The sequence below is a fragment of the Mesoplodon mirus genome (genome assembly GCF_964341445.2).
Source record: "Mesoplodon mirus genome assembly, chromosome: 15".
In the NCBI taxonomy this organism is placed as follows: Eukaryota; Metazoa; Chordata; class Mammalia; order Artiodactyla; family Ziphiidae; genus Mesoplodon; species Mesoplodon mirus.
Genome location: NC_138991.1, coordinates 83,219,084 through 83,289,364, shown reverse-complemented (window position 1 = coordinate 83,289,364; position 70,281 = coordinate 83,219,084). Strand labels below are relative to the sequence as shown.

At 56.9% G+C, this 70,281-nt stretch overlaps 1 protein-coding gene across 6 annotated transcripts; it reads right to left on the bottom strand.

Annotated features, from left to right (window-relative positions):
* Window positions 1-30,638: 30,638 nt before the first annotated feature.
* On the bottom strand, window positions 30,639-69,884 carry FBXL18 (F-box and leucine rich repeat protein 18). 6 transcript variants are annotated; one of them, XR_014295984.1, is made up of 6 exons: window positions 69,726-69,883; window positions 64,076-64,291; window positions 58,910-60,453; window positions 50,980-51,198; window positions 35,354-35,636; window positions 30,654-32,025 (listed from the first exon to the last, which is right to left on the bottom strand). XR_014295984.1 is itself a non-coding variant. In XM_082643484.1 (5 exons), the coding sequence occupies exons 1-5, from the start codon at window positions 69,741-69,743 to the stop codon at window positions 35,480-35,482; spliced, it is 2,154 nt and encodes a 717-aa protein (XP_082499610.1). In that variant the 5' UTR covers window positions 69,744-69,883; the 3' UTR covers window positions 30,639-35,479. The 6 variants fall into 6 exon arrangements, 5 of the variants coding, with proteins under 5 accessions (XP_082499610.1, XP_082499612.1, XP_082499614.1 ...); XM_082643484.1 differs by having other exon boundaries at window positions 30,639-35,636; XM_082643485.1 differs by lacking the exon at window positions 35,354-35,636 and having other exon boundaries at window positions 30,655-32,025; window positions 69,726-69,882.
* Between the last annotated feature and the right edge of the window lie 397 nt (window positions 69,885-70,281).

Here is a 70,281-nt window from a genome sequence, read left to right as displayed (position 1 = left end):
GATTCTCCAGGGAAATTACTTGGCAGGCACTGAGGTGGGGTCCCTGAAACCCCTACAGTCGAGAAGCAAGCCAGTTACCTCCTGGAAACGGGTTAGAAGGCAGGGGGCACCTCAGCAACTTCCTAGGTTGAAGAGCATCCTACCACCGTGATGCACCTACCAGCCAAGGGGCTCCGGCCACCACCAGAAGCTGGGAGAGACTTCAGAGGGAACACAGCCCTGCCGACTTTTTTTTTTTTTTTAATATTTATTTATTTATTCGGTTGCACTGGGTCTTAGTTGCAGCAGGCAGGCTCCTTTGTTGCGGCACACAGGCTCCTTAGTTGTGACATGCCAACTCTTGGTTACAACATGCATGTGGGATCTAGTTCTCCGACTGGGATCGAACCCTGGCCCCCTGCATTGGGAGCACGGATTCTTATCCACTGCACCACCAGGGAAGTCTCCCTGCTGACTTCTTGATTTAGGACTTCTGGCCTCTAGGATTGTGAGAGGATAAATGTCTCCTGTTTTTTTCTTGTTTTTTTTTTTTTTGCGGTACGCGGGCCATGGCTCACGGGCCCAGCCGCTCCACGGCATGTGGGATCTTCCCGGACCAGGGCACGAACCCGTGTCCCCCGCATCGGCAGGCGGACTCTCAACCACTGCGCCACCAGGGAAGCCCAATGTCTCCTATTTTAAGCCACTCACTTTGTGATAACTTGTTTGGGCAGCCACAGGAAACTGGTCCAGCACAATTCTAGCTGGACCAGCCTCCTGAGACCTGCTCTTCCCAGCTCACATTCACCAGACTCTCCACCCAGAGGAGCTTGGAGTGTGGCCGGGAAGGTAGGCAGGGGCCCAGCCAACCCAAGAATGCGGGCCAATGCAAACGGCCGTCCCCACACGGGGAAGTTCTTTGTGGCCAGTGTCAGTTTTAAAACACGACCCCATCAAAAGGTGGCATGTGAGTCCCCACTCTGAACCAAGATAGGCCTGTGACTGCTTTGACCAAAAGCAGTCACAGGCCTCTGCCAGCATTACCTGCCAGCACCACAGGCCTTCCTGGATCCAGGCCTGCCAAGCTCTGAGATGACCCACACCTTGTGACCGCACGAGAGACCCCAGGCCAGGAGCTGCCCAGGTGAGCATCTTCCTGATTTCCTGACTTGCAAAATCCTGAGCTAAATAAAAACAGTGCTGAGGGACTTCCCTGGTGGTGCAGTGGTTAAGAATCCACCTGCCAAGGTAGGGGACACGGGTTCAAGCCCTGGTCCGGGAAGATCCCACGTGCCATGGAGCAACTAAGCCCGTGTGCCTAGAGCCCGTGCTCCACAACAAAAGAAGCCACCGCAGTGAGAAGCCCGCACACGGCAACGAAGACCCAACACAGCCAAACATTTAAAAAAATAAACAGTACTGAGCTGCTACGTCTTGTACCAAGTGGTAGCATAGCCATCGTAACCAGAACAGCCACTGGGCCCAGTGTGGGCTAATGCTGAACGTGGGTGGAGGGTGGCCAGGCCAGGCCGAGTGCCTTCCACCCACTCCCTGGCTGGGCAAATGCACACCAGTCTGATGTGCCAGCATCCTGGAGAGAAAGCCAGCCATAAGGCTGACACCTTCGGGGTCGGGGGTCTCTCACCGGCCCCAGTGGCTGAGCTCCTGGCAGAGACACGCCCCCATCCGCCGCTCTCTCCACGGCCACGCCCACCACGACCTGCCCAGCCCACAGTGTCTCACACGGAGGGTGCTGGGGCCCGGACAGGCTGCCCAGGGGCCTGGCTTCAATAGCAGCCACCAGGCCTTTATTTTGTCTGCAGCCCTGACCGCCTGGCTCCTCTCAGGGTGCTTTGATGTTGGTATTTAAACATCACGCGGAGAACCTGAGCCTTCCCAGAGCACAGCCGAGACCCACATGCACACACGTGCGTGCTCACACACCTGCTCCCCCGAGAAGCCAGTGGAGGTCACTCCAGAGCGGCCCCCACCTCTGCCCAGCCCGCCCTGAACATCCGGGTCAGCGTCCAGGGGCTGCCGTAACTTAGTCCTACGCGCTGCGGGGCTTCCAGCCACAGAGGTGTGCTTGCTCACAGTCTGGAGGCCAGGGGTCCGAGATCAAGGGGTCAGCAGGTCCTGCTCCCTCTGAAACCTGCAGGGGGCCCTTTCCTGCCTCTCCCCCCACTTCCGGGCATGCCCGACGCCCCCTGGTGCTCCTGGGCTTACGCCTGCATCCCTCCAACCTCAGCCTCTCCCAGCACATGGTCTTCCCGTGTTTCTGCCTCTTCCTCTTCCTACAAGGACACCAGCACACTGAGTCAGGGCCCACCCTAACGACTTCATCTGAACTCCATGGTCTCTGCAAAGACCCCACTCCCAAACAAGGCCACATTCACCGGTAACAGGGGTGGGGGGTTAGGACTTCAACATACCTTTTTGGGGAGAGACATAATTCAACCCACAAAAGCATTCTTCGGATGGTCCTGAGTTCAGGCTCCCCCTCCTCTGTGGGTGCCTCCTCTGGCCTCCCAGGGCCCCTCACTGCCCCATCCCAGCCTGGACCCCTGTGTCCCTGCCTGACGAATGTGGGTGTCTTGGGGCAGGAATGGCCATATTCCACTTGGCCTCCAGGTGCCACCTGGTACCTGGAAGTCCTCCCGTGGGGGGAGGGGCAGGCTGTCAGGCACACAGGTGTGTGCACCTGCCATATGCAGGAAGGACCAAGCTTGCTCCTGCACGAGATGACCCCAGCCTCTGCCCTCGACCACAGGCAGCTCATGGGGTCCAAGCAAACCAATGGTTAAATTTTTAAAATACTCCTGAGTTGGGGCTTCCCTGGTGGCGCAGAGGTTAAGAATCCGCCTGCCAATGCAGGGGACATGGGTTCGAGCCCTGGTCCGGGAAGATCCCACATGCTGCAGAGCAACTAAGCCCGGGCGCTACAACTACTGAGCCTGCGCTCTAGGGCCCACAAGGCACAGCTACTGAGCCCACGCACCACAACTACTGAAGCCTGCGCGCCTAGAGCCCGTGCTCCACAACAAGGGAAGCCACCGCAGTGAGAAGCCCGAGGACACAACAAGAGAAAGCTCGCACGCAGCAATGAAGACCCAACGCAGCCAAAACTAAATAAATACATAAAATTTTTAAAAATAAATAAATAAAATAAAATACTCCTGAGCCAGGCTGTGGAGAGCTGCTGCCCGAGTCCGTTCGACCTGCCAGTACCTTGGCCCTCCCCAGGACCTCCGAACTTCCCAGTAGCTGAAGGATGGACACCTGGCCCCGCACGGGCCCCGGGGGCACCAGCCCAAGCTCTCTCTCCTCTGACTGACTTCTGCCAGCTGTGAATCCTGTGACTGTCACCCTGATCCTCACTCAGACAAGCCAGCCCCAAGCTGGGGGCTGGGCTCAGCCAGGCAGGAGTGGTCCTCAGGATGCGGCCCAAGCCTGAGTCGAAACAGGGTGTGCGTGGGAACAGGCATTTGGGGCCCGTGGCAGGTGCCTCACAGGTGTGACCCCACGGAGGCCATGTCCATGCCGGGCTGCTGTAGGCAGCCGGCTAAGGAAAGGAAGGAAGCCACAGAGACCAAAGAAGCTTGTCCTCATCTGGAAGGCATCTTCCATGCCCCCAGCCCCCGTGGGGTGACCACGGTGGGGAATCAGAGCTGGGCAACGAAAGGAAGTCCTCCAAGGGCTCCCAGGGGGTGAGAAGGTTACACGAGATCTGGGGCAAGAGAACCTTCCTGGCAGGGCTCTACCCTTTCGGAGCCTCTCTTTATCCTTTGGGAGGCTTTCAGCTACAAGTAACAGAAAACTCGACTAACCACCACTTAAGCCTAACACACCATTGTAAAGCAACTATACTCCAAGAAAGAGGTTAAAAATAAATAAATAAATAAATAAAGTCTACGTTACTGAAAAAAACAACAACTTAAGCAAAAAAGGCACTGACACTCTCACATAACAAGAAGCCTGGGTCAGGGGAACAGAGGTAGGTTAGATCCGCAGCTTATTCACCTCCGACTTTAATGCTAGTCCCTTGGCCACTGCCTCAGAATCAAAAGATGGCTGCTGAAGTTCCAGACATTCTATCCCACGTCTCGTATCCTTACCATTTCGGTGTATGTTGGTCCCGTTGAACTTCCAGCTGCCAGCGTCTGCACATCTGAGGGCTTTCTCAGCACCCACAGCTTGACTGGGTGGGGATTAACACCTTGACAACGGACGGGAGTTGGTAGATCAGATCAGTGTCCTGCTCCCTCGCCCTTGGGTGGCAGAACTCAGAGGCGTGTGCTCTTCGCTCTCTCCCGGGGGCTTGAGCACTGGCTGCCCACGGCGGTCACCTAACTCTCCTTTTATGGGCCCTTTTTTAGTCCTGCTTCACCTCCCACTTCCCTACAGGGGTTCCCTCACTTGCCCTCAGACCCTTGTCTCAGGGTCCACGTCTGGGGAACCCGAGCTAAGACAATGTCCTAAGACAGGAAGGAAGGAGCAAAGCTACTCGCACTGCTTCTCCCTCTGTTTACCGGGGCAGGAAAACCGCCCCCTCGCCCCTGCTCACCTTTGCCTCACGTCCCATTTGCCAGAAGCGGGTCCCATGACTGTACTTACACGGCTTGCTGGTCAGAGCAGGTGAATTTCATGACCGTCAGAGCAGGTGAATTTCATGACCGTCAGAGCAGGCGAATTTCATGACCGTCTCCATCCAGTCAGGCTCAGCCCCTGGCCTGAAGAATTGCGGCGGCTGCCTTTGGACAATTCAATCTGCCACAGGCTGCAAGGTGTCCCTGCGAAGGCCAGCCAGGCTGCGGAGGGAGGGAGCCCTGGGCCTCCGCTTCCGGGGGGCCAGGTTTCCTCATCTGTAAAATGGGGCTGAATATACCACCTTTCAGAGGTGATGTCCTCTACCTGGAGTGCAGGACATGATGCTGAAACAAGGGGATTCAGGGGAGCGGGGCACTGCTGGCCCTCCCTTCCCTCTCGGCCCCCTGCGGTCCCCTCCTCCGCTCTGGTGTCACCTTAGGCTGCAGCAGCAGGAATGAACGAATGGAATGCATGCTCGTAACAACTTTGTTGCTTCTGCCTTTCTTCCCTCCCGCCTGCCCACTCTCCTGTCTGAGAGCTTACTGGGAACTTGGGGGAGTGAGGACTTAAGAGGGTGGCAGGAGCCAGGGAGGAGGCAGGAGCCGTCAGCACACTGAGCACCTCCGGCACGCGGGCCCCGGCAGGCAGGGCGTGTGCCCTTGGAGCTCAGCAGATACCCCACCAGGGCCCCCCAGGCCCCCCAGGCCCCCACAGGCCCAGAGGCCAGTCAGTTCTAAGATGAGGGACAGAGGCTGGCGGGCAGAGGGGAGCGCCTGGCTAGGCTGGGCCAGACCCAGGCCTGTGTGGCCTCAGCCCCGCTCCCCCTCCACCCAGGAGCAGAGACAAGGACCCCAACGTGCTCATTAAAGGGCCGGAATCCTGTGACTTAAAACACAGCCTCCCAGATCTGAAACCAGGGAATTCAAAGGCCTTCCTCAGCTTGGGAGACAGGCCTCCCGCTGAGCAGACGGCAAGGGGCGGGGGCGGGCGCTGTGCTGAAGTTACAGGGGTCCCAGAGGCCTGCTGACAGGGCTGGGGCAGGTAGGGGGTCCAGTTGCCTTGAGGGCACCACAGTATCTCCTCCCCCTCCTCCCCCTCCTCCTCCCCCTCTAAAAATGCCTTCCAGCTTCTGCCCTGTGCCTGAAATTCCACCTCAGCTCCACCCTGGGGCCTAAAGCTCTGGCTGCCTGCAGAGCTTGTGATGCCCAGGCCAGGGCTGCACAGCTCTGAGTTCACTGATTTGCCTGCAGGTCACCCCACGTCTCTGGGCCTCAGTGTACCCGTCTGTAAAGTGGGAGCACCCAGGAGTAAAGGAAATCCCACAGTCAGTCCAGCCCTCAGCAAATGTGTGTCCAGCTCCTATTCTGACGGGGAGGGGGTGCACAGCTGTGAGCAGGACCCCAACGTCCCTCGCCCAAGGCACCGTGGTTGGCAGGGAAGAGCCACGGGACACTAAGGGTCACGGGGCAGGTGTGTCTGCAGAGGCCTGACCACCCCACCACCACCCCCAGGCCTCGAGGAGGAGGCCACCCACTGCCCAGGAAGTGAGCAGGCCCAGCCTGGTGAGACAGAGGGGCCGGTCAAGGCCCTGAGACTTAGAGTGTCCAGACCAACCGACCTTTCCCCAAATGAGGCCCGGGCACGCGAGGCCACCCGGCGGGCGTGCAGCCCTAGTCCCTGACCTGTGTACACTCAGGTGCCCTTGGCTCACTGGCCACTCACTGGACAGAGGGAGAAGACAAGCCAGGGCAAGGCTGCAGGCAAAACCCTGCCTTGTCTGCACCCTCAGGGAGGGCCGCCCCCTGACCCAGCCCAGCCAGTCATTGGCTCAGGCTGCCCCGGAGGTGGGGGGACCTTTTCAGGGACCTGGCTCTGCCCCTGGGCAAAGCAGCTGCAGTAATCCACGGGCAGGCCTGCAAGAAAAATGCAGGTGTCGTAGGGATCTCAGATTAAACTCAGAGACAGAAAGTAGGATGGAGGTCACCTGGGGCTTCGGGGAGAGGAAGGGAAGTTGTGGTTTAATGGCGACCGAGTTTCAGTTTGGGAAGATGAAAGTTCTGGAGGTGATGGTGGTGATGGCTGCACCACGGTGGGAATGTGCTTCATGCCCCTGAACTGGACACTTTATGATAGTTAAAACGGTAAGTTTTATGTTACATAGATTTTATCACTTTTATTTATTTTTTGGCCGCACCACGCAGCTTGTGGAACTTCCCTGACCAGGGATCAAACCAGGGCCCCCTGCAGTGGAAGCGCAGAGTCTTAACCACTGGACCACCAGCGAAGTCCCACAATTTTTTAAAATGTAAAAAAAGGCAGGGAGAGGGACTTCCCTGGTGTTGCAGTGGTTAAGAATCTGCCTGCCAACGCAGGGGACACGGTTTCGAGCCCTGGTCCGGGAAGATCCCACATGCCATGGAGCAACTAAGCCCGTGTGCCACAACTACTGAGCCCACGTGCCACAACTACTGAAGCCTGAGCGCCCAGAGCCCGTGCTCCGCAAAAAGAGAAGCCACCGCGGGCTTCCCTGGTGGCACAGTGGTTGAGAGTCCGCCTGCCGATGCAGGGGACGTGGGTTCGTGCCCTGGTCCGGGAGGATGCCACATGCCGCGGAGCGGCTGGGCCCGTGAGCCATGGCCGCTGAGCCTGCACGTCCGGAGCCTGTGCTCCGCAACGGGAGAGGCCACAGCGGTGAGAGGCCTGCGTACTGCAAAAAAAAAAAAAAAAAAGAGAGAGAAGCCACCGCAATGAGAAGCCCGCACACCACAACGAAGACCCAACACAGCCAGAAATTAATTAATTAATTGATTATTTTTTAAAAGGCTGGGAGAGTCTGGGTGGGCACTGACGTCACGACAGGCACTTTGCCTGATGGCCTCAATTATGCTGCCTCCCCACACCCCACCAGCATCCCATAATACCTGCCCCACGCAAAGTCTCATCAGCACCCATGGCCGGCGGCCTGAACACACTCGACCCCATCGATGTCTGCACTGTGGCAGCCTCCAGGGAATGGAGATAAAGCCGGCTGTGCTCCCCCCATCCTGTCTCTGTCCCCAGGAGCCCCAGGAGCACAGATGACCCTTACCCCTGGGCTGGCCTCACAGGGCTAAGATGTAGGGGGCAGGTTTAGCTCCTGCGGGAATCCGGCTGCCTGGAAAGGGCAGTGTGGGGAGTTTGATTTGGTTCTTTCCCCCCTGGAACCAGGTTGTCCCGGGAGACCTAATCTCTTCTGGGGCTTTAAAAGCATCCACCTTGCCAAGGAAGAGGCCAGCTCCTGGCCCGAGGCAATGCCAGCTTCCCATTTTAATTGGGACCATTTTAAGCCCCAAGGGGTTGGCTCCCAAGAGTCCCAGTATCTCCCGCGGTGCCCACAGGAACGACAGACTGTGCCTGCCCCGTGCCTGGGGCTCCCGCCCCCCATCTCTGATCCCCGACGTCCCCACTGGCTGCCTGTTCTACAGGCAGGGCGTGGGGTGCCCCGAACCCGAGCAGGTGAGTACCCACCATGCATCCCTCCTGGAGGGGCTGCTGGGCACGCAGGGGGCCCCTCCTCCCACCCAGATCCCAGCCCTTTATACCTGAAGCATTGGCCACCACTGATTATATCAAATCCAAAACCCAGCCGCCACTCAAGGCCAGTGGGATCTACCCGTCCAGTCTGCCGAGACCACCCCACTTTTATCTCTGAACATCTTGCATCCAGGCAACCTCTCATCCTGGGCCACTCGGTCACCCTGCTGCCCACAGCCAAGCAGTATAGCAGGTTGAGCGGCGTCCCCCCAGAAGACATGGCCACCTGGAACCTCAGAATGTGACCTTATTTGGAAAGAGGGTCTTTGCAGATGTAATTAAGACGAGGATACCGAGATGAGATTGTCCTGGCTTAGGGCTGGCTTTAAATTCAATGACAGTACAGCAGAAACTAACACAAGATTGTAAATCAACTACACTCCAATAAAACTTAATTTAAAAAATGAAATAAATTCAACGACAAGTGTCTTTACAAAAGACAGAAAAGACACACACACACACACACACAGGGTGTGTGAAGACAGAGGCAGAGACTGGACTGATAAATCCACAGGCCAAGGAACGCCAAGGGCTGCTGGCCACCACCAAAGCTGGGAAGAGGCCTGGACCAGATTCTCCCTCGAGCCTCTAGAAGGAACAGACCCTGCCGACACCTGGATCTTGGACTTTGGGCCTCCACGGTGCAAGAGAACACATTTTTGTGGTTTTAAGCCACCCGCTTTGTGGTCCCATGTTACAACAGCTCCAGGAAGCTCCAGGGGCCCCATGTGCCCCGCCTGCCCAGGCTGACCCCACAGGGGGTGGGGGGCAGAGGTCTCAATGCCACCTCCCACCCCAGCCCGAGGTTTCCTGGGGGCTGAGCTCCCACTGCTCAGCCAGCTCTCGGCACAGGATCTGTTTCCCATAAACAGTTTTTTGAACTCAATTTCATTTTTCTCACCCAAGGAAGGAGTCGGGAAGAGAATGCCCAGACGCTCAGGCTGCAGCATGTCAGGGGGGGAGGAAAGTTCTGTGGTCTGTTGAAGGTTTTTCCCCTTTTTCTGGCATTATCTGTCCTTTCTGATTTTCCTCTAATAAATATGGGGGTGACAGCCTCTGAAAGTGGGTTCCTGCCCCCCAGGGGGCTCTGAGATGGGGGATAAGGGGGCACAGAAGGAAGGTGGCAGGTTCCCCAGGGCCTGGCCGGGTGGGGGCCATGCAGGGCTGCCCTAGCACCCCTCACCCCCCCAGAAGGTGCTCTGGGAATGGGTCACAGGAGCCCCATTTCCGTGGCAGTTTCCAAAAACAAAACACCTTTCAAGAGCACCAGCCCTGCACTGCCTGCCCAGCAAGGAGCCCCAGCTTTCCTGAGAAGTTACACAGCCCTGCTCAGCCCCCCGCCCGAGCTGAGGCAGCCTGTAGCCAATGTTGTGGGATTACTTGTTTCTCCCCACAAAAAAAAGATATGTTGAACCAGCCCCAGTACCTGCGAATGTGAACTTACTTGGAACTGGGGGGTCTTTGCAGAACATTAAGATGAGGGCTTGGGGGTGGCCCGATGCAATATGACTGGTGTCCTTATAAGAAGAAGGAGGACAGGTGGTGACGGAGACAGAAGCCAGGGTGATGCGTCCACAAGCCAAGTAGTGCTGAGGACGGCCGGCCGCCCCCCGAAGCTGGGAGAGGCAGGAACGATTCTCCCCCGCAGTTACAAAGGGAGCGTGGGCTGCCAACACCTGGATTTCAGACTTGTAGCTCCAGAACTGCGAGACCAGTTTCTGTTGTTTTAAGTCACCCGGCTTGTGGTCCCTTGTTACGGCAGCCCCAGGAAACTCCCACAGTCAATGATGGACTAATATGGGGTTTCCAACGGCTGACTTCCAGCCTCAAGGTGGTGACAAATCTGAGCATGAGGCCATTCAAGGTCCACAGTTCCCCGGCGAAGACGGACATTCTTGCTGGGCATCTCCCCCTGCCCTTTCCTATCTCCCACGTTGCCTTAAAGGCTGTCCCTGAGGGCCCTCCCTCGCTGGAGCCCTTGCACAAAATTCCCTGTCTTGGGCTCTGATCTAAAACAGTAGAAGTCAGCCTTGGAGGGGCGAATGGGTGGAAGGAAAGAGGGAAGGAAGGAAGGGAGGGAGGGAGGGAGGAAGATGAATGGTGAACGAATGGGTGGGTGGATGGGGGATGGGGAGAGAGGTGGGTGGGTGGATGGGGGATGGGGAGAGAGGTGGGTGGAGCCCTAGGGCCCTAAGAAACCCACCTCAGGGCCCCCTCGCTGGCCGGAGATGGCTGAGAGCCCCCCTGAGTCTTCTGTCTCCCTTGCAGCCTGTCTGGGACACGTCTGCCATGATCTGGAGTTTTACAGGGAGGCCCCCCTGCAAACGCCGCGTGTTTCAATCTGCTGAGGGTAGGGGGAAGGGAAACCTCCCTGCTGCTTCCAACGTGCTCTGCAGGGGCCTCAGGCAGCTGAAGGAGTCGGGAAAGCGGGGAGCAGACCCCACCAGAAGCCTCTGGCTGCCCTCCCCCGCTCACCCAGGCTTCACAGCACAAGCCGGGCAAGCAGCACATAAGCCGGGGCAGGGGTGGACCCAGCCATGTCCACTTTCCTATTTACATGTTTCTGTGTTTTCCAACATTTCTATAGTGAAAGCAGTCGCTGTTATAATCCGAAAAATATAGTCTTGGAGACAAGGTCAGCGCCCTGGAGAGGCCCACAGGCCAAGCGACAGGCTCACAGCTCTTCGGGTGTTGTGTCTGGGCGCAGAGCAGGGTAGGGCTCGGCCCGGGCCGGGAGGCCTTGGGAAGAAAGCAGGGCCTGGAGGGGCACAGGCAGGGCGGGTGGGTAGGGGATGGTGCTCCAGGCAGGTGACAGTGGGAGGCCTGGGACCTCCCGGCGGTCAGCCCCCCTCCGTGGCCGGGGAGGGGAAGACATGGTCCTCTGTCCTCGGGGATTCTGGCTGGGGATCTAGAGGTTGGTCCACACGGCCTCCCACCCGAGCCGGGTCCCAGATGGGCCCCAGGGAACACAGAGGCCCTCAGGCCAGAAGCACCACCCCCGGAGGGGCAGGGACTGGGGGAAGCAGCCTCTTTAACTTGCTTCTGCATAAAGTAAGCGAATGGAGGCAGGCAGCGGAGACTTTGTCTAGGGAAGAAACGGCCTCAGCCCTGCCCGGGGGTTGGCAGCGTTCCTGGGAGGGCTGGGGGAGGGGAGAGAGAGGAGCGGGAGTGGGCTGACCCCGCGGGTCCGGCCAGTTACAGCGGAAAGCACGGAATGGCTGCTCCGTCCGCCACTGGCCAGAGGCCCGCCTCAGTTTCCCCATCGAGCCGTCACATGGCCTTGGTCCTGTGGCCCGGCTGGGGGAAGGCGCGAAGGGGTTTCTGGGGGGCCTCCCACAGAGCCCTGGGGCCAGAGACCCATCCGTGGCTCAGAGAGGGGCACAGCAGGGGGAAGCAAAGCCAGGCCGCCGCCGCCCCCCACCTCCCCGGCCCCCCTCAGTGATGCTGCTGCACAAGAGGGAACCTGGAAAGTAAACTGCAGACCACGCCCACGTGGCCGTCCGCACGTGTGTGCACAGGGTGTGGGCCCTGCGTGTGCACCACGGGCACCTCGCTTCCTGGGGCAAAGCGGCTTCTGGCCAAGGCGGACCCCCACGCCCCGAGGGGCAGCGAGCGCAGCCCCCCTTACTGGGCCCTCGACCCGCGCAAACCCTTGACCACCCTCCTTGGGGCACTTTTACAGATGGGGAAACCGGAGCGCGGTGCCCTGCCCAGGATCCCACGGTGATGGAGCCTCGGTGCTCACCAGCCTGTGGAGGGGAGAAACTTCTCCCAGGGCCCCCTCAGCGCCCCACCCCAGCTTCCTGCTGTCCCCAGCTGTGCACCCCCGTGGTGGTGACAGGACGGCTGTCCCAAGCTCACGCAGAGGTGGCTCTGAGGGCCCCTCTGGGCCTGGCAGGGCTGGAGGGGTCCCTCCTGGCCGTCAGAGGAGGCCCCTGGGAGAGGCCATGGGTGCCCCCACACACACCTGCTTCTCCCGATTCTACAGGCTCTGCTGACACCTGCTGGCCACTTATCCCATCACCATAGCAACCCCAGCTGTGCTTCCCAGCCCCCCAGCAAGGGGCGGATGATGGCGGCTGCCCAGCCGCATGGTGGGGGCTGTGGAGGCCCGAGTGGCCCCCCTTTCTCTCCCAGGGACGGCTCCCATTCCTCGCATTAAATGCTGTGCCCCCTGCCCCCCCACTCCTACCTCTCTCACCTGATGCTCCCCAGAGCTCAAGGTGTCTGCACCCAGGCCCCTAACTGGGACCCCCAACTGAGTCATCATCTCCCCCCAGGCTTCTGGGTTTCCTCTCAGGCACAGTGACCCCTCCCACCCCACTTGGACTCCCAGAAGCCGGGGGGGGCCTCCCACCTCCCCCAGCTCCTCTGGGTCTCCCCTCCTCGGTAGCTCTGGCCTTTGCCCACTTCACTCCATAGCCTCTTCTATGTCCTCACCCTGTCACCCCTCACCCGGGCCGCTGTCGCCGCCCAGCCCTGGACCCCAGCTCTTCTGTGGCCCTGCAGCCACACGTGTCCTGTCACAGCCCAGACCCTCCCTCAGGCTGGGCCACACAGACCTGCTGGTCCCACCTGGGGCTCTGAGCCCCCTCTCCAGAACGCTTTCCCAGCTTCCGCTGTCCCATCAGCCAAGCCTTCCAGAACATTCCACCAGCTGTGACCTCCCTGGGCCCTGCATCACCTAAAGGACTGTCCTGCCCCCTGCCAGGTGCCCCCTGGCACTGCCATGGCCCCCCCAAAAATTAGGGTGAGGGTTAGGGGTCCCCGCCATGTCTGAGCTGAACCCAGGCCAGCACTGGGAGGTGCATGCGGACCTGGTGCCCTTTCGGCCCTTCCCTCATAAGGCTGCCTCTCCCAGGCCCACTCTCACCTTCGCTGGCCCCCCGCCCTGTGGGATGACAGGGAGACCCAGGCCAATCCTGGCATAAGCCTGACCCCGCATGCCATGCGCAATACTGACCAGGGTCCCCAGGGCCTTGCATTGGAGCTCAATACACAGAAAGGAGGAGACTACGCGGCGGTCTGGAGACCCCCGAGGTGGCCCCTCAGCGTGGCAGGGTCTGGTTGCAGACGTTGGGCCACCTTCTCCCTTGGGATGGGGCCGTGGGCCAGAGGGGCTGAAAGGGAGAGGCAGCCCTCAGGAGCCGGCGCCCTGGTCCTGACCCAAGGTCCCTGAGGGTCTTGGGCTGGTCCCCCATCTGCACTTGTCAGGTCAGGCCATCTGACTGACAACTTGGTGATGCCAGGACACACCCTGGTGGCAGAGGGAGGACCAGCCCTTCCCCTGACGTCCACCAAGCCCTGGGTACCACTCAGTGCCAGGGAAGCCCAGCTGCCCTGGGGGTCTGGTCCAGCGCCTGCCCCCAGCAGCCTGGTGGTGGTCCCTGCACTGGTGCCCAGAAAGTCCCTGAGACTTCAGTGGGCCCCAAAAGGAGGCTGGTCCCACAGTGGTGGGGGAGGAGGGGCTGCAACCAACCCTCTTCTCTTGTCCCCTGGCACAGCACAGACCCACCCCAGTCACCACTCAAATGGCAGCACTGAGCGTCTCCAGGCCCTCCCCACCCTCCCCGCTCAGAGAGGCAGCCGGAATGTCAGGGGAACTTGGCCAGGTCTAGCCACAGCCACAGCCATATAAACACAGTGGCCACACATCAGGCTCGGAGATAGATGCTCCACGGACTGGTCAGAAGCCCAACCCGGGCTCCCGGACTCCACTTCTCACCTTCTGTTTCGCTATTGGCCTCTTTCCTCCTCTCTCCACCTCTGTTAACCTGTTAATCTGACTTATCTCTGCCTCGTCTCTCTCTGTTTCCCTCTCTCTCTGTGTGTCTCTGACACTCCAGGCAGAGGGAGAAGTCTGTGCAAAGGCCCTGTGGTGGGTCAAGTATTGGAAGATCTGAAAGGAAACAGCCATGGCAGAGGAGAGCATACGGGTGGCGGGGGGTGGGTTGGGGGTGTGGATGCGTGAGATGGGGAAGGTGGCCCTGGGTGCTGAGGCTCAGAACAGGGTTGTCCCTTCTGAGAACACACAGACTTGTAGGTTGACAGTCAGAGAACAGCTCAGATCAGCTCCATTCCAGTCAGATCCACTACTGGGTCATTACACTTGTGTATCAGAAAAGGATTTCGGGAACTCTGTGTGCTCCTCAAATGCAATCTGTCCCACCCCCGCTCTGTAGTAGCCCCGTGGTTCGGGTGGGCCCTGACTAGTCTAAGCAAACCAGGGTGTTCTCATCCCCCTGGTCATAGCGACTGGTGCAGGAGTAGGAATAGATGGGGAATCCCACGGCCCAGTTGGCCAGTAGCTATCCCAAACTGAGTCCTTAAGCTGTTAACTGAGTCCTTCTCTGAGCTGCTGGATCAATCCTGACCTGAAGTCTACTACCATTTTTTGTTACAATAAATTCCCTTTATTGTTAAGCCGTTTTGAGCTTGGTTCTCTATTATTTGCTCCCACACACATCCTGATGCAGGGAGTGGGAATGAGTTCCCCCAGAGGCTCAACATAGCAATGAGAACACCTCAGAAGCCAGACAGCAGAACAGTTTCCAGATGGCAATAAAGCGAAAAATGACTTTCCAGTGTCAGGGAGGATCAAGCTGTATTGTAAAAAGCAACAGAAGGTCTGGGAAAAGTAGCCCTCGTATAGAAAAGGCCTGCGATGCCCCACAAATGCCCCATGTGGCTGGGAGCGGGGGGTGGGGGGGCGGGGGGCTGGCCTGGGGATGGGGTCTGGCCCCTCCCTCACCAGATCTCCAGGCCACGGCCCGGTGGAATGCCATGCCGGCCGCTGCGCCTGGCTGGCCCGCACCCACGGCCCGCCGTCCAATTCTCTCAGCAAGCGCGCCGCCAACTTCCGCACCACCCGAGCCGTGCTGGAAAACTGCCCACAAGTTAAAAGAGATTTCTTTCCAGCAGACATCGCTCTGGCGGATCCGAGCCTTATCTTCCCCTTCCAGAATGAGTGTTGTTCATTTCACTTCCTAAAATAAAATAAAAAACCTAAACCACAAACTGAAAAACAGGTGGGGCCGTTTTAGGATTTGGCTGGAGCGCGCCTGGGAGCTGATAAGGAGCCGCCAGTTGCTGGGCGACACAGCAGCCGACGGTGAGCCAACGGGGAGAAGCGCCCAGTGTTTCCGAGGCGCCCCCACTGCCCCCCCAAGAACACAGCTGGGCACAAGCAGGCCCAGGGCTCCCCAAGGCCATTCTCATTCTAGAGAGCTTGCGCCCCTAAGTATCTGGGGGTCAAGAGGGGCGGGGAGCAGAAGAGAGGAACCCACCTGTGCAGAAATGATGAACCGTCTTAACAGAGCAGAAATGCCAACGCTGACCGTCCCCGGGGACGGGGGAGGGCACTGTGAAAGCATTCACAAGCAAATACACGTCTGATCTGGAGACCCAGGCTGGGGCTAGGATTTTACTAGGGGCTGCTGATGGACATTCTGGAGACAGGTCTTTAGAGATGGGCCACAGGGCTCTACCTTGGCCCAGCTCTGGTCCACTAAATAATTGGCACCAGGGCATAGAAGTTGCCCGATCAAATGTACAGCTGATCCAAAAAGCTGAGAGATGAAAAACAAAAGCAAAACCTTCAGGGCACTCAGTGTCCCAGGGGGACCTATGTTACTGTGAAAGCTGGTCAGCTGGTTAAAAATGGGGGAAATGATGGCATCCACTTCACAGGCCGTTGAGAGTTATATGAGTCAATAGCGAGAGGAGGTTTAAAAGGACACCTGATCCGTAGTGAGTAGCCCATACATATAAGCCACTATTATTAGACTTGTAAGCTATTTAAGTTTAATATGATCATAAGAACACTCCTAAAACGAAAAGGCCAATAGCTGAAGACACATGCGGTGATACCTGTCACTTGCCTCCTGCACGCTTCTCTCTCCTTTCACCCTCTCCACTCCTTCCAGTGATGCTTCAATCATAGGTTTTTTTTTGGCTGCGTTGGGTCTTCGTTGTTGTGCGCGGGCTTTTTTCTCTAGTTGCGGCCAGTGGGGGCTACTCTTCGTGGCGGTGCGCAGACCTCTCATTGCGGTGGCTTTTGCTGTGGTTGTGGAGCACAGGCTCTAGGCACATGGGCTTCCGTAGCTGTGGCACGCGGGCTCAGTAGTTGTGGCACACGAGCTTAGTTGCTCCGTGGCATGTGGGATCTTCCCGGACCAGGGCTCGAACCCATGTCCCCTACACTGGCAGTCGGATTCCTAACCATTGCACCACCATGGAAGTCCTCAATTCACAGCCTGTAGTAGCAGTAGTCATTTTCACCTCTTCCATGAAGCCTCTCCTGATTCCTACACGTGGAAAACACCTCTCCCACCACTCAAGTCCTATAAGGATTTATTTGTCCCTCTCAGGTGACACCTTTATCACCCCCTACCTTGGAATAGTGTTTTTCTTTTTTTTTTGGCCGCATCGTGCAGCCTGTGGGATCTTAGTTTGTTGGGGTCCCGGCAGTGAAAGTGCAGAGTCCTAACCACTGGACCACCAGGGAATTCCCTGGAATAGTTATTTATATAGATATCTGCAGGCGTTCTTTGCTGCTGGACAATAAATTACCCCAAAACATAGCAGCTTAAAACAATAAGCGTTTATTACCTCAAACAGTTTCAGTGCGGAAGGCATCCAGGAGCACTTTAGCTGGGTGCCCTGACCCAGGCTCTCTCTTTTTTTTTTTTTTTGCGGTACGCGGGCCTCTCACTGTTGTGGCCTCTCCCGTTGCGGAGCACAGGCTCCGGACGCGCAGGCTCAGCGGCCATGGCTCACGGGCCCAGCCGCTCCGCGGCATGTGGGATCTTCCCGGACCGGGGCACGAACCCGTGTCCCCTGCATCGGCAGGTGGACTCCCAACCACTGTGCCACCAGGGAAGCCCCAGGCTCTCTCTTGAAGTTGCAGTCAGGTTGTCGGCTGGGACTTCAGTCATCAAAAGGCTTGACTGCGCTGGAGACTCCACGTCCAAGATGGGTCACCCTCGTGGCCGCTGGCTGGAGATCTCAGTTCTTCACCATGTGGACCTCTCTCCACGGCTTCTTGAGCATCCTGACAACATGGCAGCTGGCTTCCCCCAGGGCAAGTGACCCAAGGGAGGGACGCTGAGCTGTAATGTCTTTTTTGTTTGTTTTGTTTGGCCACACAGCGTGGCTTGCAGGATCCTAGCTCCCCAACCAGGGATTAAACCCGGGCCCTCGGCAGTGAAAGCCCTGAGTCCCCACCACTGGACCACCAGGGAAGTCCCCTGTAATGCCTTTGTTGACTTAGCCTCCATCGTTTCTGCAATATCCTGTAACTCAGGTCAGGCCTACTCAGTACAGGAGTGGACCCCACGGGAGTGAACATGAAGAAGCCATTTTGGAGGCCGGCCAACACAGCATCTTTTTGTTCCTTCTGGAACATAAGCTTTAGTCCACAACTGAATATCCGAGCTCAACATATTACACCTAGTTGACATTAACTAAACGTGTTAGATGAAAAAAAAATGAAGGTGGAGATTTCCACTCACTGGCTGATTGTGTTTTGTTCAGCTAAACCCCATCTGGCCTCCATAGGTGCATAAAGCAAAGTCCCCCAGGCCTGTGTGGACCAGGGAAAGAGGAGAAGGTGACTCCTGCGTGTAAACAAGGTGGCAGGAATAGAGGTCTGTGGAGCCAGCAACCTCGGAAGGAAGGAGGGAGGGAAGCCCAGTGCTGAGGTGACGATTTCCAGGGGCTGGACCGCCGAGGGTGGTCAAGCATAGGATTAGGAAGAGATCGTCAACTCAACAACAACAAAAACAAACTGGATTCAAAAGTGGGCAAAGGAAAAAACTAAAAACTAAAAAAATTGTTAAATGGGCATGGATTTGGATAGACATTTTCCCAAAGAAGACAGAAAAATGGCCAGTAAGGAAATGAATAGATGCTCAACATCACTAAACATCACAGAAATGCAAATCAAGACCACAAAGAGATACAGTTCACACCCACTAGGATGGTTACTAGCAAAAACAAGAACAAAACCAGAAAATAACAAGTGTTGGCAAGGATGTGAAGACACTGGAACCCTTGTGCACTGTTGGTGGGAATGCAGAATGGTGTGGTCACTGTGGAAAACAATGGAGTTTCCTCAAAAATTAAATACAGAATTATCACACGATCCAGCAATTCTACTTCTGGGTATACACTTAAAAGAACTGAAAGCAGGGACTTGAAGAGATATTTTTGTTCACAGCAGCATTATTCACAGTAGCCAAAAGGTAGAAGCAATGGATTAACGGATAAACAAAATGTGGTCCATCCGTACAATAGAATGTTTTTTTCAGCCTTAAAAAAGGAAGGAAATTCTGACACATGCTACAACATGGATGAACCTTGAAGACATTATGCTGAGTGAAATAGGCCAGTCACAAAAGGATAAATATGGTGTGATTCCACTTATGTCAGGTCCCCAGAGTATCACATTCATAGAGACAGAAAGTAGAACAGTGGTTGCCAGGAGCTGGGGGAGGGGGAGGGGGAGTTATTAATGGGGACAGAGTTTCAGTTTTGGAAGATGAAAAAGTTCTGGAGATGAGGGTGGTGATCGCTGCACAGCAATGTGAATGTACTTAATAAAAAGAATGGATCATAGGACTAAATGTAAGCACTAAAACCACACAACTTCTTAAGAAAGCATAAGAGAAAAATCTTTGTGGCCTCAGGTTTGGCAAAGATTTCTGAAAAACAACACAAAAAGCCAAGTTATAAAAGAAAAAAAATCAGTAAATTGGACCTCAATTTAAAAGAAATTTTTAAAGTTTGCTCTTAAAAAGACATTATGTTAAAAAGCCAAAATGGCAAGTCACTGAGCATGAGAAAAGTAATATCTGACAAATGATTTGTTCAGCTATTAAAAAACAAAAAAAACTTTACAATTCAATAGCAAGACAAATGACCCAATTGTAAAAAATGGGCAAAAGATTTGAACAGACACTTCACCAGAGAAGATACACAGACGGCAAATAAGCACATGAAAAGATGCTCTACATCATTAGTCACTAGGGAAATGCAAATGAAAGCCACAAGCAAAGTGGGGAGGGATAAATTGGAAGATTGGGATTGACATATACACACTACTATATATAAAATAGATAACAAGGGCTTCCCTGGTGGCGCAGTGGTTGAGAGTCCGCCTGTTGATGCAGGGGACGTGGGTTCGTGCCCCGGTCCGGGAAGATCCCACATGCCGTGGAGCGGCTGGGCCCGTGAGCCATGGTCGCTGAGCCTGCGCGTCCAGAGCCTGTGCTCCGCAACGGGAGAGGCCACAACAGTGAGAGGCCCGCGTACTGCAAAAAATAATAATAATAATAAAAATAAAATAAAATAGATAACTAATAAGGACCTACTGCACAGGGAACTCTACTCAATACTCTGTAATGACCTGTATGGGAAAAGAATCTAAAAAAGAGTAGATATATGTGTATATATAACTGAATCACTTTGCTGTACACCTGAAACTAACACAACATTTTTCTTTTTTTAATATTTATTTATTTATTTATTTGGCTGCGTCGGGTCTTAGTTGCGGCTCACGGGATCTTCACTGGGGCTCGTGGGCTTCCCTCTCATTGCGGCGCACAGGCTTAGTTGCCCCACGGCATGTGGGATCTTAGTGCCCTGACCAGGGATGGAACCTGCGTCCCCTGCATTGGAAGGTGGATCCTTAACCACTGGAACACCAGGGAAGTCCCTAACACAACATTTTAAATCAACTACACTCCAATAAAAATTAAAAAACCAAAACCCACAAGGGGATACACACACCCACCAGAATGGCTAAACTGCAAGAGTCACTACACCAAGTCCTGTGGAGGGTGTGGAACGGTGGAAACTCTCCTACTCAGCTGCGAGGTGTGTAAATGCTGCAATCACTTTGGAGAACAGTTCCGCAGCTTCTTACAAAGTGAAACAGGCACCTACCATGATATGGTCATTCTCCTCCAAGGTTATTTATTTACCCAAGAGAAATGAAAGCAAACGTCCACACAAAATCTGGCACGTGAATGCTCAGAGTAGCTTTATTTGTAACAGCCAAATCCTGGAAACAAGGCAAGTGTGCATCAGCAGGTGAACAGAGAAACAAGTGTGCGTGGGTGGCGGGCCGTGTGGCCCAGGGGTGCCCAGGAGGGCACAGAGGCCACGGCCAGCGAAGCCCCAGGCCTCTCCAAGTGCCTGGGGCAGGCAAGCCCCTCATGGGGCAGCAAGCAGGCAGGGATGCACGGTGACCGTCTGTGGGCTCTGAGAAGTCAGGAGAGACGCACGCTGCACACCATGCGCCCGGCAGGCGCAGGGCCCAGAGCAGGCAAGAGCCCTGCCCCCGCCAGCTCGCGTTCGTGGGGGAAGGAGAGGCAGCTGCTCCTCGAGGGTGGTGCCCTCGCCCCTACCCCCTTGAATGGAGCCAGGGAGGGGCTGTCGCACTGCTGGGATCCGCGACCACGGCGCCCCCAAGCCCAGGCAGAGGGTGGAGGCCAGAGGGTCCCCCGCCCCAAGGCCCCCTCACACCCCTCCCTATCATGTCTCAAGTATCTCAAACATATGCAAAGCCTCTGACGGGCAGCCCTGGGGTTGGGGAGACCCCCCCACCAGGCGGGGGACCCGGCTGCGATCCATCAGGGAGGGCCGCTAGGGTCTACAGCCCCTTTCAAGCAGAGCATCGCCCGGCCCCCGGCCCCCCTACAGCAGGGGCAGTAGTGACTGTGCTGAGGACTCGCTTCTAGGAAGGAGGGTTTAAAGACCCCGCCTCCCCCTGCCTGGGCCCAACGCAACGAGGAGACAGATGCCAGAAGAGAGGTGGGCGGGAGGACAGGAGTGGAGGAGGGCGGTTTATGGCATAAACATAGCACTTGTGTGTGGAAGAAAAATATTTTCTTTGAACAAACAAGACTCTCAGCCTTGTTTCCCAGAAGCACTATTATCTCCAAACAGCGCTGCTTCCAAAACGAAAGAAGAAAATAACGGGCAAGGGGTAGATGGAGAAGGAAAACAGCTTTGCAGCCGCAGAACAAACGCTCCAGGGCCACGGGGGCCTTCGCAGGGGGCGGCGGGCCGGGGGGCCCCGGCTGCCCTCCCTCACCCCAAGCCCCGGGGCCTGGTCTGGGCCCAGTTCCCTCACCTCCAGCGGGGTTGGCAGCTCGTGTCTCAGCGTATTCTGGGGGCCCATAGCCAGGCCCCCAGACCCCGCACAATTACTCGGGACCTACTGTGCGCTGGGCCTGGAGAGGTGCACAACACAAGGGACTCAGACTGCAAGCGGTACAGAGCGGCCCTGCGCCAGCCTTGCCCTTGCTAGGTAGGGGAGGGGGGAGAACAGGACGGCAGCAGTGTTGGGGCTGGACCACTGCTTTTCTCTTGCACCCCATGGTGTGTGTCACTGACCCTCGGGAGCGGCCTCTCGGCCCTTGCACAACCCACACCCACGTAAAGACAGGCTGATGAACATGAGGATGACGGCATTGCTGAATCCAGGGTTTGCTGTGGTTGGTTGTTGGTTTGTTTTAACATTTAGAACTTTAAACACATTTTAGGAACAAAACTCCCTAGCGTCAGATTTTGTTTTTACAGACACGAGGGTTCCCAGAGCCTGACTTGCAACAAACAGTCCCACCCCAGGCCCAGCCTGGGCGCTCAGACAGGGAGGACTGAGCGGCATCTTCCCATTGGGTCGGGGTGGGGGGGTGTCTTACCATTTCCGGAGGAACAGAGAAGCCAACGGGGCCAAGAGATATGAAGCCATACTGCTGGGGAGATGGTGTCTGTTTTTTCTGGGGGTGAACAAAAGCAGTGTGTACTGACACCTCAAATTCTAAACATATTTAAACCCTGACATTTTATTTCTAAAATTGCTTTCTGTCCTGAAGAAAAAATTATGCACAAATATTAAGTTTATAAGAACGCTCACTGCACCACTGTTTACAAAAGCAAAAAGCTAGAAACAACCTAGATGTCCAAACATTGGGGATCAGTTAATAACTCAAGTAAATAAAGTTGTCACAAATCACGGCACAGATTATGTGAGGCAGAAACATGTGCACCACGTAAACAAACAATCAAAAAGAACATTGGGGACTTCCCTCGTGGCGCGGTGGTTAAGAATCCACTTTCCAAAGCAGGGGACACGGGTTCGATCCCTGGTCCAGGAAGATCCCACATGCCACGGAGCAACTAAGCCCCTGCGCCACAACTACTGAGCCTGCGCTCTGGAGCCCGCGAGCCACAACTACTGAAGCTCATGCGCCTAGAGCCCGTGCTCCGCAACAAGAGAAGCCACCGCAATGAGAAGCCCGCGCACCACAACGAAGAGTAGCCCCCACTCGCTTCCACTAGACAAAGCCCACACACAGCAACGAAGACCCAACACAGCCAAAGAAAAAAAAAAGAACATTGGGCAAAGTTGTTTGTAGGGTCTAATCCCATTTTAATTTTTTCAATATATACACACACTATTACTCCAAAGAGAAAGGCTAGAAAGTTGTATTCCAAACTATTAATATTGGGACTTGAATTATTTTTCCTTTTGTTTACCCACACTAGATTTTCCAAATGAACATTATTTATTTATTTATTTATTTTTTTTATTTTTTTTTTTGGCCACACTGCACAGCTTGCAGGATCTCAGTTCCCCGACCAGGGACTGAACTCAGGCAACAGCAGTGAAAGTGCCGCGTTCTAACCACTAGACCACCAGGGAAGTCCTAAATGAACATTATTAGAAAAAAAAAAGACATTTAAAAACCGAATTCAGTAGGATAATGGCAATTAACAGGGAAAGTCTGAACAAGGTACAGAAATAGTGCAGGAAAAGAAGTTCATTCTGTTTGGAAGGGCCAGGACCAGGGAGAAACCCTCCTAGACCAATGTCAAAGTCCTCTGGATTTTGAGGGACATGTCAATGTTTGCCAAAGTCAAACCCCAGCAGAGGAAAAAGTGTAACCAACCAACAGGGGACAACTGGTACCCATGTGTGTCCCCGAGCCTGGCTCGTCAGACAGCCAAGTCCCCAAGGAAGGCGCAGGTTCCTGGCCTTGCCCCTAGAGGGCAGAAGCAGCCAGTGTGGGAGCTTAAAGCATCTGGGCTTGAACTGTCTCTGGGTCCGCTGAGAGCAAGATGTGCCTGCCGTAAAAAGTGTTGGGAAGCACACGTTTATTTATATAAAAATAAAGGTACTCAGGAATTCCCTGGCGGTCCAGTGGTTAGGATTCGGTGCTTTCCCTGCTGTGGCCTGGGTTCAATCCCTGGTCGGGGAACTAACATCCTGCAAGCCGCACAGCACAGCCCAAAAAAAAGAAAAGAAAGAAAAAAAAAAAGGCCCTCATCTCTCTAATACAGAGAGTATCTATAAATCAGTAAGAAAAAAATAACAGAAAAATGAAAATCCCAGTGGCCTTTAAAATACCTGAAAAGATGGGAATTCCCTGGCAGTCCAGTAGTTAGGACTCTGCTCTTTCACTGCCGAAGGCACGGGTTCATTCCCTGGTCGGGGAACTGAGATCCCACAAGACGCACGGTGTGGTCAAATAAAGTAAATAAATAAAATAAAATACCTGAAAAGATGTTCAACTTTGCTCATAAAAGAAATGCTCAGTAAAATTACACTGTTACTGTTTTTCACCCACCAAGTCTGCAAAATCTAAAAGTTAGAGAACACCCTCTACTGGCAAGACTATGGGAAACAGATACTCTTGTATATTGTTAGCGGGAATGTAAATTGGTTCAACCAATCCCTGTGGAAGACAATTTGAGCAGTATCCACCAAAATTACAAATGTATAAACTCTCTGATGCAGCTATTCTGCTTCTAGGAATTTATTTTATAGATACATGCACATGTGTAAAATAACAGATATTCAAGTGATTAATTTGTAGCATTCCATGTAATCACAAAAGACTGAAAACCATCTAAATGTCCAACCACAGGAGATGGGTTAAATACATGATAGTACACCATCCAGTGGAATACTACGCAGCTGTCAAAACTGAATGAGGAGGTGATGGGAGCAAAAATGACTGAGCAAGAACCTTCAAAAATTCACTCCTCATAAAATCAATGGGAAAAAACGGGCAGAAATCAGAATCAACTTCTTCAGAGCTCTGGAAATTAACCAGAGGCTTGCAGCAACCTGGAGTGTGTTTATTTAAGAAAACTGACTGAATCTCAGTAGGAAGAGCAAGCTTTGTGGATTTTTAATTTGTCTTGTCCCACCTCCCTTTCTCAGCTTTGAAAACTTAACAGCCCACATTCCCAACCCCAGAAGTAGCAGAACTGATCTGAGGCTCTTCCAAAGCCTTACTCCCAAATAACTGGCATTATTGGACATGTCTGGTGGTTCCATGGAAGACCCCATTGGAAAAAATTATCTTTATTTAACCTAACTCAGAGCTCACTCAGTGCTAAAAAGCCTTTCACAGAGGGGCATTTATCTAAAACAATTACAAGCGTTTTTTTGTTTTGTTTTTTTAAAGAAATACTCTATTTTATTTATTTATTTATTCATTCATTCATTCTTGGCTGTGTTGGGTCTTTGCTGCTGTGCAGGGTCTTTCTCCAGTTGCAGCGAGCAGGGGTTACTCTTCGTGGTGGTGTGCGGGCTTCTCATTGTGGTGGCTTCTCTTGTTGTGGAGCACGGGCTCTAGGCGCGCGGGCTTCAATGGTTGCAGCACGTGCACTTCAGTAGCTGTGGCACATGGGCTCAGTAGTTGTGGCTCACGGGCTCAGTAGTTGTGGCGCACGGGCTCAGTAGTTGTGGCGCACGGGCTTAGTTGCTCCACGGCATGTGGGATCTTCCTGGACCAGGGCTCGAACCCGTGTCCCCTGCTTTGGAAGGCGGATTCTTAACCACTGCGCCACCAGGGAAGTCCCAAGCAAATGTTTTAATTCTGCAGCTGCCTGAGGCAATGAATAACAGTTGGAGCAATGAACAGACTAACCAAAATAAAAGATAAATAAATAAGTAATAAATAGATAACAGACTGACCAAAGAGCTGAGGAATGAGATGTCTCTATGGAGGGACTACACTCGGACTGGTGGGCGAGGGAGGTGGTCACGGCTGGAGCATCGGAACTCTGCTTCTCGGTACATTTATGCTACCTCATCAAGCTGTTTGTTTTCTCTGATTTTCTGTACTTTTTTTTTTTTTTTTTTTTAAGAAAATGTTAAAAGGAACGCAGGCCTTCCACGCCCTCCCCGCCGAGCAGGGGAGCACTGCTTTGTGGCTTGAAACTGAGTGTCCTCTAGCATGGGGCCTGGAGCAGGTGGCTGGCGGGAAGGCCATGGCTGTCAGGGAGGGAGCTGAGCCCCCCTGGTTTGTTCTGGAGAGCAAGGTAACCGTTCATAAAGCTTATGGCTTCTCTGCTGAAAACCAGGCTGTGTCTTTGAGGAATTCCCTCAGACCACCGAGGCTTTGCGAAACGCTCTCACCCCCAGACCTAGGCAGGAGCACCTGGACCCACCCCCTGGCTCTGGGTTCTCCTCAGCCCACATTGATTTAAGGAGGGCCCCTCTCCACCCCCAGCGATGGTCTGAACTGCCCAAACTTTCCTTCTCAGGGGACCCAGACTCTTTTTTTTTTTTTTAAAGAAATACATGTGGGGCTTCCCTGGTGGCGCAGTGGTTAAGAATCTGCCTGCCAATGCAGGGGACACGGGTTCGAGCCCTGGTCCGGGAAAGATCCCACATGCTGTGGGGCAACTAAGCCTGTGCACCACAACTACTGAAGCCCATGCACCTAGAGGCCGTGCCCCACAACAGGAGAAGCCACCACAATGAGAAGCCCGCGCACCGCAACGAAGAGTAGCCCTGCTACCTGCAACTAGAGAAAACCCGCAAGCAGCAACAAAGACCCAACGCAGCCAAAAATAAATAAAATAAAATAAATTTAAAAAAAAGAAATACATGTGTTTTTTGGGTTTTTGTTTTTTTGGCCATGCCACACAGCATGCAGGATCTTAGTTCCCCAACCAGGGATCAAACCCATGCCCCCAGCAGTGGAAGCGTGGAGCCCTAACCACTGGACTGCCAGGGAATCCCCCCGCCTCATTTTAGGTAGCCCACTCCCCCAAAGACCCCTCCACTAATGACTGGTGTATACTTGTGCTGGTCCACATTTTGCTCTGCACAAACTTATCCTGGTAAGGACTTTTTTTCTAACCAAAATAGATATATACATATATACAAGATCTCGCTACTTGCCTTTGGGATTAATATACCATGAACATTTTTTGTTTTAATAGATCCGGAGACGATCTGTTCTTGTTGAGAGCTCCATCCTAGAATATGTTTTTTAACAAAATTATGTTTTTATGTGTGTGTTTTTCTGTTTACCTCTCAGAATTAATTTCATCTGTGCCCATTGTAGAAAATCTGGAAAAAGAAGAGAATTAATAATGCACACAGGGCTTCCCTGGTGGCGCAGTGGTTGAGAGTCCGCCTGCCGATGCAGGGGACATAGGTTCATGCCCCGGTCCGGGAAGATCCCACATGCCGCGGAGCGGCTGGGCCCGTGAGCCATGGCCGCTGAGCCTGCGCGTCCGGAGCCTGTGCTCCGCAACGAGAGAGGCCACAACAGGGAGAGGCCCGCGTAACACACACACACACACACACATACACACACACACACACAAAATAATGCACACAAGGAGAAATCCTCCCACCCACAGGAAACGTGCCTGCTTTTCCTTCCAGTCATTCTTTTTTTTTTTTTTTTTTTTTTTTGCAGTACGCGGGCCTCTCACCGCTGTGGCCTCTCCCGTTGCGGAGCACAGGCTCCGGACGCACAGGCTCAGCGGCCACGGCTCACGGGCCCAGCCGCTCCGTGGCATGTGGGATCTTCCCGGACCGGGGCACGAACCCGTGTCCCCTGCATTGGCAGGTGGACTCTCAACCACTGCGCCACCAGGGAAGCCCTCCAGTCATTCTTTCAGTCACCTGTTTTCCTTCCTCATTTGCTGGTGGGCTCTGAGTGCAAGATGGATGGGAGAGGGAGTGGGAGAAGCCCCTGATGGTGTATCCCTTTCCAGTTGCTGATATTGTGTCAATTACCACAGCTCTGGAAGTCAGGAGTCTGACACAGGTCTCACTGGGCTAAAATTAAGGTGTCACCAGGGCCGTGTTCCCTCTGGCGGCTCCACGGGAGAATCCACGTCCTGGCGTTTTCCAGCTTCTCAAGGCCACCTGCATTCCTTGGCAGCGTAGGGCTGAATCCGTCTTAAGCTTCCCTCCTGGACTTCCAAGGCCCCTGTGATCTCATTGGGCCCATCAGGATAACCTCCCCATCTCAAAGCCTGCTGACTAGCAAACGTACTTCCACTTTGCCAGTAACCTAGCAGAGTCACAGGATCTGGGGATTAGGGTGTGGATGTCTTTGGGGACCAGATTCTACCTCTGCAGATGCCTGGGCCTGATGCTGCCAGGACCCAGGCCCAAGGCCCATTTATGAGGTGAGTGGGAGGCAGGAACCAGGGCTCTGGCTGAGACCACACTCTTCAACCCTGGAACACCCGGCTGGAGGTCACTGCCCTCCCTGGACACAAATGCAAATGGTGGGGAGTCACCGTTTGGTAGGATTTACGTCATCTTAAATGTATTAATTTCAGTTTATCTGCATTGCTCATTCGTATGCCTTAGCAGTCATTTACGTCCTGGGGGATTAGTATATTTGAAATCAGGGAACGTAGCAAATAAAAATACCCGTGGTTGGGAGCAGCTGGGATCTGACCTCCACGTTCTGAAGCCAGGGACTGAGACGGGGGCCGTCACCCTGTGCAAAGATGCTAAATCCACTCCCTAAATACAACTCTAAGCTCCTCCCAGCCTTAAAAAATTCCCACTTAGACCCAGAAATTTCACTAACGAGAGTCTCTCCTAAGGAAATAATTCTAAATATAGAAAAACGCTGCAGCACAAGGCTGTCCAGGGCCGCTTTCCTTGGAAGACGGACTAATTAGAAACAACCTAATTGTCCGACAGCGGGGGACCCGCGGGCCTGTGACAGCAAAGCCTCATCATTAAAAGGACGAGTCCGGGAGAACACAGGCAAGATGCTTTCATGTGGTGAGCGTAACGCAGCACCGGGAATCGGATGATCACAGCTACAGATGGTTTTTAAAAGCAGGGAACAAAGGCTTGAAGGACATTAACAAAAACATCAGCAGACGTTCTCTCTGGTTGGGGAGGACGGGGGCGATTTCTCTTCCCCTTTGTTCTACCTCTCGGAATTTTTCAAGTTCCCTGGATGAACATAACAGAAAAGTCGACCTTTAAGTGAATTGGTTGTGTTAACTGACTGGTGTGTAAAATTAACTCAGTCCCTTTGTGTGGGTGTGTGAATGTGTGCGTGTTACACGAGTGTGAGTGCATGTGTGGGAGTGCAAGCGATGGGGAACTGGAGTGTGGGTCTGAATGTTGAGCGTGACTGGGTGTGAACGTGAATGTGTGGGTGGGTGTGAGGACAAATGCTACAGGTATCGTGTGTGTGTGTGTGCAAATGTATGTATGTGAGTGGACGCATGTGTACACATGGGTGTGAATGTGGAGGGGCGGTATCGGTGTGGGTGTGTGACCGAGTGTGTGATTACATGCCAGTGTGAATCATGCAAGTGAATGTGTGAGATGGGTGGGGTTTAAGTGTGTGATACAAATACGAGGCTGTTTGTGGACCTGCGAGAGTGGGTGTGACTGTAAGCGTGCGTGTGTGAATGTCAGGTGTGCGCAGGAGGGTACAGCAGTGAGCGTGTGTTGGAGTGCGTCTGTGAATCTGTGTGCAGTTGTGAATGGATGTGAGCGTAATCATGAGTGTGTGTGAATGCTGGGTGTGTGCACACACGTGAAGGCCCATGACTCATGGCGCGTCTCTGGAGGGGCAGCCCCCCTGCCCCCCCTGCGGTGGGGGGAGGACTCCCCGCAAAACTGCCCGCCCGGGAGAGGCCACTCCAGCCTTGGAAACGGACGCCCCGCACCCCCCAGCACCTGCCCGGCTCTGCACACGCTGCACAGGGGGCTGTAGGACCCCCAACACCCTGGGCCTCGCCAGCCGCCGGTGGACAGCCCAGCCCCGGCGGCCCCTCTGCACGGGCTGTGCCCCTCGCATCTGTCCACCATCCTGCCCCCAGCAGGGAAGAGCACCTGGCGAGGGCCCAGAATGGCCATGCTGCCCCTAGACCTTCCCCATCGACTCCCCCAGGCCGGGAGCCGGGGCTTCAGCTCAACATAAGAGCCAGCGGCCGCATGACAACTGTGATGCGGACTCGCAGAGGAGACCCTGGGGCGGGGCCCAGCCAGGCTCCGCCTCGGCGTCTTGGGCTTGAAACCCAGAGGGTGCCCGTCGCACGGGGAGGACAAAGAAGAGACGCCAAACAAGGGACATCGGGTCCTCGCTGAGAGAGGCCTGGTGTGAGGACACGGAAGAGCCCACCCTTCCGCAGAGGCCTCCCTGACCCCCAACCCAGACTGCGGCCCCTTCCCCGCCGTCCCCTCTTGGGTGGCACTTACCACGGCCGGGAACGCAGCTCAGGTGGGCATCCCGGTCAACAGCCAGCACCAACCGCCCCACACATGAGTGAAGGTGCTTCCAGAAGATCCAGCCCCTGCAAGAGGCTCCGGACGTGGTGGGACAGAGGTGGACCACGTCGCTGGGACCTGTCCCTGCCCCACGGACGCCGCGAGCATCTCCAAAAGGCTCCCTACAGCCTGAAGTCGGGGCGGTCTGTCGTGGGGTCCCCTCAGCCTTGCTTTTCCCCCTCCCCACTTACCCGTCACCCTAATGATCGCGTCTCACGTGTGTGTGAGGCACAGCCCCCGGGATTTCTCCTACCCTCACGCCCACCCGATCTCCCCCTGCTGCTGCCTTTGGACACAGCAGGGCAGAGGGTCGGTCCTGCCCCTCTCGGGAAGGTCACTGCTGACCCCTTGAAGGACTGTCCCCTCAGCTTTCTCCCCGGCTCCTGGGCGGAAGTGAACCATGGTGGGGAGTCCCGTGAGTGTGCACCAGGCTTGGGGGACCGGCTCAGGCAGGACCGGGAGGGACGGAGGCTCCTGTCTCCATCCACGCTGCCGCTGCAGCTCAGGCGACTCTGGCCTTGAGGACCCACCGGGGGCTCAGGAGGCATCAGTGAGCGCTCCTCGGCCACCTGACAGTCCCTGCCCTTGTCACTCGGCCCTGCAGCATCCCTGGGGCCCACCTCTGTCCACGGCGCCTCCCAAGTCCAGGTCGCCACTCCTCCCCAGACGCCTGCCCTGGGCATCCCCGCCTCAACTGCCACCTTCCATCCCCCTCTGGCTGCGGGCAGAGCCCCTGCCTAGAACCCAGGTCTGGTGGAGGAAGTATCTGCCTAAAACTGATGCTGCAAACAAGCCAGTCACCACAGGACAAATGCTGCTACGGTTCCACCTATATGAGGTCCCTAGGAGAGTCAGGTTCATAGAGACAGAAAGTAGAAGGGTGGGTGCCAGGGGCTGGGGGCGGGGGAGGGGAGTGGTTAGTGCGGCAGAGTTTCAGTTTGGGAAGACGGAAACGTTCCGGAGATGACGGTGGTGATCGCTACACGACAATGAGAGTCTATTTAATGCCACTGAACTGTACACATAAAAACGGTTAAGACGGTAAATTTTATGTTACGTACTTTTTACCACAATTGAAAACTACAAATATGTGTATTAAATAAAAATGAAACGGACCCAGTCCCCACGGGCCCCAGATAACGGCTGTGCCGCCTCTGCCTCTGCCAGCCTCACGGAGCCCTTGGGCAGGGAGCAGCCTCGGGCCACACCAGTGTCCCTGCCCCGCTGCCCGCCAGCCCCATCCTGGCCTCGCCCCTCCTCACAGCAGTCGCCTCCTGGTGCCCCGCGTCGGGTCTCACGTCTCCATCCAGGGACCCCCAAGCGGCCAGGCGCAGACTGTCCTCAACACCTGAACAGCAGCGGGTGACCGGAGCGCCACCGCCTAAGCTCACCCTCCAGGGCTGCAGAGCGGGTCGCAGAGGAAAGGTCAGGGCGCGCCCCTGCTGGAAGGACCACACAGGTTTTCTAAATCAAGTCCACTTTATTTGAAACTTTTCACATGCCACAAATTTACATGAAAATACCCATTCAAAATGTAGCTGGAACGCGAAGTTCAGGAGTGGCCTCAACGGAGGACAAGGAGGTCGGTCATCAAAAGGCAGGTGACGTGTATGCGGCCGTGTAGCACCTGGTCACGCACATGCCGTGACAAACCCTGGCAACTCACCTCACCCCTCTTACCATTGGTAACGTGCTGAGCAAGATTGTCCAGTCAGAGGGGCAGGCAGATGGGCGATGGTCAGAGGGCAGTGGTCCCGGGGCTGAGCGCCGCTGGTGGCTGCAGGGTGCCACGTGCCCACGGCCACACGTGCAAAAGCACCCTCACCTCTCGTACCCCCCGCCAGCGCAGTGGGCACAGCGGGGAGGCCTCTGGGGCTGGCCGGCTTGGAGTCTGGTGCAGTGGGTGCCCTGACCCTGTGACCTCAATGCAAAACCTCACACTTCATTGGCTTTTGAAAGAGCTTTAGAAAGTCGTTTAGACAATGTTGGTTGGCCTGTGTCGGACCCACAGTTTGTTTGAATTCCTGTGGGTGTCTGTTCATCACGCCCAGTGGAACCCTGCGCCCTAGATGCAGACAAGACCGGCGACCGTCCCTGAGCCCCTCAGCGCAACCCCGCCCCTATCCTGTCCGGGGGGGAGGGGGACTGGGGCTGAGGCCACAAGGACCACAGGTGTCAGCGTCCACGTCCCCCTCACCTCGGGTTTTGGGACTGAAGCCGTGGGAACCTGCTGCCACGGCCGCGCTGCATCTTCCTCACCCACGAACTTCTCTTACTGCTTCTCACAAGGTCTCAGCAATTTTCAAATCCTAAAGGAACAAACAGTGAGAACGAGAGGAAGCAGGAGGCTGCCGGCTGCCCCGGTGCCACTCAGAGGAGGACGCAAGGGTGGGCCCATCAGGGCAGGTCCCTTTCCTGCCAGGCGGGGCCGGGTGGGGGAGAGGGGGGCCTGAGACCCGCCGCCTTCCTGGCCGTGCACCCAGGGAGGCCACTGACGCAGTAAGGCTGCGACTGCTGGCTTCAGATCCCCTGGAGAACTTTCCCAGCCCTGGCCCCTGGCAAGCTTCTGCCCCCTGGGCTGAGCGGCCTGCAGCTCTGGATCCTGGCGCAGGGGGTTAAGGGAGTGTCACCCTCAGCACCCAGCCCTGCAGACCTGACCAAGGAGGGGCGGCGGCATCCCAGGCCTCAGTGGAGAGGCCCTCAGGGGCTTTGCAGAGGAGGGACCCTCGGACCTGTCTCCTTGGGTCCTCGGACGGGCAGCTGACAGGTGGGGATGAAATCCGTCCCCTTGTTGTATGAGAGTGAAGTGCCCTTAATCCAGCCCCCTCAGCTCGGAAATAAAAATACTCGCACGTGACAAAGAGAAAAGCCACCGACAGCAGGGAAGGGGGCCTGCGGGTCTCTACTCTCCTCAGGCTCAAGAAGCCTCCCTAGGGGAGCACCTTCAGGCCCGGCCAGCTAGGCTGCCTGATGCTGCGGCGGCAAAGCCACAGCCCTGGGAGCAGGCAGGGCCGAGGGGTCTAGGGGTGAGGAGGGGCCACAGGCAGGGGGGCGGCCTCAGGAGGCCGGGGGTTTCTCTTTTTAACAGAGAGATCTCCCTGATCCCCTCCTCCCTCATTCCCACCTCCCCCAGTGTCTGCCTCACGCACACAGCATGCACACCAGGAACAAGAGCCCGTCCACAGCAGACTACCTCACACGTGTAGGCGCACAGACGTCCATGCACGCACCATGCACACGCACACACGTACACACACACGCAGGCGCCAGTGCTGACCAGGCCCCTCTCAGCAGGCAGCATATGGTCCGTCGCTTAACAGCCCAGTTCTGCCAATTGGGGACCATTAGGGTGGGTTCTTTTCCCAGCATAAAATGCTGCAGAATATAAATTGCAATTAACACCGGTGCCAAAATAGCACTTAGCGGGAATGAGCGCGTTATTAACATCTGGTGAAGCCTGTCTTGGGTGGAGAAGCCGCGGAAATTCTTGCTCTAAGGAAAGGATGGTTGAGGGGACACTACAAATACAAGGCCTCCTGTTTGGGGGCTGCTTTCCAAGTCAGCGCGTGCCCCAGCCTCCGTGAACGGCCCCTCCCAGCCCTGTTTGCTGGCATAAATGACGCTGCTTGCTCACGAGGACAGGCCATCCGGGCCAGAGCACGAAAACCATGGCAGCCTGTGGACAAATTCTTAGTGGAACAATCATCCTCTGGCCTGAGCCCGGGCTGCTCTGGACGAAAGGAAATGTGCACCCAGGGCCCCAGGGGTCCCGGGGTCGGCCAGACCACCTGCCCCCACCCTGGGCTGCGTCCCCCTGCCGGTCGGGTTGTAGCTGGCCACGCTCTTGCTGTGAGGGCGGCAAGCAGTCGGTCCCCACGTCACCTTCCTGATCGCCCTCCCGGTGGTCTCAAGGCGCAACTGAAAGACATGCCCAGAAATGGGGTGGGGGACTCCCACCACCTCTCAGACCCTCATCTACAGCGTGTGGCCCTAACGAGGGCCTTGGCCCTGTCTCTCCAGGGCCCAGGGCAGCCTAGCCTGCGGCCTGCATGGCCAGAGGAGCGGGCCCGGTTGTGACTCTCAGGCCAGGTCAGGACTGTGGAGGCGAGGGCTGCTGGTCTGGTGGGGGTCCCATCTGGGGGCAGCCGGCAGACAGGGCCCTCTGGGCAGGAGGCAAAGAGCCGCCAGCGGAAGCTGGGGAGGGAGGAGGGCACCCCATGCTCCAGAGAGGAGACAACTGCACCCTCGGCGAGAAAACCACAGCGCAGGGGGGGAGCCCCAGCTCCACCCAGTGCTGCGGGAGGTGAGAGCAGGGCCGGGGCCGCGGGGACGGGGGGAGGCCGCCAGGCAGACTGCTCTTAGGAAGAACTGACCGGAGCACTCGGGGGCCTGTGTGCGTCCCGAGACCCTGGCCCTCCGAGCACTTCCACCATCGGAAGGCCTCCTGGACCCCCTCGGCCTGGCAGGGCGGGGGCTGCTGAACTGTCTGCCCCTTGAGAACCCAGGGAAAGGCAGGCGAACACAGGCCCGGGGTCCAGGTACCGGGCCCTGCAACAGGCAAACTACAGGACACGCTACACGACACGGGGGCGACCATCACACGGAACAGAGTGGGAAGCGGGTTGCGCTGGGGGCCACAGAGCGGACGGCAGCCGAGACGGGCCGCAGCGGTGAGGAGGGCCTGGGGAACCTGCACCCCCAGCCCAGAGGGAGAGGGAGGCTGGGGCGAGATGGGCCCAGCCCCTGGGGTCCTGGGGAGGCAGCCTCTGCGGAGACCCAGGTGCCCCCGGCCGGAAGCTGCCCCGACGCCGCCCAGCCTTCCCTGGAATTCTCCAGGACCGTCACCGGGAGCGTTGGGGCAAGACGCTGGGTGGAGGGAACCCAACCAGGGTCCCTCAGAAGACCCCCAGCCGCAGGGATGACGGCTCTGGGAGTAGTCTCGCAGCTGACAAGGCAGAAGCACGGGGCGGTACGTGGCGGGAGGCCCAGGACGCTGGGAGGACAACCCTCGTTTGGGGAATAGCTGCGTTGCATTTTTTTAAAGTGCTAAATAGAGCTATCTGAAACGGGGTAATGTGATCACTCCTCCGGCCCCACACATCCCTTCTGGGTTTTAATATTTCAAGGTTTTCTAATGAAGCAGGTCTATCCGTGTTGCCCCAGAAACACAGACCTTCACAGGGACCTGCAGCTTCCCTGCCCAGCAACCCGCTCCTGGCCCGAACCTGTCTGCTGTCATGTGGCTGGACGCAGACCAGAGGTGGAACTGGGTTAAGTGCAAGGAGGGGCGAGCCCCAAGTCTGCCACAGCACCTGCAAGCTCCTCCCTGCCTCGGGCTCACAGCCGCCCCCCCACAGAGCCCGAGGCAGGCGGCCAGGAGCACAGGGCCTCTCCTGGGGGCTGGGGGGCAGCCGTGGGGTCATGTGGCGCTCCGGGGATCTGGCCCCCAAGGAGTCAGCGCCCTGGCGACGTGTGTCTCAGCCCAAGACCACGCCGGCCAGGCCCGCAGGTCGCCCGACAGCCGGCCCCGCCGCCGCTGCCTCACGCATCTCAGCCAGAGCGTCACTGAACACAGACTCCTCACAAGAGGAGGCCCCTAAGGGCTGGGGAGGGGGCTTCCTTCCTCCGGTGACCCACCGGGCATCCGGGGTCCTTGGGCAGGGGAGCAGCCGCGGCGGCCGTGGCACAGGCCGGAAGCCACACACCCGTCCGGGGCAGTCCTGCTTCCTCGGCCACGGAGACGCAGCGGCCACGGGCGGCGTGTCACCACCACAGGTTTGGCGGCTCCTCGGCCACTCTGCTCTTAAATAAGGTGACCTCGTCCAGGTGCACCATGGGGACGTCGCGGATGACATCGGTCAGACCCTCGTGGAGCAGGGGGAAGATGACGACATTCAGCGCGGGCCGCTCGGCCTGGAAACTGAACCAGAGGCAGCGGTTAGCGGGGCCGCGGAGTGGGGGCAGGGGCGGCTGACGCAGGAACGCGCCTCCGGGGCCCTCACGCTGAGGCTCCAGGGAGCAGGCGCGGGGGCAGCCCATCGGGGCGGCGGGGGTCCCTGAAGGGCAACACCTGGGGGCTGCAGAAGCAGCGTCTGCGGACACTGGAGGCCCCACAGCCAGTACACCCGCAGGGGAGTGGAGAGAGGGGACAGGCGGCCAAACCCGCGTGCCCACAGGCCACCCTTGAGGGACATGAACGCCCAAGTCAGGTGAGGCGGCCACTCTGCCAGAAGACCAAAGCAAGGCGGCTGTCGGCAGCCACGAGCCTTTGTCTGAACACATGACAATTAACTGTCAGACAACCCTCCCACCTTCCACCCACGGGCGACAGGCTCCACTCCGTGGAGTGCATGACAATATCCACGGAGCATCTGCCAGGCCAGGCACCGCGCTGGAGCTGGCCCAGTGGCCAGCCAGTGAGGTGACCCTCTCCCTTCCCACCTGGAACCCGAGGTGACTCTGGTCATGGGAGAAACTTCCATCCCGTGGGGCTCGAAGGGCAAGAGGCAGAAAGGTGCCCACACAATTTGCCAAAGCTAAAGCCAGGTCCCAAGTCCCGCGCCTGCTTCAGGGAACAAGGAAACCGCAGTCCCAGCCTCCCCCTGCCCCCGGCCCCCCAGCAACACTGAGCTGGATTTGCTGGATTTACGACATATGTAAAACGAACGCCAGAAAGGCACTCATAAAACTTCATGTTTTGGCAATAAAAATGCCGAGGAAATACCTCCCGGTTCTGTGCGCCGCGTCCTGCCCCCAGCAGCAGTGTCTGTGACCGTGAACCGGCAAGTCCTCACCTGCAAACCCGCTGTGCGATCTACTCTGCTTGAAACAAAATATCCTCAGGTGTGGGATGTGCGTGCAAGGCTCCTGCCTGCCTGCCATCCTGAGGCTCTTAACGAGCTGCTGTCAAGATGCTGAAGGGGGATTAATTTCTCACCGAAAGCCAGGAATGCGGCAGCGTGCTGTCCCTTTCCCGCCGCCCTGACCGCCAAGGCGCACACAGGGTGGAGGGGCCACCCCAGAATCAAACCGACTTCCCTCTCAAGGCTTTCTCCACGGTCGGCACCCGGGTCAGCTCCAACCTGGGCAGGGCTGGGGGGCCTCGCCCGCACCCGCCTCTCTGGAAAGCCCCTCCCCGGCCCGAGGAGCCTGTGTGCTCCCCCAGCTGGAGCCTCACTGTCCCCACCCAGAGTGAAGCCTGGAGTCGGTGACAAGACAGTGGACAAGGGACAAAGGCAGAGAGAGCGATCACTCCCTTCCAAGTGCAGAGCTGCGGCTCCCCCGGGCGGAAGGAGGCAAGTTCTTGGCTGGGGCTCACGTGCGGGCCGAGAGCTCCGCGGGTTCTGCTGGGTCACCTGCACACGTGTTCTAATGTTCATTTGTGCGATTCAAATATAGTTTGAGATTTAGGTAAATAGACGCAATGAAATAAAATAAAACTCCTTCCAGCTACCCACGTTCAGAACTAGCCTGATGACCGACAGCAGGGCAGGCCACCTCCTGGGACCACTCCCCTGACTGGGGCTAATCACATCACTAAAGACCCAAGGCTGCAGCCTCTGGCCTGGAGTCACGAGGACAAAGCCAGGCCTGCAAGATCCGTGGGTTCACCTTCAGGCACAGGCGTGCGTGCCCTCCTGGCGCACTCCCCCCTCCCTGGGCACCCTCCCATACACGCACTCCCCAGGCCCAGCTCTGCACTCGCTGCCCCCGGGCAGCAGAGAAGGCAGAGCCATGCCCCTGCAACCATGCTAGCCTGGATCCCATCTGGGGGCGACAGAGGCAAGGTTTACGGAGCCCACACGCTAAGCCCGCGACAGGGGCCGCTCACTCGCTCTGAAACCTGCAGAGTGAGTTGCAGACGCCACCGTGGAGACGCCCCTCCCTGAAGGGTCTGAGGGTGACTCAGGGCTTTCAAAAAAACACAGAGGTTCAGGAAAGTTCAACCATACTTACTCTCTGCCATTTATAACAGCCGGAAGGGAGATACCACACTGAAGAAAACTTTCTACCTGAGGCTGTCAAAAACACACCAGGGGATTTAAAATGGGGCCTTCGGCTATCTGAAAAACCAGCTGCCCAAAATACCTTCCTTCTCTTTTCTGAGCCTCCAGGAAGCAGGCAAGATCTTGCTTGTTTTAAAACCATTGTTTTGGGCTTCCCTGGTGGTGCAGCGGTTAAGAATCCGCCAGCCAATGCAGGGGACACAGATTCAAGCCCTGGCCCGGGAAGATCCCACATGCCGCAGAGCAACTAAGCCAGTGCGCCACAGCTACTGAGCCTGCGCTCTAGAGCCCGTGAGTCACAACTACTGAAGCCCACGCACCACAACTACAGAAGCCCATGTGCCTAGAGCCCGTGCTCTGCAACAAGAGAAGCCACCGCAATGAGCAGCCCGCGCGCAGCAACGAAGACCCTACACAGTTATAAATCAATCAATCAATTAATTTAAAAATTTTTTAAAAAGCACTGTTTTGTTTAGAGAGAAAATACTATAAAGAAAGCGCAAAGGAGAGCACAGGGGCCTCCCACCGCACCCCACCGCCCAGCGGCTCTAGCAGCCCCTCCCCCGTAACGCGCACACTCTCCTGCTGTGCTGAGCATATTCTTTCTAGACACGTCTCAAAATATCGACAACCTGAGTCAGGTGTGGTGAATTTCCTTCCAGTCCTCAGGGTGTGTCCACTCCACCCCCAAAGCAACAAAACACCCAGCGACCACCTCCTCCCATGGTCCCGCCCGGCCAGCAGGGCGCCACACCTGCCTGGCCACTTCCCTAGGGGACGCAACTCAGGGAGCCCTTTAACTATCATATGGATAAACATCATTTAATACAGCATGATCACAACTGTGCTTTGAGGTGTTTCTTCAGAATCAGTTCCAGAAATAGGGTCACTGGGTCAAAATGCATGAAGACTTTTACACTTGGAAAGGCAGGCCTACAAAGGACCTGGGCAGCCCTTCAGGGCCACAGCGAGCAGCCGGCTGAGCCACCTGCCCCAACGGGCCCCTGCTGCGGAGCTACCAGAGGGAAGGGGGAGGGGGAGGGACCGCCCGCCGCACGCCTGCCTGGGACCGGCGTGGAGAAGCAGAGAACTGGCCTGGCCAGGAGGGCTGGGCTCCAACTCGCCACAGACGCAGGCAGACGGCACGGCAGCCGCAGCCCCCAGGACCTCAGGCCCGGCCACTGCATGGAAGACACGGAAAGGGGTGTCCTGCACAGTCACCACGCTGGCAGCAGCTCTGAACCCGACGCCCCCCGAGTGCGTGAAGGGGGCCCCAGTCTCTGCACCTGGTCCTGCAGGTGCCGCAGAGCTGGAAGGGCTTTGGGAGGGGCCGGCTGGGGACACAGCCTGGAAGCAGCACTGGCTCAATCATCTAAGATCTGAACACCTGCTGGGTTTGTTTCTTTGCCTGAGAAATTAGAAAAAAAATTAAAAGTTGACAGCCTCTTCCTCTGCAAATAAAGGTCTTATAGAAAAGCCAAAGTCAGAAGATATTTTATAAAAGCCACTCACACTATAACAACTATCTTCAAGAAGCACAGAGGTGGGCGGTGGCCAAGAATAAAACATCCATCAAAGGTTCACAGAACTCAGATGATGCTCTGGGCAGGCGTGTGGGGTGCGCCCTTCTCAGCTCCCCACCAAACTTGCTGGGACCCACAGGGCACCTCGGAGCAGCCTGGAATCTGCCCTTGCGCAGAGGAAGGAGGCGGGAGAGACCCTCGGTGTCAGCTGTCATGGTCCGACGCGGCCCCCAGGTCCCATGTGGGACAGGATTGTAAACCCACGGGCCTGACCCCTGGAGCCCCTGGAGCCGGTAACTCCAGTGCGAGGCTCTGTCACCAGAAAGGCCTGAAGGACAAAGGCCAGGACAAAACAGAATACAGAGGAGCAGGTTTGGGACGTCCCCAGGGCTCCCCCCACCACCACCAAAGACGCTGTCAGGGCCTCTCCCCAGGAACATAGATTTCTCATATCCTTCCAGAAACACTTTATGCACATGTCAGCAGAAAAACAGATTACGCCCCTGCTTTTGTTTGAGACACACTTTGAAAGATTCCCTTTGGTGACTCCAAGTGCTTCCTCGTTCTTTTATCAGCTGCATTTCATTCCATCAACTGGAGGCATCATAATTTATTTCCCAGTCTCCTACCGATGGACACTTGGGTTGTTTTCAATCTTTTGATAAATCGAACAGCACCGCCATAAAGAGCTCTATGCAAACCCCATGGATAAGCCTGTCCGTGGAACCGAAGCCTAAAGGCGGGAGCTTAGTTGGGTCAGGGGTGTGCGTTCCGATCCACAGAGGTGGCCCACCTACCTTGGGCCACGGGCTGGTCTCCTCCCTCTACTAACACCAGCAGGCTTTGCCTGAGGGGGTGGAAAACATTATACCGAAGTGCACCCCGGGCAATGAAGCCCCATGGGACCAGCACCCAGCACCAGACACAGCAGCCACGCCCCAGAAGCCCTGGGCCCCCAGGGCAGTCACCTCCTCGACCCCTACCAGAGCGGACCACTGCCTGCTTTTGAACTATCCAGAAACAGAGCTGTTCTCGCTGAAATTTACTTCCTGTTTTTCTCACGGGGGAGGCTGGGTGCTTTCTCTTAGTTAAGAATCATCTGCATCCCCTGTCCTGTGCCCTCAGACCCCTGCCTGGTTTGAACGGTGCTACTGGTCCTGTCCTCACTGCTGGGCAGGCAGGAGGCCAGAACAATCCGACCTCTGGCAGGGACAGGACCTGCAGATCATTCTCCTAGTTTGTCATTTTCTGTAAATGATTTTTAAAAACATGCAAAGATATTCAACTTCATTCACAAAAAATATGAGTTGAAAACCACAGTAAGTGTCAACAGACAAAAGGACAAACAAAATAAATATGACCTATCCATACACTGGAATCTCACTCGGCCTTAAAAGGAATTCTTTTTTTTTGCGGTACGCGGGCCTCTCACTGTTGTGGCCTCTCCTGTTGCGGAGCACAGGCTCTGGACGCGCAGGCTCAGCGGCCATGGCTCACGGGCCCAGCCACTCCGCAGCATGTGGGATCCTCCCGGACCGGGGCACGAACCCATGTCCCCTGCATCGGCAGGCGGACTCCCAACCACTGCGCCACAAGGGAAGCCCAAGGAAGGGAATTCTGACACGTGCTACAACATGAATGAACCTCGAGGATATTACGCTAAGTGGAATAAAGCAGACATCAATGGACAAATACTGTAGGATTCTGCTTCTGTGAGGTACCTACAGGGGTCAAGGTCATAGACAGAGAGCAGAACAGTGCTTAGCAGGAGTTGGGGGAAAGGGGAGAAGGGGGGTGTTGTTTAACGCATATGGAGTTGCTGTTTGGGACGATAAAAAGGTTTTGGGTACAGACTGTGGTGACAGGTACACCACGGCACTAATGCCACTGAACTGTACACTTACAAATGGCTAAGGTGGTAACTAGTATGTTATAGGTGTTTTAGCACAATAAAAAATTTAAAAGGAAGGAACAGAATCTGCCTTCAGAGAAATGGAGAGATGCCCAGCACTCAGAACTACCCTGGTGACCTGGCACCGCACGTCGCCCGCCCTCACCTCCCACGGGGCTGATGCTGCCAGCTGGGGACTCATGCCAGTCTTCCGCAGCCCAAGGCCAGGAACACCAGGCATCACTGTCCCCAGATCTTCGCTGGAATCAATCCTCCAAGAGACCCCTAAGAAAAGGGAGGTGTGTGAACCACGGCAGAGACAGGACGACAGAACAGAGCTGCGTTTCTCGTCCCAGAAAAGACAGCCACCCTACGTCGTCCTCGAGGGAGGGACCCTCAGGAGTGCGAAGCACGGCCTGGCGACCAGTAGGTCCCCAGGGACGTTCCGTGCTGTTGCAGCGTGAACAGCAGCCGGAGCCCGGAGCCTGACCGCAGACCGAAGCCTCGGGCCCGGCCACGGTGATTCCGGCCCCAGAGACCTCACCTGGAAAATGAGGGGCTCCAGTGACGACGGAAGAATTCCTGTTCTAGAGAACTACTCGGTGGTGGGAAGAGGCCGCATGGCCGGCAGCAGGCACAGCCACCGCCCTCATCCCCCGCTCGGTGGCCTGGGCAGCCCTGGCCACAGGAGATTCTAAGCAGTGAACATCTTCCACACTGATCAGTCACCGGGGCTGCAGACGCACCCCTGACGTGCCCCGCTGGCTGCTGCACTGGGGCCCATGGCGCGCGGCCGGAGCCCTGCCAGCTCCCAGACCAGCCTCTTGGGTGCCCACCGCAAATGGAGCCAGAACTCGCCGGCCAGCGAGCTCTGCATCAAGGCCAAGGATTCCCCCAGTTGAGCCTGCAGCAGCGAAACCCTGCTGGCCTGTTATTTTTCGTGACACTCCCAGATCACCATTCCAGGTAGGAAGGACAAACGGACCCCAGAGACCCGTCCCACGTGGCAGTGAGCTGAGGATCCAAGATGGGGTCCCACTGCCCCTTTAACGCAATTACGGTGGCGGAACAGCACGCTAACTCTGTATTTTAGAATCCACTTTCCATTCTGAAGCTCGCAGTGTGCCCCAGACTTAAACAATGTATCTGTAAACTTCCCTGGTTCTACACTCGCGTACAGATCACAAACACAGAGGGGCGGGAAGCGCTGCATCTGGGCGGGAGGCCCTGGAGCCCAGGCGCCCACCAGCACGGCTGCCTGTGTCTGCTCAGGTCGGGGCCGCTGCCTCTTGGCCTCGTGGGCCCATGTTCCTCGCAGTCCAGGGGGACGGGAGGAATTTCCACATGGGCTCCAGAGACGTGACCCCGTCCAGTGGGATGCTGGGCCTAGGGGGACGGAGGACCTAGCCCACTCCTGCCCCAGGGTTGGGGTCCTCCGAATGCTCCTGAGAAAGGGGGCTGCGGCCCGTCAACACGTGTGGCCTGGAGCGGACGAGACCCCCGAGGGTGCGGCCCGGGAAGGCCCCGCCTTGTGGGAAAGTGCTCAGCCGCCTCAGAACCAGCGCGTCCTCACCCCGGATGGCTCGGCTCAGACAGGGACACGTCAGGGTGAGAGCCTTTTCCGCCCCACCGTCCTGCTTCCTCGAAGTAAGCGCCTCTGCCCCTCGGACCGGGCACTGTGGGTTATTACAGGAGGTGGCAGAGGGTGGCAGAACGGCCACACTGGCCTCCAACACCTGCTGGGCCATTTATCCTCGGGACGGGACGACCAGGACGCCCCCAAACCTCACAGTGCTGGGCTGCCTCTTTTGTCAAGGGGGGAGAAGGCACCGCCACCAGGCGATCGTAGGGGACCCCGAGCAACGCCACCAAGGCGGGCATACACAGTCGGCAGCGAGCCACCACCAGGAGACAGCGGCGCCAGGAAGCAGGGACAATGGCTGCTGGTTTACAGACAGGACACTGGGCTCAGAGAGGGAGGTGATGAGGTCAAAGTCACACAGCAATGAGGCCAGGAGGTGAGCACGTCATGGGATCTGAGGGTGCGGGGGGGGGGGTCTGACCTCAGCGGGACACCACGTGTCACCCCGCGTACTAACAAAAGAGAAGCAAGTGAGGACACCACCCTCACCCAGGCCAGAGTTCACGAGGCCTCGAAGGGAACTTTCAGGAATGTGAGAGTCAAAGGAAATCGAGAAAGCTCTGAAATCCCTGGGAAGGGCGCCCCACCCGCTGCATGTCTGGGAGAAAGTGGACAGCAGAGGCGTGGCTGGGTGCACAGCACGGAGACGCCCAGGGCACCCCCGCGACGGGCCACAGGGCCCCTCGGTGGGTCAGGTGGTACTGACTTGGCCAGGAAGGGCGACTCAGGGTTTCTAGGAGAGACAGGAAGTGAAACAGACAGAGAAGCTGGCTCTGCTCACTGGGCAGGGTGTCCCCGAGGCCAGGTGGTCCGGGGAGCCCAATGAGAATCCAGTGAACTCAGGGTGTTCCCAGGGCAGGAGCAGGGAGGGAGGCCGGCAGGAGAGCTGCTCCCCGGAGCAGCCACAAGGCGTCGCTGCTCTCAGCGGCACTGGCCCAAACGAAGTCCAGCCTGGCGCTGGGGCCACCAGAAGGGCCCAAGGTGAGGGAAGATGCAAAAGAAAGCCGCTCCAAAACCTTGCAGAGGCTGCCTGCCACCAGACATCCGAGAAAGGCCCAGAGGCTTACGTTTCAAACTTGAAAGAGCAAAGTCAAGCTCCAGAAGATAAAAGAAGAGAACGACTGCTGATCAGGACGCCGCTGTACACACAGCACTCCCACGTGGGCCTGCGGTGAACTCACCTCACAAGGGAGGAAACCGAGGCAGCCCATCCGAGGCCACCGCCACCTGAGAGGTCCTGGCGGTGCAGGGACCCAGAGCTGCAGGTCTCGGTGCCAAACCCACAGAGGGCATGACGACAAGAAGAAACAAGTGCTGACGACCACTGGCTGAGACGTATCTCCACGTGGGGCAGGCATGGGAACCGGAACGAGTGCTGACCGGGGAGAGGCAACACCTTCCTAGGGACAGGACTGCAGACACAGCACCAGCCCCGCTGGCTGAGTCACAGGAAACAGGGGGGCCCCTCAATGTCACACAGGTGAGCGGGCAGGCGCCTCAATAATCCTCTGAGCTTGAGGCAGGGAAAAGGGTGAGAAGAAAGAAACGCATCAGAAAAAGGGGCTTCCCTGGTAGCGCAGTGGTTAAGAATCCACCTGCCGGGCTTCCCTGGTGGTCCAGTGGTTGAGAGTCCACCTGCCAATGCAGGGGATGCAGGTTTGTGCCCCGGTCCAGGAAGATCCCACATGCCACGGAGTGGCTGGGCCCGTGAGCCATGGCCGCTGAGCCTGCGTGTCCGGAGCCTGTGCTCTGCAACTGGAGAGGCCACAGCAGTGAGAGGCCCGCGTACCGCAAAAAAAAAAAAAAAAAAAAAAAAAAATCCGCCTGCCAATGCAGGGGACACGGGTTCGAGCCCCAGTCCAGGAAGATCCCACATGCCGTGAAGCAGCTAAGCTCGTGCACCACAGCTACTGAGCCTGCGCTCTAGAGCCCGCGAGCCACAACTACTGAAGTCCACATGCCTAGAGCCCGTGCTCCACAACAAGAGAAGCCACTGCAATGAGAAGCCCACGCACCGCAACGAAGAACAGCCCCCGCTCGCCGCAACTAGAGAAAGCCCGTGTGCAGCAACAAAGATCCAATGTAGCCAAAAATAAATGAATAAATAAATTTATTTTTTTAGAAAAGAAAGAAAAAGTGACAACTCCAGCCTCTCCTTTTCATGTGCCCTGGGGGTGGAATGCGGGCCTGCTGTGAAGCACCGGAAGCGCCAGGCAGGCCAGTTACCGTGAGCCACGGCACCACCTGCTGGGTGCCTCGCAGAAAAGCAGCTGGGACCCCACTGCGCCGCAGCAAAGGCCTGAAGGGGACACAAACGCTGTCCTTCCAGCGCTGGGGTCCTGCTGCACCATCACCGGCCTCTCAGAGCCTCACTTTCCCCACCTGAATGCTGGGGCTTCGGGCGTGTAGCTCAAAGGGCTTTTGGAGGTGGGAACAACACAGACAGTACACAGTACCGGCACCAAGGGAGCGCTGGTGAAGAGGCACTAACGTGGCCCCTGGCATCCAGGACAGGGCCCAGAGCAGGAGCTGGAAGAATGTTGGCTGGAGGAGCCCACATAGGGGGCCGTGCTCCAACATGCACAGGGCTCCCAGCACCTCAGCCAGCACCAGGCGCTCAGCGGGTCCCCGCCACGGCCCAGGCCTGTGCCAGGGCTGGGACACAGGGGACAGAGGGGCTGGCACAGCTTCCGCCCAGGAAGTCCACTTAACCAATGCCAGCCTCAGGCCTGGTCTCGAATACCGTGCACCGAGGACCCAGAAGGAAAAAAGAGCTGCACGCTGGCCCTCAAAAAACTCAGTATCTGGGCTTCCCTGGTGGCGCAGTGGTTGGGAGTCCGCCTGCCGATGCAGGGGACACGGGTTCGTGCCCCGGTCCGGGAGGATCCCACATGCCGCGGAGTGGCTGGCCCCGTGAGCCATGGCTGCTGAGCCTGCGCGTCCGGAGCCTGTGCTCCGCAGCGGGAGAGGCCACAACAGTGAGAGGCCCGCATACCGCAAAAAATACAACAAAAACTCATTATCTAAAGGGAGATGCAAAGAACGCAATAATTTTGGGGGGAGAGTGCTACGCGCCCTCAGAAAGGGGCAGGTGTGTGCTGTCTGAGAGGCCAGAGGAGGGAGCTCCCAGCCCAGCGAGAGGCTGCACTTGCGTGGGCCCCGAAGACAGGCCCCAAGGACAGGAGCAAGCTGCAGGCAGGAAGAGGCTGGCAGACAGGGACCTCGTGAGCAGAACCAAGAGTGAGCACAAGACTCCCAGGGCAGGGACCCCCACCTAGTGCCAAGTCCGATCAACTGGCCTGGAGCCCTGTGTTGATATGGATTCTGAGGATCAGAAGGATAGAGCAGCCTCATCAGCCAACAACGCCCGAGAGGGATGCTCCCACCCTCTCCATCACAAGCACAACTCTTCTGAACTGCCTGGTGACCTTGGATGTCCTCCACTTTGGAGAAGGCTCCTGTGTGTACACACAGTGGGAAAACCAGCAATGCCCAAAGCTGGTCCCCCCACTGCATGAAGTCACCCCTCAAGGCCGAGAAGTGACCGAATCCTACACGGGTCTCGGAGCCCCCGGGGCAGAACTCATCCACCAGGGAGGTGTCAGCTCCCAGGAGAGGTGCCCCCGTGAATGTGACCTGCGGCAGGTTTGCAAGGGTGAAGAGGGTCAGTGTTCCTCCCGGCTGCTTCGAGGGCGGAGGCAGGCAGAGCAACCATGACGTCACGATCGCCACACCCGAGAAAAGCAGGCTCCCGCTCCTCACACACCCATCGCCAGCCCAGTGGGCAGAGAGCAGGAGGGAGAGGGCGTTGGGTGGAGCGGCCACACCACCTGCCCGGCACCCTGTTTTCCAAACAGCTACCATCTGCCCCAGAGTCCACGTGCCTGGGCGCCGTAGAGCCTGTATCCCATTTAGCCCACCAGCTAAATTTAGCATCAGCTCCATCGCAGAAAACGGGGACACTGAGGGGTGGATACACGACGGTGAGCGGTGAGCGGGCCCCTTCCCCAGGTTCCCCAGCTGGGAAAACCCAGGCCGAAGTGAAGGAAAGTCAAGAGTACACAGTGAGCTGTGTCGGCCAGACCAGAATCACCACAATGTCCTGTAATGGATACCAAACGGCATAAAAAATAACTATGTGCAGCTTTATTTAATGACACAAAAGACACCCATGACGCAGTGTTAACTCAAAAAAATTAGAGCACAAAGCCATACGATAACTCCAGCCTGGATCTGCTGGCCATGCTGGCTGGTGGAGCCAAGGGGAACTTGCACTTGAAAATAGCTTGAGGCGTAGTCTAAATTTTTCTTTTAATATTTAGTTAGTTAATTAGTTAGTTAGTTGCGGCATGCGAACTCCTAGTTGCAGCATGTGGGATCCAGCTCCCCGACCAGGGATCGAACCCAGGCCACCTACACTGGGAGCGCGGAGTCTCAGCCACTGGACCACCAGGGAAGTCCCTGAACTTTTAGAGATATTATAAACACCAGGGAGGGGAAAACCTTAGCTAGGATTCCTCCTGGGACACTCAACAGGAAACCACAAGGACAGGGGACCACCACGAGGACTGTCCGGCAGGGTGGCCGGAGCCCTGTGACTCCGGAGACCCCCTGGCGATGGCACTTCTGTAATTCTGTGACCAGCTGGGCCTCCTCGTGGTCATGTCCCGCCACCCGAGGGACACACAAAGCTGGGAAAGGAAAGCTGCAACGCTCTAGGCCGTGCCTCAACGAGGCGGCCACCCTCAGCGCTCCGCCAGGGGCACTGCTGACATGGGCGGATTTCTGCTCCAGAGGCTCTAAGCGCTTCACGCCCCTAACGACCTGCTCAGGTCACATCCCCCCCAGGAAGTGCCTGCACTCCAATCCTGGGCACTTATCTAAGTTCTAGCTGGACCAACCATCAAACTCCAGGACCCACTAGGGGAAGCCGGGGCCCGGTGTGCGGGGAGCAGCAGGTGCAAGGTCACACGCCTTCCGCAAAGGCCCCTGACAGAGGGCAAAGGGCGGGGAGCGCTGCCCCAGAAGGAGGGAAAATTGCTTTAAACCCTCTGCCTTTTAATCCCCACAACCACTCGAGCAACTGCTGCCCCTAAATGCAAACAAAGCGCGGAGACACAGGAAACTCAGAGTTAAATCTGCCTCCGTTCACAGAAACAAAGTGGAATAAAGGCCCCATTGTGAACGTGCTCAACGCCACTGAACTGCACTCCTTGAAACGTCTAAAATAATAAACTTTAGATGATGTGTATTAAAAGGTCTTTAAAAAATACCATCACCTCTTATTAAAAAAAGACCTTGGCATCTCAAAGGACGTCAGCAGAGCTGGCCAGCGGGCACACGGCCATCAGCCCTCACGATGGTTGACTCCAGATGAGTCATCTGAGGTCAACCTGAGACAGAGGTAAGTGACCTGATGTCAGGGAACTGAAGTCAATTATTCTGAGACTTAAGTTCCACCCCCTCCCCGACTTCTCCAGTGTGAGTTGGAAGGCTCAGAAATCCCAGGGTCTCTGCACTTGACAGTAGCGGCCCTCACACAAGCCGCCTTGGACCAGGAGCACTTCCAGAGCACTGCAGAGGCACACAGGTGAGAGAAGTCATAGAATATGGAGCAGCCCGCCCGAGTGGACCCTGCGGACACCACCTCCCTTAACTGCTTCCCTACAAACCTCAGGCAAAGCCAAGTCACCACCTCCTGCTGGACAGACAGTAAATACTCACTTGACCAAAGGTATCTGGCCACTTGCTCAGTTAACACCCAGCGGGACCTGCGTTTGCAGGAAGTCTTTGAACCTCTGCACACGCAGCAGTCAAGTTCGCGTCTGGCAGTCGGCGGGGAGATTCCCCATAGCCACCACTCAAAGCCCACGGAGCTGTATTTTGCACACAAACCAAGAGGCTTTGCTACCTCGGTTCTCAGACCAAGGTACAGGACAAGGGGCAGATTTAAGAGGAAGCTTAGGGTGTAAGGGGGCCAGTGCGGGATGTCATTAAACCCCCAGCCGTAACCTGAATCAACCGTGAACACAGTGGGCAGGGAAAGCCGGGAGGACAGAAGCAGCCTCAGGACTCGAGGCCGGGGGCCCAGGACAGGCGCCAGCACAGGTGGCCGTAGCACAGGCTCGCTGGTCCCAAGTCCTCCACCCCCTCCCGAAAGGAACCCCACAGTAGAGTCCCCAAGGGATGTGAAGAGATGATCACAAACGAGGAGACGATACTGGGCAATTAGCACATCAAACGATGCTCCTTGGAAACAGACGCGACGCAAGCTCACACGGCAGGACACGCTCACCCAGTAGCCCCGGGAGAGTCTGGCAGTGTCTCGCATGGGCAAGGACGTGGGCCAAGAACTCTCACACCCACAGGGAAGCCGGGCTTAGGAGAACCGTCCTGGAGAGCAAGCAACTGGGCAATCTCCCGAACACACCCCGCGATGCCGCTTCTAGGGGCCTGCGCAGCTGCACCCAGGAAAGCCCGCACGAGGATATTCACTAGAGAGCAGAGAAACACTGCAAACAACCAGGATCTCCCTCAAAAGAATAGACACACAGCGTGACAAATCCGCTTGGGGGGCTGCCACACACAGCATTTAGCAGGAACACGCTAGCTCCATGGGAGCCACACATGGCAGATCTCAAAACAACGCTGGGTGGACAACACGGGCTGCACACCCAGATGCAACATTACACATTCAGGGGCGCTGGGAACACAGGGAAACAAAACACTGTGCTTCTCATGGACACTTGGATGGATTTCTAAAATTTAAAAAGTAAACTCATACCGGAGGTTCAGGGAGCCAAAGTGGCTTTATTTTAATCAATATATGATGATCCTTTATTTCTATCTTTTAAGTCTCTCAAATGTCAAAAGCAATACAGAAAAAGCCAGACGCAAAGGACAAACGCTATATGGTTATACTTATAGGAGGTCCCTGGAGTAGAGATAGGAACTAGAAGGGGTGGGCGCCAGGGGCTGGGGGAGGGGGAGGGGGGTTAGTGTTTAATGGGGACAGAGTTTCAGTCCGGAATATGGTGAAAACACTTAAAATGGAAAAAAACAAAACAGTTAAAATGGTAAATTTTGTTATGCGTACATTACCGAATTTTTTTTTAATGCAGAGCTGTAAAAAGAATGAGCAAGAGCTGGATGAACTGAGAATGAGCGATTTCCAAGATATATTATTAAGTGAAAAAGCAAATTGAGTATAAGAAAGAAAGGGATCGGGAAAACATTTGTGTACCTGCTAATCCTAGGAAGGGTAACTGAGAACCGGGAACACTTGTCTCTGGGTACGGGGCCGGGGGCGGGGGGGGACAATGCAGGGGGGTGGGAACAGGAGGAGGCTGAGGGGCGGCCCTCACACAGAGCTCTGACCCTCTGACTTCAGTAAGGCTTCGAACACCAGAAAAACAAGGCAGCAAGCCACGCAGGACGTGGGGTGAACACGAAGTGGAGTCCGAGGCAGTGGGAGCGAGGGACATGGCCAGGCTGAGGGAGACGGGAAGAGGCCGGCCCCAGGTCACTCGAAGACGGTGTGTGATGGGGCGACCTGGGTGCCACCCCCCAGGAGCAGTGCAGCTGCCCCACGCGCACACCGGGGGGGACGGGACAAATCAGCAAACACAGCTCAGGGAATGGAGAGCCAGGCCGTGTGCTGCTGAAGGGACAGGCTTTGAGGAAAGAAGGAGGCAAAGTGTGATGCGCCCTGTGACGCAGGGTTGGAATCAGAGGCGCAGGATGAACGCGCTGTTTTCAACAGAAACGCGCACACCTGGCCAGTGCCCTCCAAGTGTCAAGGTCACGAAAGCCAGGGCAAGGCTGCGCCTGTCACAGCCTAGAAGGCCGAGGAGACCAGGCATGGAGAGGGCTCTGAAGCGAGTCCTGCACAGAACAAGGACGAGGCGGGGAAACGGGCGGGATGCCGAGGGCCGCAGGTGATGGGCGGCACCACACGCATTCCCGCCTCTGATGACTGTGCCAGGGGACACGCGGGGGCTGGCTGGTGAAGAGCGTCCTGTCACGCTCGAGGGAGAGGGGGCTCCCACTACGCAGAAAGCTGAGCCCGGGGCAGAGAGAAGGCCGGGGGAGGGGGTTCACTCCATCACCGCCCAGCACTTTCTACCTCCGAGAAACAACCTCTGGGCCCCCGGGGAAGCCGAGGGAGGAAGGGTGCCCGAGCCCGCGCGAGGCACACTCACCTGCGGAGGAGGGACTGTTGCAGGCTCCGGCACGTGCTGAGCGACTCACCGGTGAACAGGTGGCACACGACCACGTGCAGGCAGCGCGCCATGAAGGCCAGCACGGCCTCGGGCTGCAGGGTGCCACTGCGGGACACCAGGCACAGGCGCTGCAACGCGGAGCACTGGCTCAGCGCCTGGAAGAACTGGGCGTTGGCGCTGAAGTAGGGCTGCTCCAGCCTGCAGGAAGAGAGGACGCACGGCGTGAGATCGCGGACGTGGACGCACGCCGAGCGGGGCTCCTGGTCCAGGGCCCAGACCGGCTGTCCCCAGGCCCATCCACACCACAGCCCCCAGGGGCGCCGGGTGAGGACTCAGACCCCTGGGGTCCCCCTTGGTGATCCTGATCTGGGAGGAGACCCTGCAGGCCCGATGCAACCAGGTGCCCACAGACCCAGCCAAGTTGCTTCGTTCGCTGCTCTGACTGTTTGGTGCACCTACAGACCCAGAAGAGCACGTGGCAATTGAATCGTGTCCCCCAAAAGATCTTTGCATTCCTAACCCTTGGTACCTGCACGCGTGGCCTTATTTGGAAGCAGGGTCTTTGCAGACTGAGTTAAGATGAAGTCACATGGGACTGGGGTGGGTCCAATGACCGGTTCCTTAGACGCCTTGTGACGGCACAGCAACACAGGAACACGCAGGGAGCTCGGGGCTGGAGTGACCCGTCCACAAGCCAAGGAACACCTCGCACTGCCAGCGGCCGCCGGAAGCTAGGGGACAGGCCTGGAACAGGCCCCCACCCAGAGCTTCCAGAAGGAACCATCCTGCCGACACCTTGACCGGGGACTTCTGACCTCTTAACTATGAGAGGGTGACTCTCTGTTGTTTTAAGCCACCCGGTCGGTGGTCATTTGTCAGGGCAGCCCCAGGACACTAGCACAGAAGCCAGGGAGAGGGAGCTGGAGCATGAACAGAGCACGGAGATCGTTTCGTGGTAAATCACACAGAAAGACCAAGACGGCCCCATGGACAGAGGTCAAAGTGGATCTTGTTTACCCAAAATCTTCCCACAAGAACACCTATTAACCAGGGTTATCCCTGGGTATCAGCACCAGACTCAGGAACCGTCCTTATTTTACAGCACTCAGCGGCACCTCAGTCCTTCTCAGACACGTACGGGCCTCACTCAACGCTTTTAAAACTGTTCTGACTGCTGCGCGGAGTCCTGGTCACCCGGCCAGAGCCGCTTCAAGGCTGGCGGCACGAGCAGGAGAGGCCAGGCAGAGATGTCCACCCAAAGCAGGCAGAAGGCACACAGGCACCGCCGCGGGCGGGAGAAGGGCTTCGCGGGTGATGGAGAGCTGGGCACGTGTGTGGGAAACTGCAGTTCGGGGGCTACGTCTGAACCCGAGGGCTGAAAAGGAGGACGCTTTAAAGGGTGGCCACTGGGCACCTGGCAAGGCTCTCTCTCAAGGAGCCACGAAGGCCTCTGATGGACATCGTGCCAGCCACGTGGGGCCTCAGCCCTCCGAGCAAGCCAGCCAGCCCGGGAGGACAGTACTCTGCCAGGCTGCGCCTGAGCTGTGGGAACAGTGCCTCAGGCCGGGGTGACGCTGTCCCCTGAGGCCGGCCACCGCCAAGGCCCAGGCACTGCACAAATCACTCCCTGCACAAACACGGCGTCTTGCCCGGGACCGTGGGTCTCTCTGAAGTTCTAGCAAGCTCCTAAAACTCTGGGGGGAACGCGGGTCTCTCTGGGGTATGATTCTGAAAAGCCTCACATTCTCTCCCCGTCGAGGGTTCCAGGTGCAGCAGGAAGGAAGCCCCCGGGCAGGGCCGCTCAGGCACAAACACAAGGGAAAGGGCTCCCCAAGAGCTGCAGTGGTCAGCGATGCCTCACCCGCTGGACGCCACTGAATGAATTTCATCCCTAAAGAAACCGGGAAGAAGTCAGGGAGCCGCAAGCCGGGCCTCTCAGGGCTGTGAGCCAAGGACCCGCGCCCCCTGAAGCCCCTGGGCCCAGAGAGTAAGCGAGCACATCTCGCCCATGGGTGTGAATGTTCCAAGAAGCTTATGTTTCTTAAGAAAATGTCTGAACACATTATTTGGTTCTATCTTTTTAAAAGATCCTAAGGTAAGCATACTGTGCAGACCTGAAAGTGGGAAAACTGGAGGGGGGTGAAAAGCCCTGACCAGCTAGTCGTCCCTGGAGCAGTGAGGAAGCTGGACCGCGGGCGGCGGGAAGGACAGGCCTGCGGCACCTCGGTCACTAGGTGGCGATGCGGGTCTGCGCTACCTGCTGGGGATCTCAAGCAGAAAGAGAGGAGAGACAGAGGGAGCTGCGTACTCCACGCTTTTGAACATTTTTCTTCGGCATGCCAGCCACTCCAGATTCCTCCCCCTGAAGGAAGCCCCCGTCACGGGTGCTCAGGGTGGGCAGGCCTGGTGGGGTGGGCGAGGCTGGCACGTCCACACCGTGCCCCGCTCCTCCGGGTGGTGGGCTGGCAGAGCTAACCTGACACGAGTGACGGGCAGTGTCTTTGCTCAGGGCAGAGGAGGAGGGGCGCCTCTGTGACTGGCTTCGCTCTGGGGGGTTGGGCCCCAGCCTTCCAACCTCGAAGGGTCTGGACTCCTTCGGGGTCTGGCCTCCGATGCTTGCTCTCCGAGAGGCTCTGTGGGCACAGACAGGCGCTCGGGCCGCCCCTCATCTGCCTGCCCACCTCTCAGGCGCCCCTCCGAGCAGCGCCCAGGCCTGGAGGGTGGCCCTGGCATAGCCTCCAGGGCCTGGCTCCAAGAAGCCCTCTCGCTTATGCCCAGACGCTGCCCCAGTTCCGAGGTCAGGGGCAGCCCCGGGTGGCTCAGGGTGACACTCTCCCTTGCCCTCTCCACCAGGCAGGGCTTCATCAGGTGCCCTGCTCTGCCCAGCTTGGCATCCTCCCGTTGGTGAGGTGCACCACAAATCCAGAGCCAAATCCAGAGCCTGCGAGGCCCCAGCGGGATGACGTGTTCCCGCAGGAGCGGCCCTGGCCCCAGCGGGCAAAGAGCTGCAGTTCATGGGCCTCGCTGGTGGGGACGGCGGAGGCCGACCAGGGAAGTGCGGAGCTGTCCGGGGAGGCCGCCCTGGGAGCGCTGTGACAGCCTCTGCAGTGCCTGCCCATGGCAGGCAGGCACCATCTGCTCCTTTCCCTCCACCCCGCCAGGCTCCGCTTGCCACAGAGGCAGGAATCCAGAGGAACAGGGCCATTTGGCCAAGTTCTAGAAACTGGTGCTTGTTCTGAACAGGCAGTACCCAGCTCCGATGAGGTGTGGCCTCAGCAGCCGCGTGCACAAAAAGCCCATCGTGAGAGGCGGTCAGGTTCTCAGGTCGGCCCACAAAACCCACACTGCTTGCACGGCCCTGCCCCGGGGGAAGCTCTGGGCCACAAGGATCACGTCCGAGGCTCTGGAAGTCACTTGGTGACCACTAAACGCCAGGTTACCCCATTTGACATCCAGCGACCCCACGAGACAGGACCCGCTCCCAGCTGCCCACAGACCAGCTGTGTCTCCTGAGCAAGTTCATTAACCTTCTGGGCCCCACTTTCCTCATCTGCAAAATGGGACAATAATATCGACACTCCCAAGGTTGTTAAAATGTCAAAGACCTGTTAGCACGGGGAGAGCACATGGCGGCTGTACAAATACAAGCCAATGGGGGCAGCCACAGTCTGCAGCAGTCTAAAGGGCAGTCTCTCCCTTCAGCTTCCAGAACATCCCCACCCCCGCCTCCTCTCTCCCAGACAGCTCCTGCCTGGTCTCTTCTACCAAGTCCTCATCCTCCTGACCAGTTCCTGTTGGGCGGTCTCTCCAGTCCAAGCGCCAGCTGGAGGACCTGGGAGATGGCTCCTCCTCTCTGGGGGTTGGGGGGGAGGGGCGGGGGGTGGTCCAGGCTTCTCCAACCCACACGTGTGCAGCCTCACCCCTGCCTTCCTCTCTCGGCCGATGGCAGCCACATCAGCTCAACGGCCCAGGCCAGAAGCCCTGGCACCGCCTGGACCCACCTAGCCTCAGCACCCATCCCATGCACCCAATCAATCAGCAGATTCCCTGTGAAGTCAGAACCTGGCTATTTCTGGCCATGCCCCAACGCCCGCTTTCGCCTGGCTGCTCCCTGCATGTCTGACGTGCCCCTGACAGTGGCCCTGCCGCTGCTCCCAGGCCACTTTCGGCACAGCAGTGTGACCTGCCCTGCTTCCATTCTGGCTGCTCCTGAGACCCTGGCACACCCATCTCGGGGCCCTGCACTCTCAGCTCTGTCCAACAGAACCTTCTGGGCAGAGGGGAGTGTCTGTATGTGCTCTGTCCAGCACAGTGGCCACCAGCACACGTGGTTACTAAGCACCTGAGACGTGGCTGATGCCACCAAGGAACTCGATGCTTGGTTTCATCTCGTTTTAGTTCATGTAAATATAGGTTATCCTGTGGGTCGTGGACGCCGTACTGGCTGATGTGACTCTACCTGCCTGGTCCGCAGCACTCTTCCCCCAGGTTCTGCTTTCTAACTCATCTCCCTGAGTTCTCTGCTCAGAGCTCACCTCCTTCATGAAATGTACCCCAAATGCCACCCCTGCACCCAGGCACCCCTCGCCCTGCTCTGCTGCTTCTCCCCGGCATTGGTTACCGTCTAATACACCGTACACTTCCTTACGTTGATTGTTGGTCTGTTTTCCCCACTAGAATGTAAGCTCCCCAAGGACAAGGATCTTTGTTTTGTTCAGTGTCCTGGGTGCCTGGAACAGTGCCTGACATAAGAGGTGCTCATGTATTTGTTGAATGGATGAAGAACCATAACATGTATTATAAGTGCCAAGTCCTGTTCTAAGTGTCTTATAAGGATGAATCCCTTTGGTCTGAACAGCTCCACTTTAAAGAACAAGGACCTGGGCACAGAGAGCCCAATGTCCACCCAGGCCTTCTGACTTTGAGGCCCCTGCCGTGGGTCCTGCCTGCCTCCACCCAAGGCTAGGGTCTATCTCCTGGACGAGGACACACAGGGACATGGGACCAGCTTGGATGCCACACCCACTCCCCACTCCTCCAGGCACAGCAGCCCTGAAGAGGCCAAGCACAGGCCTCGTGCAGGGAACCCAGCAGCCCGGGTGAGCTGGGAGCACCTGCCGTCTCCAGGTAACCCTGTAGGCAGCAGACATTTGATATGACACTGTGGGACTTCCCTGGTGGCGCAGTGGTTAAGAATCCACCTGCCAATGCAGGGGACACGGGTTTGAGCCCTGGTCCGGGAAGATCTCACATGCCGTGGAGCAACTAAGCCCATGTGTCACAACTACTGAGCTTGCGCTCTAGAGCCCGCGAGCCACAACTACTGATGCCCGCGTGCTTAGAGCCCGTGCTCCGCAACAAGAGAAGCCACCGCAATGAGAAGCCTGCACACCGCGATGAAGAGTAGCCCCCGCTCGCCGCAACTAGAAAGAAAGCCTGTGCACAGCAACAAAGACCCAACGCAGCCCAAATTAATTAATTAATTAATTAATTTAAAAATAGGACACTGTGGACATGAGGGAGAAAGGACGTTGGAGAGAGAAGGCCAGCTTTCATTACCTGCCTTGAAGCACTGTGACTTTTTATTTTATCTTATTTTTATTTTTTTGGCCGCATCGCGCAGGCACGTGGGATCTTAGTTCGGACCACCGGGGAAGTCCCATGACTTTTTAAACCACGTGAATGTATGACTTGACTTTACTTTCACTGATTTCTCTTTGGATCAAACACTCCTCAATAACGAGCACGTGGTTTGACCACAGCGTGGTCAGAAAAGGCGCCAGGTTAAGAGGGTAGCAAGAAAGCCAGAACACTGAGGACAAAAATGACAGATCCAGAAACACTCTGGCTCTGAGTTCAGTTAAATTAGAACTCAAGTGCTCCCTCAGGCTCCCCGAACTAAGGGACATTCAGTTCCTGATCACGAGAATCCAACAGGGTAACAGGACAGCAGACCTGGTGGTTTTTCGTTGGTTGGATGTATTTTGTGGTCCACCTGCAGCTTCAAGTTACGCATGGCCCACTGACCACTCACTTCACAACAGTCCTTCTGGAAAGGCCACTGATGTGACAGTGAAGGCACGGGAGGGGACAAGGTGGGAGGAGGCACTGAATGGAGATGAACCAGTGAAAAGAGGGGGAGCTGAGAGCGATCTGGGCAAGAGGGACAGCACCGTCTGAGGTGGCAGCCCAGGCTCACTCTGTGCAGGGTGAGGGCCAGGGGCTGCGGCCAGGGCCCCTCCCCACTCACTCACAGGTGGCGCCCCGCCCCACAGGGCAGGAGGGGGCCAAGCCACGTGGAAGGCCAGGCTTGGACCCCGGGCCCCAGCCCTCACGCTGACAGGGACTGGGCGGGGGGCCCACAGCGTGTGTTGCCCTGGGGGCAGCAGGCAGCCTGGCAGAGAAGCTCCGGGAGGCTCCAGGGCCGGGGCAGCAAAGCTCCACCTCAAATCCGGTTCATTTCCTGCCTTCTAGGGGGAGAGTGGAGGTCCGAAAAGGGCACGCTTGTCTCCGTTTTGTGTGGCTCGGGGGCCCAGGTCGAGCTCTGGACTTCGACGACCCGGGTGGACCTCAGCTCCTCCCTCAGGCGTCCGCTGCCTCTCCATGAAGCAGGAACGACGAAGGGCCCAGTGAGGGGATCAAGCCAGACAGCGCCAGAGAGCCCCCAGCCTGGTGCCCGGCCCACAGCGAAGACACACAGTGAGTGCTCACTGGTGCGGCGATGACGACACGCGCGCGTCCCCGTGCCCCGATGCCGCCCTCACCCGGCTGCCCCACCAGCTCCAGCCTCACGGAGACCAAGCCCGGCAGCCACTCCCTCCCTCACCCAAAGCCCTCGAAGAGCTGAGGCCTGAGGCCACGACGATGTTTAGGAAACTGCAGTTTTTCAAGATCAGATCTGTAGACATTTTCAAATCTGGCTCAGGTTAACAAAGGCTGACCCTCTAAATGCCGGGCCCTCACAAGAACAGCCTTAACTCTACAGCATGAGGCGCCAGGGATCATTCCGCATCAGGGCCCGGGAAATCGCCAGTGGCCCTCCAACAACTGCCTGGGTGGGGGAAGCCCTGCCAAGGTCCGTAGGTCCCACCACCCCGCACTCTCCCGGGGCGGCCCCTCAGGTCAGCCCAGCCGTCCCGCTCCGGGCACCGCCACATCTCAACAGCGTGCGGCCCCCTTCTGAGTCCGCCTCTCCGTCTCCCCTCCCCCGGCCTGGCCCCTCAAGTCCAGGTGGGAGGCCAGAGGGACCTCTCCAAACTGGAACCCGGACCCCTCCCTCTACGGGCTGAAGTCCTTCAGCACCTTCGCCTCACCTGACGCCCCCGCGCCCCCCGATCAGAATCATCTGGCTTCTGAGCAAGCTGCTCGTCTGTAAGCCTCTGGGGCTTCTACACACGCTGCCTTCTTTCCCGGAAAGCCTTGCGGCTGCATCTCCTGGCTGACCCCGACTCACCCTTCAAGAGTCGCAAAGCTAGGCTCCACCCCTGGCCCCCCACTTACCAGCTCCGTCATCTGGCAAGAACTGTGTCCACCTCGTGGGACGGGCACGAGGATTAATAAGATCACGTACGCAGCAGCATCCTAGAGCCCGGGCACTGAAACAGCCACAGGCAACGAGAGGACGATGTGCCAGGCGCGGGGCGGCACTGCCTCCTGCACACCCTCCCCGGGCGCCACCAACCGCCGCTTCCCGAGCCCCCGCACCCCACCACTGCGCACAGCCCCTTGTCAGCACCCCAAGACTCTCAGCCCCCAGAGGACAGGCCTGCACCCCACTCGCCTCAGCAGGTGCGCAGCGGGTACACCAACATCTGCCGAGCAAAAGGCCGTGCACCTCGCTCCCCCTCCGCGCCCCTAAGGCCTCCAAAGGGCCAGCAGAGGCCACGGAGGGACGGCCGGGTGCCCTCACCTGAGGTCCTTGAGCCGCTTGCAGTGCTTCAGCATGTCCGAGAGGGCCGAAGTGTAGGCCACCTTGCCCATCGTGCCCAGGTGGGCCAGGGAGAGGGACTGGAGCTGCTGGCAGTGGAGGCCGATGCTGACCAGCCCGGAGCCTGTCAGGATGCTGGGCAGCTGGGCCAGCGTCAGGTGCCTCAGGAAGGCCAGCTGGCCGATGGCGGCCACCTCCAAGTCCCCCACGCTCTGCGCCCGGCCGCAGGGGGGGAGCGAGTTGCGGATGGCTGGCTCGTTGCGCGGCATGGCAGACGAGAAGTTGGACCCGATCAGCTCGAGGCGGTCCAGGAAGGGCACGCTCTTCAGCAGCGACCAGAACACAGAGGACGGCGGGGGGCCCGCCTGCCCGGAGAAAGGGTCGGGGCCAGACGGCACGCCGATGCGGACCTTCTTGCCGAAGCCGCGGGGCACGGCGTGCGTGGCGGGCTGGACGGGCGCGCGGTCGGCCCGCGGCGCCGAGTCAGCGACGGCGCAGACGGGCAGCGACAGGGAGCGCAGGTGGCAGAGCCGGGCCAGCAGCTGGCACAGGTGCCGGCCGGGGCCCTCGGGGCTGTGGTGGTGGGCAGCCGAGAGGTTGAGGTGCCGCAGGTTGCCACAGGCCGCCACCAGCGTCTCCAGGATGCCACTGTCGATGTCGTCCTCTGCCTTGCGCAGCAGGGAGTCGGGTGCCAGGCAGTGCGCACAGCCGCTGAGGTTCAGGCCGGCCAGGCTCCGGAGGTCCCTGCCGCCGTCAATGACGCGCCGGATCAGGTGGCCGCCGGACAGGGCACAGCGGCTGAAGCTGAAGTAGAAGGGGCTGCTGAACTTCATGTGCTGGAGGAGGGCCGAGCCGTTGAGCCAGGACTTGGGCAGCTGCAGTGCGTCCAGCGCCACGTTGCGGGCCATGGACTCCAGGAGGTTCTTGGTGGCCCCGCTCTCGGCAAAGCTGCCGGGCACGGAGATGAGGAAGGCGTGCAGGTTCTCGGGCGTGCGGTCGCTGAGCACAGCCAGGTAAAGGCGCACCACCTCCTGGTTGATGTAGCCGGGGGCCAGGCGGGCGTAGAAGACGCGCAGGTGCTGGTAGCGCGGCACGTTGCTCTGGCCCACCATCAGCTGGCCCGAGAGCACGGCGCCCTCGCGCGTGCGGTCCAGGATCTCGAAGTACAGCAGCAGCTTCTCGAGGCTGGTGCAGCAGGGCACCACGCCGTACGAGGGCGTGTACAGCGTCTGCTTGAGCTCCCGCACACGGCTCAGCGTGGCCTTGCACTCACCGCTCAGCTGGCTGGCGTCGAAGCCGGGGCTCACGTCGATGGCCAGGGAGCGCAGGCGCTGCAGGGCCGACAGAACCTTGGAGAGGCGCAGGGAGGTCAGGTGGCAGCCCGAGAGGTTCACCTTCACCAGGCCGCGGCAGCGGGCCACGTGCTCCACCGTGCTGCCCGACAGCCAGTAGCAGCCGGCCATGCTGAGCTGCTGGATCTCCCAGCCGATCTCCGTCACCAGCTGCTTCACCTTGTCCTCGCTGGCCTGCGGGGGGGTGGAGGTGGGGAGAGAGGGGCTGCAGGCACCGGCGTCTCCTCCACCCTCACCCCCCAGACCGCGCCCACCCCCGTGACAGCCGCGGGGGGCCCGGCAGAGGCCCCGCTCCAGCTGAGGAGGGACACTGAGCGCAGGGCTGGCGCCTCGTCCCTCCCCGCACGCTTACCTTCCACCGACAGTCAGGAGCCTCGGCCAGGTGGGAATGGAAAATGAGGCAGCCCCTGTGGAAGAGTCTGGTGGCTCCTCCAAAAGCGAAACAGAGCTACCACATGACCCGCCGTTCCACAGCCAGGTGTGCACCCAAGGGGACTGAAAGCGGGGACTCGGACTCCTGCACACCCATGTGCACGGAGAACCGTTCACAACAACCGGAAGGTGGCAACAACCCGGCCATCCATCGACGGATGAACAGATAAAGGCAATGGGGTCCATCCATGCAGTGGAATTCTACTCGGCAGGGAGAGGAAGGAGATCCTGACGCTGCGACAGCATGAGTGAACCCTGAGGACACGATGCCCAAAGAAGCCAGTCATAAAGATCACATGTTGTATGATCCCACTTATATGAAAGATCCAGAACAGGCAAAACCAGAAAGAGAAAGTAGAAGAGAGGTTACCAGAGGCCTGGGCAAAGGGGAAATGGGAGCTATTGCTTAATAGTTCCAGAGTTTCTGTTTAAGGCGATAAGAAAGTTTCGGAAAGAGTGATGATGGTTGCATAACACCGTGAATGTACTTAGGGCTGACGGAACCGTACACTTAAAAGTGGTTAGGGGACTTCCCTGGTGGCGCAGTGGTTAGGAATCCGCCTGCCAGTGCAGAGGACACAGGTTAGAGCCCTGGTCCGGGAAGATCCCACATGCCGCGGAGCAACTAAGCCCGTGCGCCACAACTACTGAGCCTGCACTCTAGAGCCCGTGCACCACAACGACTGAAGCCTGCGCACCTAGAGCCTGTGCTCCGCAACGAGAGAAGCCACTACGATGAGAAGCCCGCACACAGCAACGAAGACCTAACACATCCAAAAAACAAAAAAAAAAAGTGGTTAGGATGGGAAGTTTCATGCTAGGTGGGGGGTTTTGAAATCACATCGTGGAATCACGCCCTGGAAGCGTTCTTCGGCTGTCGCTTCCCTTTACGTCACATGCACTTTCATGTCATTAAATGTTCCTCAAAAACCTGGCCTGGACGGCCTAGGGAGCCACAGTATGTCCAGTCGGGGGCCCCGTGGCCACCGAGGCCTTCGGACAACACAGCACCGAGCATCCATGCACATAAGGCTTGTGCACGTGATCACTTCTCCACGGCAAGTGTACACACACACAACCGTGCAGACGAAGGACACACATTCCAAACGCTCCAGACAGACCGTGCACCTGCCCCTCCTCTACAGTAAAGAACCCTCGTGGGCAGGAAGCCTGACCTCAGCGCTTTGGGGAGTAAGCTCAGCTCTCCGTAAGGGAGGAGCACAGCGCTCCCACAGAAGGAGGCTGAGCTCTAAGGGGGCCTCATTCTGGGTTCCAAAGGCATCACTGCCCAGCCAGCAACAACAGGAGGAGTCCCTCCAGGTCCCCTAAAATTTGAGTTAAGGGCAAGGCCTCTGTTTATCTTTAAAACAGGTCATCCACTGATTTTCCAGGCTGCAGGCAATTCGGCGAGGATAGGGTAACCTTTGCAGTAAGTAGTGGTGGGAGGCGTGAATAGCTGTGTGCAGAGCAGGGGGCCTCACCCTGACCTCACAGCCTATGTGGAGATGAACACAAAAGGATCACAGACCTGCCATGAGAGCTCAAACTATAAACTTCTATAAGACAACATAGAAGGGTGCTGGGAATACTGGACAGCCACAGGCGAAAGAATGAAACTGGACCACTATCCCACACCATACACCAAAATTAACCCAAAATGGATTAAACACTTGAACGTAAAACCAGGAACCATAAAGCTCCTAGAAGGAAATATAAGTAGCAAGAAGCTCCTTGACATCAGTCTCAGTGATGATTTTTTGAAATCTGACACCAAAAACAGAAGCAAAAAGAAACAAGAGGAACTACATCACCTGAGAAGCTTCTGCACAGCAGAGGGAACCATCAACAAAATGAAAGGCAGCCTATTAAATGGGAAAAGATATTTGCAAATCATATACCTGATAAGGGGTTAATATCCAAAATATACAGAGAACTCATACAACTCAAGAGCAAAGAAACAACCCTATTAAAAAAATAGCTAGAGGGGCTTCCCTGGTGGCGCAGTGGTTAGGAATCCGCCTGCCAGTGCAGAGGACACGGGTTCGAGCCCTGGTCTGGGAAGATCTCACATGCCGCGGAGCAACTAAGCCCGTGTGCCACAACTACTGACCATGAGCTCTAGAGCCCGTGAGCCACAACTACTGAGCCCGCATGCCACAACTACTGAAGCCCGTGCGCCTAGAGCCTGTGCTCCGCAACAAGAGAAGCCTGTGCACCACAATGAAGAGTAGCCCCCGCTCGCCGCAACTAGAGAAAAGCCCGCGTGCAGCAACAAACACCCAACACAGCCAAAAAAAAAATTAATTTTTTTTTTTTTTGCAGCACACGGGCCTCTCACTGTTGTGGCCTCTCCTGTTGCAGAGCACAGGCTCCGGACACGCAGGCTCAGCGGCCATGGCTCACGGGCCCAGCCGCTCCGCGGCATGTGGGATCTTCCCGGACCGGGGCACGAACCCGTGTCCCCTGTATCAGCAGGCGGACTCTCAACCACTGCACCACCAGGGAAGCCCCCTAAATTTTTTTAAAAAGTTAAAAAAAAAAAGAAGAAAGAAGACAACATAGGAGAAAATCTTCATGACCTCAGGTTTCACAAAGATTTCTTCAACGGAATACAAAAAGCATGAACTCAAAAATTCAATAAATTGGACCTCACCAAAATTAAAAACTTACACTCTTCAAAAGACACTATTAATCAAAATGAAACGGCAAGCCACAGACTATAAGAGAAAACATTCACAACACATCCCACAAAGGACTTGTACCAGAATATATACGGAACGCCCAAAACTCACTAAGAAAAAGATAGACAATAATGAACGGGCAAAAGCCTTGCCCAGACACTTCTGAGAAGATATACAAATGGCCCGTGCACCTGATGAAAGCATAATCAACAGCATCCTCCACCAGAGAATACAAGTTAAAACTAGAATGAGATACCACCCCCATGCATCATAATGGCTAAACTGAAAAGACTGACAACACCAAGTGTTGCCGAGGTACAGAGCATCCAGAACTCTCGATGCTGCTGGTGGCGAGAGGTGGTGCCTCCAACTGAGCTTAACTCCACAGGAAAGCCCAACACTGACAGTGGGCCCACACGTCCACTCCTGGGTACCTATCTACCAGGGAGTCAGTCTCCCTCCTGGCCCAGTGCCAAGGCCCAAGACCCTGCCAGAAGAGCGCCTGGTCTACCTGTGCCCTGGCCCAGATGGCACATTACCTGCACTTTTGGGCCCCTGGCTTTTGCCGTGTCATCCCTGCAAGTGCCCCACCACTGCCAGGCTGTGCGGGGCCTCAGTCGGGCACCTCGGTCATTCCCCATCTCTGCCCCCCGCATGCCAAGCGCCACCCCCAAGCCCCTCACCTCATAGTCCTTCTGCAGCAGCACCGTGTGGGTGAGGCTCTTGTCCAGGCACAGCGCTGCGAGCTTCCGGCAGGTGCGCCGGACGTTCAGAATCAAGTCTATGCTGGGGACGTGGCTCAGGATGTGCAGGAGGATCTCATCCGAGAAGCCCAGGAGGTGGGCACCATCTGCCACCGCGGCTGCTGCAGGGGGCGCATCGCCGTCGTTGGATGTGTCCTGAAAACAAGGGGCACCAAATTCCATGGGATCCCCCAGGGTGGCCCTCAGGCAAGGGAAGCCTTCACCGCAGTCCATGGGGAAGAAGAGGCTGTTACCAAACATCTTAACTGCAGAGCAAAGAGTCCCCAACATTCTCCGAAAGCCCCTTTCAACCTGCACACCAGGATCGCTCTTCAAAAGTAACAGGTTTGAAATTTAAGAGAGATTTTTCCTACTGAAGGTCTCCAGCCAAGTCTGGCAGGTTTCCAACTCAACTCATGACCATCAGCCGAGGTTGTCCATTTGTAAAAGCTGCTATTCCGCCCCCACCCTGCTCTGCCCTGAATGGCAGGCTGTATTCGTAAAACATCCTTGGGCAGGTGAATGCCATCAAGAAACAATGATAATTGGTCTTCACTGATAACAACAGTGCCTTCACCTCCCAGGGCTGCTCTGACGGGTAATGAGTTGCCATTATGTGTATGACATGTGTATCCGCTCTTCAGGACAGCGCTGGACGGGGAAAGGACGAGTCAAATGAGAGAATGAAGCTATGAGGCCCTAATAAGTAAGAAACAGCACCTACCAGACCAATGACATTTTTAAATCTCAAGATTCGTAACAAACAATAGGAACGGCACAACTCCTCTCTACTTATCAGACTTCCTGGTTGGAAATCCAGGTTCGGGGTTTCCCTGGTGGCGCAGTGGTTGAGGATCCGCCTGCCAATGCAGGGGACACGGGTCCGAGCCCTGGTCCAGGAAGATTTCACATGCTGCGGAGCAACTAAGCCCGTGCACCACAGCTACTGAGCCTGAGATCTAGAGCCCGCGAGCCACAACTACTGAAGCCCGCGCACCTAGAGACCGTGCTCTGCAACAAAAGAAGCTACCACAATGAGAAGCCCATGCACCGCAACAAAGAGTAGCCCCCGCTCACCGCAACTAGAGAAAGCCCGAGCACAGCAATGAAGACCCAACACAGCCAAAAATAAAATAAATAAAAGAAAAAAAAAAAGAAAAAAAGGAAAGAAATCCATGTTGGTATTTCCAGTAAGATGTCCACACATATTGTTCCATTCTGTTTTTGCAAATATCTACAGGTTTTCTGCCCTAATGTGGGCTTCCCGTCTTACTGACCAGTGCCTGTACAACCAAGACAAAGAGGAGATAGACCTATGTCAGTGTGCTGTGAAATCCCCAAATCAGGGCCAAAGGAACTGGGATGCTCTAAGAAAAGCCCATGGTGGGGAGGAATCCCTGTATCTTCCCAACACCTCCTGAGGGGCCCCTCCTGCCTTAAACGTCCTCACTGATGGGGGGCCTCTGACACTCCCAGGAGGGAGAGTATCCAGAGCTATTTCTACTGCCTTTTCCAGTGACTCTGTCTACGAGCCCCGCCTCTTCGGTCCTGACTCTTTTTCCATACATATTTGCATGGATGGAAGCCTCCAGGCTTGGAAAGCCCTGCTGCTGCCATGGCAACCGTTAAGTCCAGGGAGGAAGGGCCTGTCTGCACACCCCACACAGGCACCAGGGGTTTCCCGGGAGCTCTGACTGCGACACCCCTCCAGCCTCTGCATCAGGCCGAGCCCTTGCCAGGACTGGAAAGGTCTCCCCGATTACTGCCCACACTTTCCACAGCATCGGCCCCTCCCACTCTCCCTTCGGCCTGAGAGGCAGCGGCCAGACTTGCCTTCCCTTCCCTCCCTCCTTCCGAAGTGCCCTCCGTCCTGTCTCCCTCCTCCCACCTTTACAGGGGCAGGAGGCAGCCATCAGACCCAAGTCCATAGCTGCCCTGGGTCACTGTATTCTGGGGTCCAGTGTTTTGAACCGTACGTGGCTTTCCTGAGAAATTTCCCAGGGCCGATCATCAGGGATCATCCCAGACACCTGTTAAAAACTCAGATTCCCAAGCCGCATCCTAGACCTAGGGACTCTATCTCCCGAGAGAGAGGCTGGGACCAGGGGCAAATCCTTATCAGGCAAGCTTGGTATACAGGGCTCCTGGGCACAAGTGGGAAGAGCTGGGCCTGAATTCCACTGAGCAGCCTGAGGCTGACCCCTTCTGATGCCCAATTCGCAGATTTATCAAAGTAAGAACGCCACTGCAGAGCAAAGAGAACACAGGGCAAAACACTCCCGGAAACTCCAGCATCATATAATTTCCAGTTACGGTATGGAACACTGAATTTCTCTTAAAACCACCTAGAAATTACATGAATTTTAAAAAAACAAAACAAAACAGGAGGTGAGTTGCAGCTTCCTCCGTCCAGTCTCAGCACCCCCGATGCAATCACCTTCTCCACATGCTGTGCCCCAGTGCTGTCCTTAGGCCAGCAGCCCCTGTCCTGGGACAGGCTTTCAGGGCAGCAGGCCTGGATGAGAGGAGCAGCCGCCCGGGCAGCACTGGTTCCCCCCGGGTCTCCCGACGGCCAAGCCCGGGAGGCCCAGTTGTGCTGGGTTTGCAGCAGTCAAGTCTTTTCCCTGGAACGGAGGCTTCATGTCTAAGTCCGTGTACCTTCCCCCCAGGAAAGGCAGCGAGTTCTGCAGAGGTAACAGCAAATAGGGGGCCGCCACCAGGAGGGAGGGAGGAGGCCACCGAGCTCCTTCACCTCCGAGCGGGGGTGTGTGAGTAGCCCCCGCTCACCACAACTAGAGAAAGCCGGTGCCCAGCAGCAAAGACCCAATGCAGCCAAAAATAAATAAATCAAATAAATAATAATACATTTTTTAAAAAAAGAAATAGAAAAAAAAACGGGCAGTGAGTACATGGAAGTTCATCATAACGTTCTTTCGCAAGTGTGTGGAGTTTTACAGTTTACTTTTGTTTTTGGTTTTTCTGATCACAGGAGGGACCTGAGGGAGGCTTCTCACATCGCCCCTCTTCCTAAGCCTCTGCTTCTCCAGTTGGCATTTTCCGGAATGTCCCCTGATACACGGCACTCAGGCCTCCAAGCCTTTGCCCAAGCTGCCCCCTCCACCCAACGTGCCACCACACAAAAGAAACTGCTTCTCTCAGAACTTCAGCTCAAAGGCTCCGTCCCCAGGAAGCCCTTCCAGCATCCCCCAGACACACTTAGCTCACCCTTCTCCTCCACTGCCGCCCCAGCTTACCCTCCTCCCCCTCCAGTCTCCAGCCTCATCGGTGAACTGTACTGGTTTGTTGCTTGCCTGTCTCCTCCCTAGGCCAGGAATGGCTCCTGAACAGGGATCACTTTCTAATGCCCAAGGGAAAGAGCCATTGAACTGGGTGTCAACAAACCACGGCTTCAGAATCATTCGAAGAGCTATTAAAAACGCAGAGCCCGACTCCTCAGAAACTCAGGGAGCAGTCCTAGACATCTGCATTTTAAGCCCAGCAAGGATGCTCAAAATCAGACCACCCCATTCTGAAATCAGAGAGTGGGGATGGTGGCACAACCTTGTGAATATATTTTAAAACCACTGCATTATACACTTTAAAAGTAAATTTTGGGGAAAAAAAAAAAAAAGTAAATTTTAGGACCTCCCTGGGAGCTCAGTGGTTATGACTTCGTGATTCCATTCATTGCCAGGGGCGTGGGTTCGATCCCTGGTCAGGGAACTAAGATCCTGCATACCACATGGTGCAGCTAAAGTTTTAAAAATACTGAAAAAAATAAAAGAAAAGTGTAAATTTTATGGTATGTTAACTGTATCTCAGTCAATCAATCAATCAATAATTAGACTGTCCCAGGGACTTCCCTGGTGGCACAGTGGTTAAAAATCCGCTTGCCAATGCAAGGGGCACGGGTTCAAGCCCAGGTCCGGGAAGATCCCACATGCCGTGGAGCCACTAAGCCCATGCGCCACAACTACTGAGCCTGTGCTCTAGAGCCTACGAGCCACAACTACTGAGCCCGTGTGCCACAACTACTGAAGCCCGCGTGCCTAGAGCCCGTGCTCTGCAACAAGAGAAGCCACCACAATGAGAAGCCCGTGCACCACAACGAAGAGTAGCCCCCGGTAACCGCAACTAGAGAAAAGGCCGCATGCAGCAACAAAGACCCAACACAACCAAAAATTAAAAAATTAATTTATAAAAAAAATTTTTTTTAAATAATTAGACTGTCCCAGAGAAAGGGACCTTGATCATGTCCAGGATAGAGCAAGACTCCCCCTCTCTCCTCTCAAGCCAAAAGACCCTCACGATGGGACAAGAGGCCTCACTGGGCAGGGCCCCGACATATGATTCAAGGAACAGAGGGGCCTTTGCACCAAGACCCCGTAAGACCAAGGTGCCAGACAGCCCCCCCACAAGCACACGCGACTAACGGGAATCTGCTAATGCAGCCAGGCTATACCCCAGGATTCTTCCTGGGGGAGCTGGTACTCTCTGGCCCTTCAATCCTACTACCAGCGAGCAGGTGGGCCCCACACCTTCCCCCTCAATCAAGGGGCCACTTCCGAGCCAAATCCGCTTCAAATGAAGAACAGCTGTCGGCAACCCCAGCCGCCTCCCCCACACTCATGCCGCACCGGCTCCTGCTCGCCGGAGCACGAGCAAGCCCGCAAGGCTTAGGGAGTACGCTCGACGGTCTGAGTCCCGGACGACAGGTATAAATACAGGTGCACACAGGTACACAAACAGGTAGCTGGGAATCAACAAAAGGGAAGACCCCAGTCACTGTCCATGGGGATCCCCCATTTCCTGGTGTACAGAGAAAATACCCTGCACCCCATTACAGGAACTCGGTGGGTTTCTCTGTCAGACCCAGATTTGTGGAGCATTGGGGAAGAAATTCAGGGTGAATCACAAGTCCCGCAGGTGAAATGGCTTTTCCTCTACCACCCCCCAAGTCACACAAGCAGACTCCGAGAAAAGTGGGCTGGACTGAAATCGAACGTTCAGCGACACAGGATAGGATGGGATGGGAAGGGAAGGGAAGGGAAGTGGGCAGGGAGGAGGAACGTCTCAGAGCTCCAAGGGCTGAGCCAAGGCACAGGGGCATGGGAAGAGGGCCTGGGAGACCTAGAGGAGCTGGAAACTCTGCAGAAGGCGGGAGAGGGGGAGAAGTCTGCTGATCAGGAATGCGGACAGGCAAACGGATGGAAAACCGAAAGCTGAAAGAGCTTATGCCTTCGGATACAGGATGAGATCCTAGGGAGCGGGATGGGTCAAGGATGGGGGGTGGGGTAAGGGGCAAGGGGCAAGGGGCAAGGCCAGGGTAGGGATGGGAAGGACAGGGCGAGGCCAAGGCCAGGGTCGGGGCAGGAAGGACCAAGCCGGGCCGACGCCAGGGTCGGAGTGAGGGCCGCGGCGGCGGTCAGGATGGGAAGCTGAGAGCCAGCCGAGGTCAGGACGGGAAGGATGGAGCGGGAAAGGGAGCGAGACGGAAAGGACGCAGGGGAACCGGAGTCAGGGTGGGGAGGACCGAGCGGGACCAAAGCCGCCGGGCAGGTAGGAGAGTAGAGACAGGCGCCTGCCGTACCTCTCCGATGCTGGCCATGTCGAGGGCGGGGCGAGCCGCTGCCGCCGGAGCCACAGCTCCGGGACCTCCCGCCTGGCTGGCCAGGGATGCTCAAAGCCGGCGCGTCAGAGGCTCCACAGAGATCCGGGGCAGGGGGCGGGGGCCGCTCGCCACTTCCGGCGCCTGCCGATACGCACTTCCGCTAGCCCGCGGGCGAGTCCCGCGCGGCCGCCATGTTGGGTGCGGCGCGCAGCCAAGCACCCGGTAGGGCTGGGTAGAGCGCGGGCATCCGGGCTGGATAGAGCGCGGGCATCTTGGCCGGGCCGCACTTGCTCTCCGACGTCATGTCCCGCGCCTCTGCTCTCTGCACGCCCCTTTCCAGCCACACAGGCCCTCTCTTGCCGGCCCAGCACTCTCCTGATTCTAGGCCTTTGCATTTGCCGGTCCCAGTGCCTGCAGTGTTCAGAAACCACCTGTCAGAGAGCCGGTCCCTGACCCCCTTGCAGAAAATAGCATCACCCCCTCCCCATCCTCACAAACACACACCTAACAAATAACCTTATCCTCTGTTATTTTT

Bases quoted from the DNA above. Each gene is read 5' to 3' on its own strand.
- FBXL18 (XM_082643484.1), bottom strand. The intron at 60,454-64,075 runs GTGAGGGGCTTG...ACCCCCCCGCAG, and splicing joins TGCTGCAGAAGGACTATGAG to GCCAGCGAGGACAAGGTGAA. The intron at 35,637-50,979 runs GTGAGTGTGCCT...CCTCTGGTTCAG, and splicing joins CAACAGTCCCTCCTCCGCAG to TTTCCAGGCCGAGCGGCCCG.